This window comes from Nuphar pumila, chromosome 10, assembly GCF_984573655.1.
Source record: "Nuphar pumila chromosome 10, dmNupPumi1.hap1.1, whole genome shotgun sequence".
Taxonomy (NCBI): Eukaryota; Viridiplantae; Streptophyta; class Magnoliopsida; order Nymphaeales; family Nymphaeaceae; genus Nuphar; species Nuphar pumila.
In genome coordinates, this window is record NC_143258.1 from 110,477,332 (window position 1) to 110,549,420 (window position 72,089).

The window sequence follows — 72,089 nt, forward strand, 5'->3', positions numbered from 1 at the left end:
TGCAAAAACAACCAACAATCATGAAGAATGATAACAAAAAGATTTAAGGAAGAATTAAAATGAAGATGAGAAGAAGAAAGAATTGATAGAAAATGAGATTTAGGTCGAATTCGCCGAAGGAGAAGAATTGAGATGCAAGCACAGAAGAGGGAGCTCTTTCCTTCAACCATGGACACAGTTCTCCTGTTGGAAAACTCGTCCCTTATGAGGGAGGTTCAGAAACAAATTCTAAAAAATTCAAAACACCATTCTCTTTTCAGAAAACTCATTTTCACTTGGCAAATTCTTTAAAATTGCCTTTAGCCTAAAAACGCCCCTTCCTTTTGAGTTATTTTGAAATTGTAAAATATAAAATTAGATGGATTTGGGTTTTGAATGGATATTAGGATCTTATATGATCCAAAACCTATAATGCTTAGTCTGGGTTGGATTTGGATTTGGATTCGATCCACTGTCGAATTCGCTCCAAAACATTGAAATGCCTCTAACTTCTTCATTTTAACTTCGTTTTTGCTCAAATTCGAAACGTAGTTCCTTGAACCTTACAACGACCTAAACATGGATTTAATTAATGAAAATACACTTAGATTCATGTAATTATTGGCTCAGATATGTTGTATTTCATTCATCATCAGTAGTCTATGCACAACCTCATCGAATCATCTTTCTTCTTGAAAAATAAAACTGGTGCTCCCCAAGGCAAAACAATCGGCCTAACAAATCCACAAGCCACCAACTCCTGTAACTACTTCTTGATTTTTTTGGGCTCAGCTGGCGCCATACAATAAGGTGCTTTAAAAATCGGTGTTGTCCTAGGCAACAAGTCGATAGCAAACTCCATCTTAGATTCATTGAACTTTGTCTATATTAGGTTGCTTAACGCTTAAGCTAGATAACTCCAACCAATAGGATTTAACCTAGCAACAATAATCAATAAGAGAAAGTCTATCAAACCTCCAACCAGTAGGACCTCGTCATTTCATCAGAAGCGATATTTGGATCTTAAGATCTTAGATCTATGGAATTAAGATCCAAACTTGTCAGAAGAAACTACAAATAAGGACTCCCTCTCTAGTTCAGTATCTAGAACCTAAGTAAACAAAACTCTTTTGCACCTACTGCCCAACCTAGCATCCTAAAGCCCAACACCCTCACTCTGCCCACGTGAGTCCAACCCAGCTGAGCCAACCCGAGGCTAGTATAGGTCAAGATCCCTTGTCTCACCTAGCCTCTCATAGCCCGCACTTAGCCAAAGTGTTGTTCGAGTTTCATCGCACTGATCTTCATCATAGGAAAGGGCTACCAAGCTCAAGGTGATATTTGACCCCTTTTTGTCTATTTATTTCATTATTATAAGTATGGATTTTTCTAACTTTTACATACTTATCCGTGTTTTCTTGTTTTTTCAGAGCCTTGGTGGTGGCACACACCATCAACTTCGTTTATTTCATAAAATGTGTATGAAGTATGATTACTTGCAGGCTAAAAGCTCGACCTTGAATATTTTGAGCTCTTGGTGTTTTTTATTCCTTCTCGATGGAGGAGGAAAGGCATACAACTTGAAGTGCAAACTCCATAACCCTGTTATCTCAAATCTGAATCTGGTTTCAAATCCAATTTTTTTTTTGGATAACCCTACTTTTGGTTTTCAAAATTTTGGGATCCACAAGTTCTTTATGATCACATGATCTCTGAAAATTTTATGACAATGCTTTAGATCATTAATCTCGACCAAAAAGAATGTCTCTGTCATTTGAGTATGTTGTTAGCCACTGAAAATATTCCTGATCAATGAGCTTTTCATTACAGAACTCCTCAATAATTTTAGATGCATCTGCTTAAATAATTTTCAATTGCTCTTCATTGTATGAGAATCCACTGAATGATAACCTATTCAACATCTTATTAGTAAAAAAAATAATTCTATCGCTCAATAAATGCATATATAACTTATACAACATACTAAGAGTTTGAGTTTTTAATTGTGATTTGTGTATCATTTGCATCCACCATTAACTGTCCATGTCCTCTCCAAATGTGATTGTACACTTTTAGCGGGCTGCTGCACTCACCATCTATTGTTGAGCCCCACAACTGCATGTTTTTTTCTTTTCTCAGTGATAGAAGGTGACGAGGTGCACTAAAAGTATGCAATCACATTGTGCCTGATCCTCTCTTATGAAAGAGTGGGACGAGGAAGCCCTTCCTCACTGAAAAGGGCACATGCAGGTATTTCTCGATCTATGCATCCTTTTCCACGAGAGTGCTTTCCCTTCCCTCTTGTTGAAACAAACGGGCCCATAGAGTGAGAACAGCTAAGAAGGTTAGACACCCAATCAAGTGACTTGTCTTCCTATACCAAATTCATATTAGCATAAAACTTGATTTTTTTTATGACGAAGCAGGTGATCTCCGGGTGGGGTCACCGACACCCAAACCCTTAGGCACCTGCACACCCGGTGTGAGTCGAACCTGGGATAACAGGGCCAGCACCTTCTCCCCAAACCCGCGACCCACTTGATTGCACTGATGCAAATAACACTTTTTGCATTTTTTTAAATCATTCTAGTAACTTTATACCTAGAAAAAGAAAAGATCATCCCATGTCTACTTTTAACTGCACCTTTTACACCTTATGATTAGGGTTGTCAATGAGTCGGTCTAGCAAGCCTCTGGTCCCAATTTGAAGAACACTCGCCTAGTGGGAAGGTGACAATGGGGTCATTTAAGAACCGTATCACACTTTAATGTAGACCCAGTTTTAGACTTTCCAACTTGGTAATGCACGACGTGGGTCTCACTTGTTTGCTTGTATATCTAGATAAATTGAGAACTCGTTCAGATTTTCAGTTGAGCCTAAGTGAGACCCTGATTGACAGAAGGGGCGCATATGGCACGGCAAAAAAGAAAAAAGCTGCAACTTTTAGACATATCTACAAAACCCAAAGCCAATCGTTCTAATTAAACACAGACAAATCTAGTTATCGAGATTTGCTTGACAAAGGAAAATCTCACAATATAAACTAAAAAAAAGTTTATCTTCTTGGAAAACCTTAGGAAAACATATGTATAATTAAAATTTGAAAATATAAGAAAGAATATTTAATACAAATATCATGTTAATAATGTGATAACATTGTGACAAGAAAGATACTAATTTTAATATAGGCAGGATTATAACGGTTTCTGAAAATCTCACGATAATTAAAAAAACGGCTGATATTTGTGGCTACGATTAAACATTAATAAGTCACAAATATGGTAAGATAGGCCAGATTATATTGGTTTTTAAAAATCTCGCGATAAAATCACACGATTTACAAAAAATGGCTTACATTTTGTGGCTATGATTAAACATTATATTGAATTCATAATAAGTCACAAGTATGGTAAGATAGGCGGGATTATATCCTGAAAATCTTGCCATAAAATCACACAATTCTAAAAAAAATGCCTGATATTTGTGGCTAAGATTAAACGTTATATTGAATTCATAATAAGTCACACATATGGTAAGGGCTCTACAAAATCCAGAGTCAGTCCTTCAAATTAAACATTATATTGAATTCCTGACAAGGCGCAAATATGATAAGAAAATGATGTATAATCCAAAGTTTACAAAAAAGCAACGCTAGCTTGAATTGGAAATATAGGAAATGGAGCAAAAAGGATGTGTCCTTCACCCCCCACTCCTCTTCTTAAAATTTGGATATGAAATGGGTCGGCTCTATTGGATCCAATCGAATAGGATTTTGCCCAATCAAAATCAGAGTTGGACTCAAGTTGGTACTAGAAAAGATAATGCCAAATCTAGATCCTACTAGCCTAAACAGCTCACTGGATATAACATCTACATGCATATTGTATTCAGATTTGGACGTTGGATTCGATTTTGTTCAGATTTTTATTATTCCAATATTGCTTGTTCTATTGAATTTGACTAAACGGGTTTGGATTCTGGTCTGATATTGGACATCCCCATCCTTTTCCCTCCAAAATCCCTTCTTCTGTTTACACTACACATAAATGAAAACAAAAAAAGGCTAAATTGGATTAAAACACATAAACAGGTCGGATTTTGTTTGGATGTAGGGTTTGCTGATCACAACTTGATCGGATCTTGGATAACTAGATGTGGAGTCAGATTCAGAGTCAGATACAAAAAAGATAGTACCAAAGCCGAATCCGTCTAGCTGATAAAATGTCTAGTCGGATGCGTATTTACATATAATCGAATTCAGATATCTGTCAGATTGGCTTTGTTTTCAAGAGTCAAATTTGAATTCGGATATAAAATCTCAAACTAAAACCAGACCCAAAATTTTAATTGGATGATCTTTCCTTTACCGAATCCAATTAAATGAATTCGGATTCGATCTGATATCGGATCCAAATCCGAACCGTTGACATCTCTCGGTTAAAAAGCGGAAATTACAGGCGGTCAGGGGAGCAGTTGATAAAAAAAAATTTAAATTTACAAAAGCACGCTCAACGTTTGACTAATTTACGAACACCGGCCTAGCGTTTGAAATATTACGAATACAGCCTAAATAAGAAAACAATTACCAAAAGTTATGTCACAGGAACACGTCATTTTGGTAGAGTATAACACGATCAGACACGGAGAGATAATATGTGAATATTATTTTAATGATTTTAAGTATTATTTCAATAAAAACCATTTTCAATATTAAAGTATCCAAAAAGTTAATTTTTTATTGATTACAATATTAAAAATTCGTTTCCTCGTGCTTTGTTTTTCAAAAAATTTCGAACTTGGGCGTCGAATCCGCGTCACGCGCCCTCATGTCCATGTGTGTTTTGTGACATAGAAAATTAGGCGTGTCTTTAGAAATAGACCAAAAATTAAATGTGTTTTTGTAAGTTTTTCTAAAATCTTTTAACCCGGCCCCCATAATAACCTTTTTACACTCTTATATCAAAAGAAATACAAAAGGAATCCCTTTTTCATCTCCCCGTTGCCAGCAATAAATCTTCCCTCCCTTGCGAGAGAGAGAGAGAGAGAGAGAGAGAGAGAGAGAGAGACGTCGTATAAATAGAAAGACAAAAGAGGGAGCAAAAAAACCCTCCCCTCTCCTTTCCGCCACCGCTCTCCCCCACTGCAATTCCCCCTCCTTCCGCAGCGGCGAAGGGAGAAGAAGAGGAGGAGGATACCGATCGTATCGTCGGAAACCCTGAAAGAGATGGATCCATCGGAATTGCAGGCCGCGCAGCTGGCAGCCATCCTCGGCCCCGACCCCTCGCCCTTCGAAACCCTAATCACCCACCTCATGTCCACCTCCAACGACCAGCGCGCGCAGGCCGAGTCCCTCTTCAACCTCTGCAAGTCCACCCAGCCCGACGCCCTCGCCCTGAAGCTCGCCCACCTCCTCCAGTTGTCGCCGCAGCCCGAGCTCCGCGCCATGGCCGCCATCCTCCTCCGCAAGCAGATCACCCGCGACGACTCCTTCATCTGGCCCTCCCTCTCTGCCCCCACCCAATCCACCATCAAGTCCCTCCTCCTCTCCTGTCTCCAGCGCGAGGACTCCAAGACCATCGTGAAGAAGCTCTGCGACACCACCGCCGAGCTGGCGTCTAGCATCGTCCCGGAGGGCCAGTGGCCCGAACTCCTCCCCTTCATGTTCCAGTGCGTCACCTCCGATTCTCCTCGCCTCAAGGAGAGCGCCCTCCTCATGTTCGCCCAGCTCTCCCAGTACATCGGAGACACCCTGCTCCCCCACCTCACCACCCTCCATTCCGTCTTCCACCAGTGCCTCTCCTCGTCTGCCCCAACCGAGGTCCGGATCGCCGCCCTCAGCGCTACCATCAACTTCATCCAGACCATCGAGTCGCCCTCCGATCGTGACTGCTTCCAGGATCTCCTCCCCCCAATGATGCAGACCCTCACGGAGGCGCTCAACCGTGGGGAGGAAGCCACCGCCCAGGAGGCACTGGAGATGTTTGTTGAGCTCGCCGGGACCGAACCCAAGTTCCTCCGCAGGCAGCTCGTCGATATCGTGAGCAGCATGCTCCAGATTGCGGAGGCGGATCGGTTGGAGGAGGGCACCCGGCACCTCTCCATCGAGTTCATCATCACACTCGCCGAGGCCAGGGAGAGAGCACCCGGGATGATGAGGAAGCTGCCCCAGTTCATCGGCAGGCTCTTTGCCATTCTCATGAAAATGCTGCTTGACATTGAGGATGATCCTGCGTGGCACACCGCTGATACAGAGGAAGAGGATGCCGGTGAGACAAGCAACTACAGCGTTGGGCAGGAGTGTCTGGATCGGCTGGCCATCTCCTTGGGTGGAAACACGATCGTTCCCGTTGCTTCTGAGCTCCTGCCTGCCTACTTGTCAGCTCCCGAATGGCAGAAACATCATGCTGCACTCATTACCCTTGCGCAAATAGCCGAAGGGTGTTCAAAGGTGACTTTTCTTTTCTATTCTAATACTTTTCTCTAGCAAATGAAATCCGTCTACAAACATAATTCCCTCTCTCCATTGACATTGATTTCAGGTGATGATAAAAAATTTGGAGCAAGTGGTTTCGATGGTTTTGAACTCATTTCAGGATCCCCATCCTAGAGTAAGGTGGGCAGCTATCAATGCCATTGGCCAGTTATCTACTGATTTAGGTCCGGATTTGCAGACTCAGTATCACCAACGGGTACTCCCCGCATTGGCATCGGGCATGGATGACTTCCAGAATCCAAGAGTACAGGTTAGTGGTTGTTCACTTCCCATTATCTCCACAGAAAAGTGAATAGAAGAGTTTTACTGATCATTGGTTCATTCCTTTTTAGTTCACTCTGCTGCGGTTTTCCTCATTCTTTTTTGGCCTTTTCGTGTGGATGTTTGATATAAGAAAATAATGCTTCTAGCTTTCAAAACACATGTAGCTTGTTGAACAAGTGATGCTCCTTTGAAATGTTTAGGGATTTGCTTCATCTTGGTCATTCACTTGGGAAAATTAGTATTGGTTGATTCAATCCAGAACTAAAAGTTGACAACTTAATCTTTATGGGCATCACCAAGTGGGAACCAAGATCAATACTGGAACTGCTGTTTTGTTTTTTATTTTACTTTTTAAAAAAGAAGAGTAAATCCTTTTAAAGGAGTGATCTTGCTAGGTAGAAAATTTCCAACGTGATGAGAGCAAAGCCTTTCCAGAAAATCATTGGTTATGGTCTAGTGGATGGGGAAACAATGAATATTCTATTGTTAGTTTGGATGGCTGTGCCCAGTGGAATACGAAAGGATGGGTCATCAACAGCATAGGGTGTAAAGGGTCCAATCAAACTTCCTATTGATCTGGAAGTTCTCAGATACAAGGAAATGATTCAGATTCAGAGATAAAGGTTATAGTCTGCATCTTCTATTGATTCGATGCGGACCCGTTGCATTCTCTGTTTCCATTGTACCAGACTCATGCTTAATTCATTCAATCCGTTGAATTCTAGGAACTACTGATATTATTTAGCATAGGTTCTACCGATCCATTAACTTATCAAACTTTTTGTCAAAGAGTGGTCTTCCTTCGAGTTTTGAGGGACGAAAGAACGAGGAAATCGGAATAAGAAAAGTTCAATCCATAACACTTATGTCAGCTTTTCTGTTTGAATGTATCCAAAGCTACTCACTTTCTAGATGATCTCTCTAGAAGAATTCACATTCATATACATGAGAATTATACATGAACAAGAATACTCTTTGATTTTCTTTTGAAAAAGATGGAAATGTTTTCTTTGGAGTAATAAGGCTATTCCAATTATGATGCTCTGGCCAGGATCCCACTGTGATTCCATTCCTCTTTTTCCTTCTTGTTTAGAATCATTCAATTCAATGAATATTTGATCCTATTTCAGAAAAAGTGCCTGCTCCTACTCTCCTGGTTTTAAAAAAATTATCACGCAAGGGCAAAATGTTGAGCTTTTGCCTTTTGAAACTATAGCTAGCTGGTTTGCAAATCTGAGTTAAAGAAGCTAATTATTAGATTTTTCTATTTTCTTGGATAAGCGTATTATTTAAGTTAATTCTTAAAGCAGGTAAAACATTTTGCTGAAAATAGATGCCTGTCTTGTTGGATGTAGTTAAGTACTTAACTCTAATAAACTGTGTACTTAAAATGCTATCTTGTGTGTTGAATTTGTGTTGGTTGAGATGGCAGCAGATGTGTGTTGCTTTTCAAATAATGTGATTTTGTAATGACCCCAAACTGACCCTAAAAAAATGCAGATTTTTTTTTAAACAACTGCGGAAAACCTCCCAAGGACCAGGTGCACATTCCAAATTTGATATTCACAACCCATCAACCATTTCAGACATAGAGTAAATTCAAACCATGAACTGAACTTTATTTATTAAATCAAATATGTCAATAAAGTTTATAAATTCAAAAATCCACTCTAGCCAATCCGATGCACATCAGAACCCAGGCCATCAAACCATAAACCTCGAATCCTCCAGTTAGCCAGTTCCTTTCATCACTGAGCCTTTGTGCCTTAAAAACATCTTTAGAAAACGGGCAAGAACCAAAGTTTTAGTACGAGATCTTCTAAAAATCCAACGGTAAGAAAATATTATAAATTAAATCAAGCACAAGTTTAAGAGGAATTATAGGCAACAAATCATCCGAACTAACTTACCATCTAAGCAATTCAAGCAAGCATTCAACAATTTCATGCTAGATCAAATATTCAGGGATGCATAAAATTAATGCTAAACATTTAAGGATGCATGAATCAATGCAACATGCATTAATAACTTTTTAAGTTAATTATCAGAATTGCTTTTGCATGCATGCCTCTATTAAATGCACACAAATTTAATTTTCACTTTCTTACAAACTTGCAAATATAAAGCCGATAAAGTTTTCGAGGTTCAAGGCAATTCTCAGTCATAGCTTAACAAACAATTTGTATTTTAATTACTGGGTTCCACATTTGTTCTCCGACCAATATCGAGAATCATTACCATCTATCGGAACATTATGAATCATCACCTAATGCTAGGACATCAAGGAAATCGTCATCCATTGATGCCACTTTCTTGATATACCAATAACTACAACTGAGTCAACAACACTACCCTCAGGAAAAGTGGTTGAAAGTTTCCTATAACTATGGCCAAAAACACGAACCACACATCGGGTTCTTGGGGACAACAAATGCACACAATGTTTAGTATCCTCATGGTTCCCTATGACCACCATCCAAGGTTTTCACTCTTTCAGAGGGACACCATGAAAGAAAATTATTACACGGTCTCTTTTACCATCTTAATTAATTAAGAGTTTTTTTACACAAGATCAGTTATGCAATAACAAATTCGGGCCTTTGCTCTGTCAATTTAACAATGTAATTAATTCAAAAACCAACTTTTTAGAAATCATTTTGCAATGCATAAAGAGTTTGAATAACTCATGAACACATGCTCCTGGCCTTGAAAGGCCTATCAGTGGTTCACAAATAACCACTATTCAATTTAATAATAATTAATAACATTACAAAATTTTAATGAACATAAATCACACATAGTTATGCAAACTTGTATTCACGATACACATCATCAATACATGTTTATGTCTTATGAATGAATGCAAACTGTTTCAAGTAAATCAAATTTATCATGTTGGCCTAGAAACCAAACTTTTTGGACAAAATCATTTGCAATCAGTGTTATTAAAAACGCGCCTCAAGGCGCAAAAAGCGCGCCTCGCCTCAAGGCGAGGGGCTTTGTGCCTTGGGGCGCAGGCATAAGGCGCAATACCCTTGAGGCGTGCGCCTCATAGGCTTTGAGGCGCACGCCTTGAGGCGAGGCGCGCCTCGGACTGAAGCGCACACGCTCCATTTATTTGGTCAAATGAGGGTCAAAACCCTCATTCGACCTAAAAAACAGGGCTTAAACAAAGCCCTACCGACCTGTTTTTATTTTTTTCCCACCTATCTCCCTCCCTCTCGTTTTCGTGCACGACAGCAAGACCACCGTCGCCGGCGATCTGATGGCGAGCCCCGACGGCAGCATCCTCTGGAACGGGATCAAGACAAGCCTCCGGCACCGGGATCCGGTGAGGTTCGAATGGTGGTACGATGAGCTCACCTTTCTGGGGCTACCCTTCTACAAGAGGGTCATCTCCGCCATGAAAGCTCGCGACTTGTTTGCTGGAGCAGCGTGATCAATTGGTCAGAGCATAGCATGACCTCCACTTTCATCGAGGTAGCGTGAAACCTTGAAACTCCCTCTCCAAGGCTGGAGCTTTGTCAATGGTAAGTTTAGTTTCAAGAAGAAATGCCATGTCCACCCACTGGGTCTTCAGAACCTCGTGGATTTGTTAGTGGGCCCACCGACGGCCAAGCCCCCTGATTTTCCAGGTGAGTATCTTCATTAGAAGGCTGGGGGGAAGGTGAACACAACGCCATTCTTGGGTTGTGCTGCTACCCAGTGTGACAAATATCGCGAGATTTATGAAAACCTCGCGATAATATCGCAAAAAATTGCCTGAAAGTTTAAAACGGCAATTTCTCAAGAGATTTATGAAAAAAACATAAATACCGCGATTTAAACGCGATATTTATGAAATTTATTGCGATTTAAACGCTGGTTGCACCTGGTGGTGCCCAGATGTTCTCTACGAGACGAGTAATAGATACAACAGCCTTTGCAGAGCCATTTCTCATGCATCGGATCGATGTTGGTTGCACTTGGTGGTGACGGAAGAAAACCCCAAATGCGATGGTGATAAGGTCACGGTGACCCACAAACCCCCAAAACAGCGACAAGACCAGCAGAGGAAGAAACTGGCGAACCGCTTCCAGGCGCTTTCGAAGTTCGACCAACCTTTAGTCACGAGGAAGGATGAAGAGCATTCCAGCCATGGGAGGTCATCTGTGCATGGGAGCTCACCTTTCTGGGGCTGCCGAGAATATCTATAAGATGTTGGTGTTCTATGTGAATGGGTATCTGTTGGACGAATGTTTGCTTATTTGTTTCTTCTACCATTTTCTAATTAGCTTTTGAACTGAAAGCAAAAACCAATGAACCCATTTGTGCATTGGGATCCTTCTTCCTTTTTCCTTCTTTTGGGAATTAGTCCGTGCCTTATTTGCTAAGTATCTTCTCCCGTGAATCTTTTGGATGTAGGTCACTAACTCTGTTTCTGACTACATATAGCTTCCTTCTTAATTGCTTTCAAATGTTCCGTGATTATTGGAACCTACTCATGGCACTCCTTTTTATGGTATTCACCTTGAACGCATGTGTGTGGCCCAGCCCATAAGGGCCACACCGACTTGACATCATCCTCACCTTCCTCCAGTAGTTCACTGGCAGTCCCTTGGTTTAAGTGAGAATCGTAATGCCAGGTATCTGATGTTTGTTTGAATATGTTAAGCAAGTTTCCTTCATGGTGCTCGATGGACCCATATGTTCCAATATATTCTCTCTCTTCTTCGGGTTATATTCAGTTCTATTGCATGCATTTATTTGATTTTGTTTGTGGAGAAACTGAATACTGTTCATTAGCCATGTTTACAAGTCATTTGATAATAACCCATGTTTAATGCTTCATTTGTGGCCTTAAACTGGACATGTGGCACATATGTTTGGGTCATTTATATCATTCTTAAAATACTTCTTTTCTTTTTGAAAATTCTCCGGAGCTATCACTTTTAAACTTTTGTTTAAAAAAAGTGTTCTGTATATTTTTACTATGCAGTTTAGTAATTTTATTATCTCATCATCTCATGGTTAATCTGTGTTAGTCTTCCTTCTTGTGCCTGATATCTGTATGGTGTCGTAATTATATTAACATTTGGTTGTTAATGCTAACATGCATTTTCTAATTATGACATTGTATTGTTAATGCTAAGATGCATTTCGTTGTTAATGCTATTTTTTAATTTAATGAATGCCCATGTTTTATTTTTTAGATACTTATATAGATCAAGTTGTTGCATTAATGTTACTTTTACAAGTTAATCTCATATTTTTTCAGTATTTATTTGAGATTTTTTATTTCATGTTGGTTGTTGCTTCATCAATAAAGATTTTTTTATTTTTTTATACTTTTAGATATTTTTATACTTTTTTTTAAGTTTTAAAAAAAAAAAACTTTGAGGCTTACGCTTTACGCCTCGAGGATTACGCCTCGCCTCAGATTTTGGTGGAGCGCCTCGCTACGCCTCAACGCTTTTCACAACACTGTTTGCAATGCAAAAATCACAAAATTTATATTGCATAAGCCACATATGCTCACGACCCGTCAGTGGACCAAAGATTTACCATAATAGAAATTAGCATTGCAAGATTTTTAAGTGAACATGAAACACACATAAACAACAAAATTTTCACATTCACAATTCATGGTACAATCACAGTGATTTAGCGAATGCATATCAAACTATGTATAACAGATATACATATGCATGTGCTACAAAACGTAACCAAAACTGCACACACACACACACACACACACACACACACACATATATATATATATATATATATATATATTCGACAACATAAAACACGATCACTATTATGTATCCATATCTCTACTGCGATAAGCAGCATGATCATAGACACATCAAGGTTGCTAGAAAACATATTTATGCATCAAGAACACAATGAATATATGCAGAAATTCGCAGGCATGGTTAAGCATGTAGAAACATAGATTTAAGTATCAAGAACAATGAAAAATATTTAAGATATGCATGCAGAAAATTTCAGACATGATTTGGGATGCAAAAACATGGATTCAAGCATCAAAAACATTAAGAATACATGGAATATGCATGCAGAAATTTTTAGACATGATTTGGGATGCAAAAACATAGATATAAGCATCAAGAATACATGGAATATCTATGCAGAAATTTTCAGATATGATCAGCCCTTAAACCCATATGATTTAAGACATGCTAAACCCTCGTTCTATCGGAAAAAGAGAGGAACCCGTACCTTGCTTGCCGAAAACATGCAAAAGAATATTGGAAAAAAGAAGAAGAAGATGGTGGAGAAGGTAATGCCCTTCTCCTTTTCTCTCTTTCTTTCTTTTTAGTTTTTCCTCCTCTCTCTCTCTCTATTTTTTTTTTCAGCACACGATTTTAGAGAGGGGTCTAATCCCTCTTTTTTATAACTAGAGACTCCCTCTCATAAGGGGGTGACGCCCCCTTCTAGATAGATAAGGGTAGAGTTCTACCCAAAGTAGAACTCTACCTCTACCTTCTTCTTAATTATTATTATTATTATTTTTTTTTATATTTTGTGGAAGAAGTTTCCACATTAAGGGGGGGACGCCCCCTTCTAGATGGTAATTAGTTGGGGTGGAGTTCTACCAAGGTAGAACTCTACCTTATCATAGCCTCTCTTATCATATATATATATATATTATTTATATATATATACATTTTTAAAGTTTTAAATTCATTTGTTTTTAAAAGGTATGGATGGATTATGTGTTTGGGTTGGACTCATGATCCAAATCACTATCCATATCCATTTGGATCTCAACCTATGTCACACGGACTCGGCTCCAAGGTCGCCGCACCCGCGTCGACACGCACCGACACGGGTGCGGACACGGGTGCGGCTCGGACTCGGTCAACCCGACCCTGGGTGCGGTCAACGCACCCAGGGTCATTTTGGTCCATTTTTTGGAAAATTTTTTTTTTGAATTTTTTTTTTAAATTTTCTGGGCTACAGCTGTAAGGAAAAAAACCCATCACAACTAAAAAACCTGTACACTTTCAAGTTTTAAGTACAGAATGGGCACAACTCAAGTTTTTGTGGTTTTTTCCTGTATGAAGAAAGTGAATTATTACAGTGTATGAAGAAAGTGCCCAAAAGTGAATTATTCGTGTATGAAGAAAGTGTACAGAATGCCTTCACAACTCATCACCTGTCCCCTAATGGGCACAACTTTGACCGAGTCTTATATATATATAATTTTTTTTTAATATATATATATATAGCCGAGTCCCCGTGTCCAAAATTTTTGAAATTGCGCCGCACCCGTGTCGCACCCGCACCCGCACCCATGTGACATAGATCTCAACCCATTCATGGGCATTAGTCAATATGGATTTTGGACCAGGTCTAGATCCATATTGATGTCAACCCAAAAGTAAATGGAGCGGGTTGACTCTGATCCAAATCGAAAAAGACCCAAAATAGAGGCTAGTCAAATTAGAAAAATACATTTTTTAAACCAACTCATGTCCAAATTCGATAAAACCGATCTCCTACGAGATCTACGTTCCATAACGGATCTAACTACGGTCCTAGATCTATTTCACTCTCGAATTTTGCCTGAATTTAACCTTATTTTGACCTTAATTTCGCTTAACTTTAAAAGTTAAAATAAATAAATTTTACATGTTTTACATATCATATTTAAATGTCTTCAATGGGCCCTGGACCAGGTCCAGACCCCCATAATTAATGATTTTAAGCAATTTCAACATTTTAAATATAAATATTTAATTAAAAATTATATTTTTGAGCTTAAGAATATGGGAAAAATTATGAGTTATTACAGATTTAATCTGGTGGAGGTTGTTATTGGTCATGCTGCCAGTTGGAAGTTTGAAATGATTGCTTTGAAACAGCATAATTCATCTTAGTTAAGCAAATTATGGATCACTGATGTGATGTACATTGTGCGAAGTGGTTGTGAGACTCCCTTTAAATAACTTCTAGTTTTTAGTTACTAAAGTAAATAAAGAATGATGTATGTTTATGACTAAAAGTATATCATATAGTTTACATGAAGTGTAACTTTTTAAAATTTGTAAAACTGCATGTACTAACACAATTTGCAAGGTTACTTGAATTCCCAAGTTATGAATCATGACTATGCTCCAAGAAATATCAGCAGAAAATGGCCATGAAGGACTCTTATGTCATTAATCATGAATAAGCTCTACAAAATATCAAGACAAAATAAATAAAAAAGGCAAAACAAACAACTAATTGATATAGTTAGAGTGCTAAATTTATTGCATTTGCAAAATGTCATAAAAATCATGAAAAAGTCATTCTTTAAAACTAGGGTTTGATCTAAAGTAGTATAGTTTAGTTGAAACAATAAAGAGTTGGTGTGGTATCTGATCTCTGTATGGTTGTTGGTTGAGTTTATTGCTAGTGTGCTGCCCATGTTTCCTAGCAACCCAAATAGACAAATTAATGTTTCGATACAATTTTGAAAAATCTAAAGAATTGCTAAATCATAACATATTTTGTGAACATTATATGAAAACAAATTTTTTATTTCTTGTTCATTGCCATCCTGGATGCCCGCCGAGGGCCAACTATGTGAATGTCTAGGAATGCTTTAAGTTTGCTACCATTTCACAACTCTAGGTGATCTATGAGGATGAAGGATCCCTTGACATGATTAAGAATGTGTGCGGCACAGTAAACCTAAATTAGATCTGGTACTCACTATCTAATCTGTTTTGTGATGTGCTTCCTTATGCTAGTGCTTGTTCATGGACAAAAAGTGCCTGACTGCTTCAACAAATTGCTCGGTAGACTTTGAAATAAGAAAAAAAAGATGCACTTTTAATTTTACTGAGTTATTTTAAGCAAACATTTAGGCGTTGTTTTGATAACATGTGTAGAAAAACCTTGTCTTCTGAAAACTCTGAGCGTAACTTTGTTTCTGCATATTCTAAAAACTTGGTTTTCTTATTTGGATGTCTGATATTTAACCTGCAGGTAACTTGGTTTTCTAGAGATTGTTGTTTGGATGACAACTAACATAGTTTTGTCATTTTTTTACCAAAATAATTATATCATTTAATTTTGTTTGTCATAATAATTTCTATGTAATTTGATATGCTCTCTCTCTCTCTCTCTCCCTCCTTGTGTGTATGTGTGTGTGGAATCCCCTTTTTCCCCCTAATTAGAACAAATATGTTAAACATTTCAGCTTTCAGTATACAGTAAATCCCCCAAGAATTTCATTTCCTACTGAATAATTTGGAAGTTATAATGTGAATATAGGATACAGACAATGTCACAAGTCTTGTTCTTAGGGAAATCTTTGTGAGGAAAATCTCACAATAGATTTAAATTTTAAAATTTTGTTTGTTTGATAAAATGTCAGAAAATAGTAACATATATAAAAAATTAAAAGCATAAAAATATAAATTCACGGATAAAAGTAAAAAAGAATATTTTATTGTGTTAATAACATTATGATGACATGATATTTTAAAAAAATAGTGATATTTTGAAGTATCTTTTTTTTTCAGAATTATATCATCTTTTGACAAATATCATAATAAAATCATGTTGTCTTGATGTTATTGTCCTTATTCTTTAAAGTCAATTCAACAAAAACATACATAGACTACGAAAATTCTCCATCATTTGGGTGACGTCATTGCCATACGAGCCAATCATAATCCTTCCAAGGGCGCTTTCCACTGGATTCCAAGTAGTTATTCTAAAATAAATTTTGTGTATAACCTTAGATTGCAATCAAGCTTCCTGTAATGCACAAATTCCAAATGAATTCAATAGAATCTAGGCAGATGGATATCTCTGCGGATAAGGGGATACAGCCCTTTTTAGGAAGTTCAATATGACTGGCATATAAAGGGGATATGAGAGGGGAGTCAAAATGAAGTATCAATTTGCCCTCAAATAGAATATACAACATTTCAACCATATTCCACTCATTAACAATGAAAAACCTCAATGTGTTACTGGTGCAAGATGGGCGGTTTTGCATGTAAGACGGTTATTTGAATCTTGAGGGGTATTGAAGTACTTGGTGTTGACAAAAATCAGATTTAAAAGAACCAGGATTTTAATGTCATTCAAATGCGTTCAAGACCTAGTTTTGGTGTGTTAATGTGTCAAAGACATGCAAAAATCCTGGTTTTTGACCAAATTTACTCTGTTGCTCAAATGCCCCTATTAGTTGCTTGCAACTGGATGTTTTGAGGGCAATTCTGTTCCTGAGAGTTGATACTGATCTCATATCTAACGGGAAGTTGCAGAATGTTGCTGAGGTCCAACTTTTATTATCTTCTGATTTCTCCCTATCTCTTTCTATTCAGTTTTCTTTTTTACTTCTTTAAATAATGCTATATTTTAAAGGCATGAGGTCTTTAGTCCACAAACTTTCTTCCCTATCTAATTGCCTTTTGCATACAATTTTATCTTAGTTGTTAGCATCTAGAACTGAGCCATTTTTTTTGCGTTAGGTGGCCATGACAAAATGAATGTGATAGAAGAGAATTTATAGCTTGCAAAATGCAAACAAGATTATATAAAGCTATGAATGCTGTTTGAGATCCCTAGTAAGCCTTACCTATACAATGTAAGACTTGATTTGACAGCATTTTATCAAAACATGTGGGAAACATGCACTAAGATTGACACATGATGCCTTATGGCTTGAAAATTTGAATTCAAGCAGAAAATTAGGTCTGATGTTTTTTTTTCCTTCACTTGATCATCCAATTCTTTTCTCAAGTTCCTTCTCTCCCCACACCTCACCCTCCCAAAAAGCAAAAAGGTAAGAAAAAAAGGAAACACTGCAATCCAAGTTTGTTCTTGAATATAGACAAAATGTAAAGTATGTTTTTGTTAACAACCAGTACCTATTATAGCAAAGATGAATATATGGTATTTGTCACGGCAACCAGTTGGGAAGCAAATATATGTAAATCAATTGACCCGTGTATCACATGGTGGCTAAAATCAGCCTGGCGTTATGTAATAATTGGAAATCAGTGCAGTGGACAGCAGACTATTTAATCAATGTCCATCCGAAGTAACATTGCAGGTTCTTCTAGTATCATGTGGAAAGACCACAGTTGTTTGATTAGAATTTGCATTGTACGCTTGCTCTGATTCAAGAACCTCGAATGAGGTAACAGCTACATTTTTTTTTGTTTTAAGTGATGTACTTTGTCTCTTCTTGTTTTTTTATTAATTTCTTTTGTCTGACTCGACAAAGAAAAGGGTTTTTATGATATCTCAGTGCTGGTCGAGCTCCTAATAATCTTTAAAAGGTGAATTTTTGAGCTTGAGTTCTTGTTTTGATATTTGAACTGTGTTCAGGGAGATGCGAATGTCTGATAATCACAAAAAGTATTTTTAGCATAAATGAGAAAAAGGTTTAAAGATGATGTCTTGTTGAATGAAAAAGGAGTGTTGAAGACACTGTTTGGTTAACTTGTTACAGTTAGTGCTGCTTTGACTTGCCTATAAAAGTTGTATCAAGGCTTGTGTGGAACTGGACATCTTTTTTGTTTGATTGTGAGTTTTTTAGACTATTTGTTGTGTTTGTGTATAGACATTGATAGTCATTCATGAAGCAAGTCTGCATAGTTTGATTTGTTGTTTTGATGATGGTTGGTTTTGTTGGCAACTGTTTCCTGAGTATCATGTGAAGTCTGGAGCGACTCGTTATAACTCAAGTTTTTTCCTGACCTGTGAAATGCTGAAGAAACTAAGACTCCAGGAAGGCTTCATGCAAAAGCTATATGCATGCTTCTGGTTGTCACACTTCTTTAGTGCTCTATGTTAATAGCACAAGGTCCAGAAGTTTATACTTAATAATGTTGATACTTGTGAATCAATATAGCTTAGTCCTCTAGATATATGGGTTTTAGAATATTTATGTGTATATATGCCATCATCTCCATTGCTGCTCTGTGGACTTGTTAAAGAAGATTGACGATTGGGTTTAAGGTTTTCTGTGCCTTTTATTCTGCAGGCACATGCAGCCTCTGCTGTTCTTAACTTCAGTGAGAACTGTACACCTGAAATTTTAACACCTTACTTGGATGGCATTGTTAGCAAATTGCTTGTCCTTCTGCAGGTAATTTATTATTGGTTTTGAGATGTATGCTTGTTTAGTAGTTGATTTGCTGGACTTTCCATCTTCATGTATGCTGATCAGATGTGGTTTAAGTGGTTATAATTCTTTTAATGCATGAATCCAGAATGGGAAGCAAATGGTTCAAGAGGGTGCATTGACAGCGTTGGCATCAGTTGCAGATTCTTCTCAGGTGATTGTGTAAATATGTTGGTCAAGGGTACTTGTATATTTTGGATTACTGCTATTCTGATGACATCTTTCATGCCTATATATGACATTCTTGATTTGTGCACAGGAGCACTTTCAAAAATACTATGATGCGGTTATGCCATATCTTAAGGCTATTCTTGTCAATGCAACTGACAAGTCTAACCGGATGCTTCGTGCCAAATCTATGGAATGCATTAGTCTGGTTGGAATGGCTGTCGGCAAGGAGAGATTCAGAGATGATGCTAAACAGGTAAAAATGTAACTGCCTTGTATCTTAGAAAAGAAAAAGATTCAGCTCTGCATTTGGTGTGTTAATATATGGTGGTTTCTCCTGTTGGATTTAATAGGAGGGGGCCTTGTACCTAAATAAACATATGTTCATAATGAAGTATAGTTTTGCATCCAGTTGGACTCGTAAGGTTGACCCCGTGTAGATCATGACAATGATGATGGTGACTATTAAGCTGGCAATGATACGCGAGAGATGTTGGGCTCAGGCCTGGTTTTCCCCTGAGCCTGACAGGCTCCACCTGCAAAAAAAACATGCATGCACATGAATACAAACCAGAGTTACCAGAAGATTCTTAGATAGGTGTGAAGCCCGCTTCCCAGAAACTCGCTTCAGAAGCGCGATACTCCTCGCTTCCGAAGCTTGATGTGAATCTTGATTCTCTCATGTTTCTCCTATGCTTTCCACACGCTTCATCTATTCTTCTTATATGTTCTCTCACTCTACTTTTCATGTTTTTTATGTGTTTCCTCTCACGCTTCTCACTCGGTTCCATGTGCTTTTTCTAAATTGGCAGTCATCATTTTTAGATTTTGTTAAAAATTTAATTCTTACACTAAAATATCATGAAATTTAAGAATAGTCACTTTTATTTTAGTTTTATTTGGGTTCCATTTGGATTCCCATTCAATTCTTATATTGTTTTTTATTCCTCGCTTTCCGCTTCCTATACATTTTAAAATGCATGGCTTCTCGCTTCTGCTTCCCATATCGTTTCTCGATTTCGCTTCCTAGTCTGGCAACCTTGATACAAACACACACACGCATGCTGATTATAAAGTTCACTTGCATATGTTATGTTCTCTATGCCTATTTTTCAATATCAGATAAATTTGTGTTCATGTTGTTACTAGGTTATGGAAGTTCTAATGTCACTTCAAGGATCACAATTGGAGTCAGATGACCCAACAATCAGCTACATGCTACAAGTATGGATTCTCTTCTTTGATTTGTCCAGATGGTTCCTACAAATTTCATCTTAGTGCTCTATACAGCTTTAGATTACCTATTGTGCTACACTTGATGAACTTTTATGTGGTGATCTATGGGTGCTGGGTTCTGGACCTTATTTTCTTTGTTTTTGTTGGGCATACATCATCTATTTTCTTCACTTGAAGATGGCATCTTGAAAAATCTGTGCTTCGCAAGCTAGAATCTTTCTTTGGCAGATACTTGATTGTATTGATGTTATATCTTGAAGAATATCCGCTTATTTATTGTATGATCTATAGGCTAAAACAACTAAAAGCTGGACAAAAGATTAAAAACTTCCAAGTTCAGTTAATTGTATTAGATGCTTCTTACTCTTAGATGCAAGTGCAATTATAGGCTGAAACACGTGTAATGAGATGGAAACAAAGTTTGTTTGTTTGAAGGATGTATTTCTTTTTCGAAAGTTCATTTACATTCTTTGTGTAGTTGTCTTTAGCGATAGAATTGATTGTTGTTTTGGATATTGGAAGTATATGAATTATGTACATGTATGAAATTTAAATAATCCATCTCCTTCACTTGTAATTTACTATTCATTAGATGAGTGAATAACTGATTTGATCTGATAACATAAAGAAAAGTGCGATGTCATTGTGTGTGAGAGAGAAAGAGAGAGATCAGTCTACGATCTATGATCTACCATCTACGATCTATGATCTGCGATCTACAATTTTATACCATAACATCTTCCTGCAAGTTTTCCTTTCTGTAAAACATCTTCCTGCAAGTTTTCCTTTCTGTAAAAATGAACATCTATTTGGGATGATACACGTAATCTACCTTATTTTCGACGTGGGGGACCCATTGAAATGTGTTCATACTAAAAAACAATCTGATAATGACAATTTTGTTCCTTATTTTTGCAGATCAGAAATGAAAAAACCAAATTTTGATATGTTTCTAACAATGATTTAAGCCAAAACTTGATGTTTTGGGTGCATGGAACTTTGCTTACCTAATATGAGTCTCTTTTGTACCTAAAAGATGCTGAAGCTAGAGATTTTGTGGTAGGGTGTCAGATCTACTTACATACATATACGTATATATTTAGGGATATATACAACAATCTGCACCTTTTTCTGTGACAAGTGATCAGAACTTCATCTGGTTGCTAAATGCTACCAAGAAGTTCATTGGAGATCAGAAATTGTTGAAGAAACAACAAGATGTTTTTTTTCTCATCTCTAGCTGTACTTTTTTTTGGAAGGAAAACTCAGTTTATTAAGTTCCTAGCTCTACTCAACATGCAAATATCATATTCGTATATATCTGTTCACATGCACACATAACAATATCTGCTTGTTGATACCAGTCTGTGTGACATGATGAATTGATTGAAATACTCTAGCACTACATTTGTTGTATATTTTATATATCATACTAGATAGATATCATATTCATGAGATGCAGATCACTTTCAAGATGCCTTGATTTGGGAAAAGGAAAGGGGAGGGGGAGGGGTTTTACCTAACATTAAACTAGTTATATTATTGTCAATTACATTCAACTGATTAAATCACTAAAATGCACTTTGATTTATTTTTTGACATCGTCCACTTTCCAAATTCAAAATTGTAAAGTGCATTTTTTTACTTATTATAGTGAAAATAGTAGGAAGCGACTCTTAGATCATGTTTTCCCGACGTAAAAATACAATTTTATGAGGGTTAAAAATTTGTTACATTTTAGGCCTTTGATTTTTCAATCCCTGCAAAATCTTACATACACGTTTGATTAACACGATCAAATCTCCGATTTCTACTAACCCAAATATGTAGATCACATTTGGAAGGTCAGATGTGCAAAAATTAATAAAAAATTAAAAAGATTACAGTTTTCTACGAGGGGATTCCTTACCCATGATGGTAGCAAACATTTATATATATATATATAAATATATATACATATATATATATATATATATATATATATATAGAGAGAGAGAGAGAGAGAGAGAGAGAGAGAGAGAGAGAGAGAGAGAGAGAGAGAGAGAGAGAGAGGGTAGTTACCAACTCTGAGCCGTGCCTACTGCCATAATCTGGACTTTTGAAGAGGTTATCTATGTTTTTTTCTCAAATCTGACCGTATAGATGTGTTCCACATGCTTGATTTATAGGAATGGACTCTTGGATCGTTCAATTATGACACGTGAATAGGTTTTTGTAAGGCTTGAATATCGATGGTATAAATTTGCAAAAATATTCAAGGCTTAAAAAATCATGTTTTTTCATTGAAAAAATACGATCCGAGTGTCGTTTTCTGGCAAATCGACTATGCTGAAACACATCTGCAGGGTCAGATTTGTGTAAAACACACTGAAACCCCTGTTCGCTCAACGTAGGCACCTACTCCCCACTATATATATATATATATATATATATATATATATCAACCGGTCATGTCCATCATTCATCACTTTGCTAGCTTGTCTATGATTAATTTTCCATACACCATTGCTACTAGTAAATTGGCCCTAGTGTTATGATTTTTTATATCTATCCGAACCTAAGTATTAGATTATATTCTACTGTCAAGCTCTTCATTTTGCTAGATTAAACTGAGAAACAAACTGTGAGGCATATGAGCCTATGAGAGAGAACAATGAAACCAATTCTTACAAGAAACTCAATGGGAAAAATAAACCAACTTGAGTTTCTTGTAAGAATTGGTTTCATTGTTCTCTCTCATAGGCTTATATGCTTCATAGTTTGTTTCTCAGTTTAATCTCTCTATGGTTAAAATTCTATTGTGATAGTATTGCCCTTGTGCACCGGAAACAAGGTTGTTTTTGGTACTTTTATTTTTTCTTTACTTTGTGGTTGAACACGTTTAACCTTTTTATGCCATTGAAGTCCATGATTTCATTTGTTCCACCTGGGATGGAACCTAGAATCTAAATGGTCTAGTCTGCACATACATAAGGACTATAATAGAAGTGGATGTAGCTCCTGTTTTAGTTGGAATTGTAACTAGAACCTCCAAAATTTTGATACTGAAATTACTTCCATAAATAGGCAAAGCATCCTTGGGAAAAATTTCGGCATGGATTTTATTGACTGCCCTTCTGTGTACTTTGTTCTTACTGACTTGATGAATTCATGGATATGTTCTTGAATTGTAACACATTAACCACTTGGATTCTTTCTTGGAGGTCTCTGTCTGCTTGTGTACTGTGTTGTATGTGGTTTGTAAATTAAGAAACAGTTAAATTTCTTCCATATTTTAACTTGGAATGCACATAATAATTATTTACTTCTAATTTTAAAGTAAGTTGTTCTTGATGACAATGTCAAACTTTGGAATGAATGCTGCAGGCATGGGCGAGGCTATGTAAGTGTCTTGGACAAGATTTCTTACCATATATGAGTGTTGTGATGCCTCCACTACTTCACTCTGCGCAGCTGAAGCCAGATGTTACCATCACCTCTGCTGATTCTGATGATGAAATTGATGAGTCAGATGATGAGAGGCAAGCTCTTCTTTTCTTGGTTATTTTTTTTGGAATGTTGAATTCAATTTGTACGAATCAAAGGATGCATATTTCAACTATGAAAAATGTTATTCCCTTATTCTTTTGTTTCAGGAAGAAGTTCTTTTGTTTTGGTTTTCTAATCCTAGTCTTTTTTTTATTTGCCTAACCTAAAAAATCTCTTATTCTTGGTTACAGGAAATTATAGTTCATAAACTGTTTTTTTAGCTTTTGTATTTTTGCCTTTTTCATATTTTCAGTATGGTTAATGGTGTTGTGCATATTATGGTATACCTTTTGAAAATTATTGTTTCTTGATAGTCTAATCTGGTTTGGTTTCTAGAAAGTTTCTACCTTTTTTGGTCGAAAACCAAATAATCCAAATTATTGTTTCTTGATAATCTAAACTGGTTTGGTTTCTATAAAGTTTTCACCTGTTTTGGTTGGAAATCAAATATAATTCTACCATGCATTTTCTTGCACGTGTGCATTTCTGTTTGTGTGCTTGATACATGTGCATGAGTGTGTGTGTGTATGTGTGTGTGTGTGTGTGTGTGTGTGTGTGTGTGTGTGTGTGTGTGTGTGTGTGTGTGTGTGTGATCGCGCACACGCCCATAAGTGGTGGCAGGGTGTGGAAGCATTTGGCTATGACACTAGGTTTTTCTTTGTATAGTTAGGGATGGAGATGGAGGCCCAGTTTTTGAGCTTGTTGTCTTATCTGAGCAAGCATTTGGATTAATGTGATGCCTTTTTAAGTTTCATGTTTATTTTGGCTATGACACTAGGTTTACTTTATTGGTAGTTTGCTGTTTAGCGGAATTGTAGTTACCTTATAATGTTATCTGCATCTCTATAGTATTGAGACCATCACTCTTGGTGATAAAAGAATTGGGATCAAAACAAGTGTGCTGGAGGAGAAAGCCACGGCTTGCAACATGCTTTGTTGTTATGCTGATGAGCTGAAGGAGGGGTTCTACCCCTGGATTGATCAGGTAAGCTGTTGCCTGTTGTTGTTGCACAATGTCTTTGCAAGTTTTATTCACAGAAAGCTTTTCATGTTTTGATAAATCAACATGTTCAGGTTGCTCCAACGTTAGTTCCACTGCTTAAATTTTATTTCCATGAAGAGGTTCGAAAGGCTGCTGTGTCAGGTAGCATTTACTCACAATTTTTCTGGTTCTGATGCTTGCAGCTTGTGTTGGTTTTCTATGGTAACCATCTTCTATTCTTTTTATAGCGATGCCGGAGCTATTGCGTTCAGCGAAGTTGGCTGTAGAGAAGGGACTAGCACCAGGCCGTGATGAATCCTATGTCAAACAGCTGTCAGATTACATAATTCCAGCATTAGTTGAAGCATTGCATAAGGTTTCGTAAAGGAATACATTGACCTTAAACTGTTTATGTCCATCTCTCATCTGAATTTGTATATCTATTCTTTATTTAAAAATGAAAGTTGATAGTTAAGATATCTGATACTTCCAGGAGCCAGAAACGGAAATTTGTGCTAGCATGTTGGACGCTTTGAATGAATGCATGCAGGTTTGTCATATTCTTTTAGACAGTTTTGTCTTTACCTATTTTAATACTTTTTTAAAATGTTGGAATGGGATGTGCTTCTGTGTTTCAGATGCTTTGCAGTTAATGTTGAAGTTTGGTTGTTACTTTTCTACTAGTGGTTTGTGTCAGTTGTTTATGCATTTTGCCATATGTTGATACTCAGAAGAAAATTTTAACTATACCTAACAGCTATATGCTTATGTACTTGTGATGTCTTAAATAATTTTAGCTTATATTACATCAGGCAGATATTTATATCGTGGGCATGTGTGGTCTAGTTCTTCCAAATTTACCTTAGTTTAAATTGTTGAGTAGATGTGGTTTTGTTATAGAATTGACCCTTTCACTTGAACAACTTAGAAATCTGTATATATATGTGACACGGTCATGGTTGCATTTTCGTTTCCAAGACTGCTATTTTGATATTTAGTGTGTAGAATTGGCTACCTCCTTGGAAAATTAATGTTTGCTTTATCTCAAAAGTTGAGATGCTGTAGTTAAGATAGTATGTCTTCACTGTCAAAGAATAAGAGAGTCTGTGGACCCTAATGAATGGTGAGATTCCACTATGGCTGTTATTTTGTTGATAAGCTATACAATGTTCAGAATCACAGCAGTCCGGATTCGCGTATCTATTGCCTTTGTGAATGATGCAAAGCCTAATTTGTTGCTTCTAGGGGTGGCAAAACCTGACACGACCCGCCAACCCGCCTCTTAGGCGGGTTCGGGTTGGGCTTAAACGAACCCGGTTAATAAACCGGTCGACCTGCCTAACCCATTTATTAAACGGGTCGGGTTCATGTTATGGGTATGCCAACCCAGCTGACCCGTTTAATAAACGGGTTAGGCGGGCGGGTCGACCCGCCAACCCGACCCGCTAACCCGCCAACCCGTTTACCCGACCCAACCCGTTTATAAACGGGTTGGTGGGTCATGCCGGGTTACCCGTTTAATAAACGGGTCGGGTTCGTGTTTGCCACAGCCGACCCGTTTAATAAACGGGTCGGGTTTGGGTTGAGGTATGCTGACCCGCCAACCCGCCGGGTCGACCCGCCAACCCGACCCGATTGCCACCCCTAGTTGCTTCTATTAAAATCTCTTGGAAGAGGTAGGTGATAAGTCAAAGGCTTTGTGCAATCTATGAACATGTATATGCTATGCTAGTGATGATTAGTGAGGTGAATCATTAATTCAGTATGTGTTTTTAGTTGGAATGCAGCTTTTGTAAATTGTCTTGTATATTTAACAGTCATAGAAGTTGTTAATCTAAGTATCTAACAGTCATATAAGTTGTCTTGTGTGTGTATATATGGAAAATTTTATGGTAATTCTGTACCTTGATACCATAAGGTGGTACACACTCTTGTTTGTATGGATATAGCCATCAAATGTTAAATCTAACCATGTATATATGTTTAGCATCATTTATTTACCTTGCTAGAAGGTTTTATCATATATCATGCACCATAAGATTCTATTTTTGAGATGGTGAAAAATCAACGGTTCACAATTCATGAAAATAAGGGTGGTTTAAAAATGGTATAAAACATCATGTTTGAATCAATTTTAACTCATGGACATAGTAAATGAAACATGTTAAACATGACCCAAAGGTTAGATTTTGCTTTTGGAGCTTCAATCTATGTAAATCAAGTGTGTATCACTGTAAGTTATGGTGGAACAGTACCCCAACAGAAGCACCCTATATGCAAAATATCTGATTCAAGGATTATTTGAGTCTGGAAATAGTAATTTTTTGGAACTTTGGAAAGGTGAAAAATGTAAAGTTACTTTATATGGTTAAACAATTTAAATTCCCTAATTCCCTTTGTATATCTGTAACAGATGCACCATAATCTTTGACGTATATATATATATATATATATATATATATATATATATATATATATATATAGAGAGAGAGAGAGAGAGAGAGAGAGAGAGAGAGAGAGAGAGAGAGGTCCTAAGGAACAAAGTTTTGGGTGTTTGCTTAATCCAAACTTGTAGATGTATTCTCTATAGCTTACTTAGTAGAAAACACATTAGATTACATGCTTATTTAGAGTGATCAAAAACTCGACGACTCATATTGCACCAAAACTTGGTGAAATAGAATTTGAGGTTAATTCATAGACGTATTCTCTATAGCTTACTTAGTAGAAAACATGCATTACATTAGGCATTTTTCATGTTTAGATGCTTATTTTGAGCGATTGAAGATTGATGGTTTGTACCACACAAAAACTTGGTGAAATAGAAATTGAGGTTTCTCATCAAATCAATTCAATCCAAAGCATGGTTTTTAGTGAATAAGTATTGATTAATACATCTACAGGTTAGGATTAAGCAAAAAACATGTGCAAATACATTTTTTTAGAAACGTTTAGGATGGTTTAGGAGATAAGACTGTTTAGGAGATAAGAGGGAGGGACTTGTATCTGTGCCTAAGCAGCATAATGAATGATGATTATTGTTTTACTGACTGATTTTCCTTTAAGGTATGATACCTTACTTTTGTTGATTAAGGTGTCTTAATGCACATGAGAACTTATCACATTGGGTTTGCTTGGTTCTTCTAGTGCTCCCAAGGATTCTGCAGAGATTTGATCACCACTTTTGTTTCTTATTTAGATTTCTGGCCTACTCCTGGACCAAGGTCAGGTGAGATGTATTGTCGATGAGATAAAGCAGGTGATTACTGCTAGCACAGCAAGGAAAAGAGAAAGAGCAGAAAGGACCAAAGCCGAAGATTTTGATGCTGAGGAAGGAGAGTTACTCAGGGAAGAAAATGAACAAGAAGAAGAAGTCTTTGATCAAGTAAAGAATATAGAGCGTTGGATACATTCTTATTGTTGGGTTAACATTTTTCTGTTCTTGTTATGTCGTCTACATTGTCATAAAATTGAAGACTTTTTAATCTAATTGCAGGTTGGTGATTGCTTGGGCACCCTGATCAAAATATTCAAGGCATCATTTTTACCTTACTTCGATGAGCTTGCTTCCTATGTAACTCCTATGTTGGTAAGTATCTAGCAAACAGGGTATTTTGATGGTAAATGCTTATGCCTGTTCGCTCTCTCTCTTTCTCTCTATATATATATGATGTTTGATGTATGCATGTGTAAATGAAGCTCTGTTGCTTCATTTAGGGATCAGAATATTGCAAGACAATGTTAATTGGTCACTTTATACATTGTGTTTATGATCTATTTGCTTTAAACATATCAATTGGTTTCTTGGAATAGAAACAGTTATGTGTGTGTGTGTGTGCGCGTGTGTGTGTGAAGCTGATCTCTCGTTGCACAGGGCAAGGACAAAACTGCGGAGGAGCGGAGGATTGTCATTTGCATATTTGATGATGTTGCAGAACAGTGCTGTGATGCTGCAATTAAGTCAGTCTTATCTTTGTTTCTATAGTATATTAGTCATTCCAGTCCTTCAATCTTTCATGTACTTACTGTACTCTCTTTTGGACAGGTATTATGATACTTTCCTTCCATTCTTGTTAGAAGCATGCAATGATCAGAACCCTGACGTCAGACAGGTTCCAACACAGATCTGTCTAGCTACATTACTATTTCACACTCTTGTTCTATTACTCTTCATCTTATGTTAATATCTCTTTCCAGGCTGCTGTTTATGGGATTGGTGTGTGTGCAGAATTTGGTGGGTCGAAATTTAAGTCTTTGGTTGGAGGTATTTGTCATATATCTCTGTTTGCCGTCTTTTATCAACAGGAAGCCCTTAATGAAATTTAATTAATTCTTTATCATTATTTATTCTTTGCAGAGGCCCTTTCAAGACTAAATGTTGTAATAAGGCAGCCTGATGCACTTCTCTCAGATAATGTGATGGCTTATGATAATGCTGTTTCAGCTCTAGGAAAAATATGTCAATTCCATCGTGACAGCATAGATGCTTCCCAGGTGTGTTTTTGATATTGTCTTTAAACAATTGCTTTTTGTGATTTCATCAGTGAATTTATTAATTAAAGGTGAAGAAGGTGAGAAGGGGTCGCCAAATTACAGTTAATATACATCTATAAACTTAAACCAATTGCACCAATCCATGGTGATCCATATCAGGCCATTTTCCCCTTGCAGACAAAAGAACATTAATCCGACCACGACTAGTAAATATAGCAACCAGTTTGGATAATTGATCTTTAGAAGTTCTGCTATTCAGCCCATAGTGCCCACTATGCTGTCACTAGCCAACATTTCCATCTCTTACTGATGATATCTGGTCCAAGCAGTAAGCCTTTTACCCATGATTCACACTGCACCTTGACCATAAGTCTTGGCCAGGTCAACTGAATGAGTTTTTGAACCATGTTGCCAGACCAGAAAAGATGTTCAACTGATTCTATCACTCCGCAACACATAATGCACCTGCTAGCTAGATGGACTCCCTTATTTTTCAAATTGTCTTGCTTGCTTGCACTTTGTCCAGGGTTAAGTGCCAACCAATGATTGTGGCCCTCAGCGATGAACCTGGGCCCCATATGACCTACTCTGGGCTGTACCTGGCTCTGTGAAAAGAAAAAAACAAGAGTATACCAGACCTATCACATAGCCACCATATTTTCCTGTCACATAGCCACCAGATTTTGTCCATGTAATTTCGTAAAGGCAAAAGGACCCTCCATCGTTGTCCTTGAGATCTATCGTAAACAAGACACATCATTCTTCACTTTTTTATCTGTTTTGCAAGTCAAGCAGCAGTTTTTCCTGCGACTAGGCAGAAATTGCTTGATAATACCTTGATCTGCCTTGTCACTAGGATTAAGATTTCTTCAAATCATTAACTAGACTGAGTACTAATTAGTCCAGATCCTTCCTGAACGTATGATGTGATTTATAAAAAGTTTGAGTTTGAATAAGTTTGTTCTACAGAAAAATGGGAAGGAAGCTGCTTGGGCCAATACATATCCTAAGAATGCATTACACAATCCAGTCAGGAATTTAAAGGCGACTTTTGTAAACTAATGCTTTTGAATCTAATAAACTAGAAGGGGAGTACACTCTCTTGATTGCAAGATTCTAGAATCATGCTATTTTTATGTTAATAGGATCAGTAAACCATCTGCTTACACAGTAGACTTACACTGTATATGTGTACAAGGTTTGGTTAGTGGCATGTGGCATAGATTAATGGCCACAAAGGTCCAATTATTGTGGGTTGGTTTTATCCAACCATCCTAGTTGATCAATGCATTCAGACATGTGAAGGTGGCTGCATACAATTAATGTGCTGTGTGTGTGTGTCATGGATGTGTGCGTGCATTCATGCATGCTTGATGCTTTATAGATAGGTCTTTAATTTTGTCTGTGGCTGCAGACTGTCAATGAAGAAAGCAGTTTTCATGTATCGTATATTGTCCATTTTGCTTGACAACTAAAGTAACGTATAAAACATTAATTATAACTTCAATACTTTAGAAATAGACAATCTTTAGTCAACATTATAGTCTGGGGCTTGCTTTTCTTCCTCTATGCTTTTCTCCAGCATGAACTATACCTAAAAAGCGAAACAACTGACCAATGTAATTTTGGATATTGCTCTCTTTCCTAATTAAGTTGATAATATAGTGTATCCTGGTATGGTGTATTTGTTTGTAAATGTTCCCATGTTTATGATGCCCATCATCCTTTAGATGCGTCATCATTACAGTGTTATTAAATCATTTAGTAACTTCAAGGTGTGCTGGTCCTTATTTTGACAACATATTTAGCATGGCAACATATATTTAGCCATATCAAAGGATGTTGAGAAGGTTACTGGAGAATTTGTATGATGATGTAGTCATTTTTTTGGTAGAGCTTATAAATCCAATTCATTCATTAGCAAGTGCTTCTGTTTTTCTGTACTGTATTGGTCTGCTTTATGTGTTTATTGACTTAAACTAATGTTTGTTTTTCAGGTAATCCCTGCCTGGTTAAGTTGCTTACCTATAAGGGGAGATCTTATTGAAGCCAAAATTGTACATGATCAACTTTGTTCAATGGTTGAGAGGTAACAAAAAAAATACTGTTATAAGTGTCTTCTACTTTGCTTTGTGGATATTTCTTCTGGACTATAGTTGGTCTACTGTCTTTCTGCTCTTTGCGATATCTATGACCTTATTGTTGATGTGGTCCTACTTGGTTATCAACTCTTTGTTTGCAGGTCAGATATGGAACTCTTAGGGCCCAACAACCAGTATCTTCCCAAGATTGTTGCAGTGTTTGCTGAGGTAATTTTTGTGTCAAGTGACGTTTCATTTCTTATATTCTCAGAAGATCACACTGCCACTGGCTTCCTGAAGTTCTTCCAATTAAGACTTGCACTGGAAGCGTATAGGAGAAATGAAAATGTCTGAACTGGTGTTATCGTAAGCACCTAGGCATAGTAAGAAGCACTTATTGGGAGGTGCAATTCGGAAGTAGGAAGCATTCAGAAACTGCAATTCCCGACTTCATTATTGCATATGTTTGTTAGATTATCTTAATAGAAAGTAACATGCATATTTCATTTCTAAAAGGTAATGACCGTTTGGTACTGGAATACTAAGTTGTGACCCAATTTCAGTCATCTAACTTGATTCTAGGATCAGTTTCTCATAGAGCATTTTTTGTTGTTTGTGAAAATTTCGTTTTGTGATGGTAGTCTTTTTACATGTATATGCTACTGCTTTCTGCTATTGTATTGCCCATCAGTTGGATGTTGTGTTGCCAAATATTTGCTATGAGTTTATTCTTAAAATTTGAAGGCAGATTTTTTTTATCATTTAGGGGGCATTTGATTGCAAGACACTTCTCTCGAGACACATTTCTGGAGTCCTCTTTTAGCTGAAGCATTTTTTTTCCTTTTTTGGTTAACATGCATATATGTAGTTTTAGGGTAAAAAGGTTGGGCCTTCTGGGATGTTTCTTTCTTCCGTGGGGCTTCCATTTTATCACAGATTTTTATTCATCGGAGATTTAGGCACATTTTATTTATGCATCACTGTGATGTTGTTTGTGGAATAGCATGATGTGCTCACTACATTGGGTGGTATCATTTACTTCTATAGGTTCTATGTGCGGGCAAGGATCTGGCAACAGAGCAAACTGCTAGCCGGATGATAAATCTTTTAAGACAGCTTCAGCAAACACTGCCACCGTCTGCTCTTGCATCAACTTGGTCCTCACTACAGCCTCAGCAACAACTTGCTTTGCAGTCAATTCTGCCTTCGTAAGTGATTCTAGGGAGATTGCAGACTTCTACTGCTTGGTGATTGATTGGTTCTGTATGTGTTGTTTCCCAATTCTTTTCCCATGTCTCAAGTTCCATTGAGGGATGGCCTGCGAAGGGAAGTGCTGTGTGGAGGTGATGCAAGGTTGAAATGTCGTGGTGTAGTGTGTGTACATTATTGATAAAAGAAAGCATCATATTTGTCTTCTTTGCTGTTGCAAAGTCGGAGCCCGGGTTGGTTTTTGGGTCATGTTGGTGAGCGAAGTGCGTTTAGAACAGTGGTATTGAGGCAATTCTTGTCTCAGTTTTGATGATTGTCTCTGTTAATTTGATTTTGATAAACCTTGTGAAATATCAATTTCAATTTATTGTTTAAACGTATTCATCCTGATGGAAGATGGGTTAGTGATGGCTTTACAGTTAGACGTCCGAAGGAAAATATAATTTTGGGAATAAATTATGTTTGTACCAAACCTTTAGGATCCTGTTATCACATGGTGCAATGATCGTGATCGATTCAACATGCATGACATGCACCAACCAACCTGTCCTATGACATAGCTCAAGGCATACTTGCAAAGTACGGAGAAATTAAGCCTTCAACATCCTCCATTTGATTGCTCAGTTGTTCCTTAATTCTTCTGTAATAATTTTGATTTCTATTGGAGACAGACTCGAGAATGGGGCCTCCATAAGCATTTTTCTAATTGACTTGAGATTTGTGTTGCAAACCATAATAATCTATTTGTGAACATTTCAATGATATCATCTATCAACTCGCTGCCTGTGTTGAATGCCGTATATCTCTGAAGATAAATCTAGTGTTGAAGGGAGCATTCGTTAGGATTGGTTTCTAGGCCTTTGCCTATTTCTAGAGCCTCATTCCGTCCAAATTGATTCTAGACTGTCGGGTGGTTTATCCAATTTGATGAGGCAATTATGGAGATGAACGTGGGTAGGGGTGTAACCATGTCGGGTTTGGGTCTAAAAGTTTAACCCTGATTCAATCTAATTCTGGTTCTGGTATGTGCTGGGTTGGGTGCAAAAGAGTCAGGTATTTAATAGACCCGTTTTGATTTTTATTTGGTTCAGTTCTGCTAAAAAATGTAAACCCATATGGGTTAACAGGTTCGGGTATGATCGGTTCAAGTCTTAATGGGTTTGGGTTTCAGCTTGGTTCTTGATATGCTTGATATTCAAGACCTAATTACCCTCCCAATAAAAGAAAATATAAATTAATGGAATCAATTATTCATTAAGAAGATCATATGCTAACAAATGGGAAGTTTATTAACTATTTTAAATAATGCTAAAATTTAAATATAAAAAGAATATTTCTATACGAAACACTCATTTCAAGTTGAAATAAAAAGATGATATATCATATTCAAAAATGTATCAAATTCAATGAGTATTATTCTTTAGAATTGGGTTTCACTTCAACCAGACAATTTCCCTTACTGAAGGGCAATACAAAGTATCTACAAAAAAAATGAATTAAGCTTTGATTACTAAAAGTGCTTATTAAGTCAGAGTGTATCAACATCTTTAAATATTTAATTGATTATATAACATATTATTTACCAATTATTCTAGTTATTTTCTCGTATTAACATTTATAAAACGGGTTTGGTTACATAATCGGTTCAGATCGGTTTAAGAATAAAACAAGTTTGGTTACATAATCAGATTGGGTTTGTGCCAATTCAGTTTTATAATATGGGGAACCATGTGGGTCGGGTATAAAAAGTGAAAAGTGACCTTACTATCGTTGCAAAAGGCACATTTTTCAAAGTACCCAACAATTTAACAAAATCTCTCGCATATCCAAAATCGTTGATTCTCAACTTTTTTAGATCATTTTTGCCCTTCACACATGCAAACCTACTAAGGTTCACACGATTAATAGGTACGTTGTAGGAAGTTCACAACGTTTCAATAAAAATATTTTGTTAACATCTGCAAATAAAGTACAACTTTTGCAAATACAGTACAAACTTCGCGAATATAACCTGTGAACCTCCTTTAAATAAATATTCCTTGAGAAGATCCATAAATATATGTTGACATTCACAAATAGCAGTTGTGAATGTTCCTAACTTTCACACTTTGATGAGACCTTCACAAATACAGTACGACCTTCTCAAATATAGTACAAACTTTATAAATATTACTTGTGAATATCCTTTAAGTAAATACTCCTCGAGGATGTCTGCAAATATAGTACGACCTTCGTAAATACAATATGAACTTTGCGAATATAACTTGCAAACCTTTATTAAGTAAATACTCTTTAAGGAGATCCACAAATGTGTGCTTACATTTACAAATATCTATATATGAGAATCTTGTGCTTCATTTGTGGACTTTTCGAACATTTACACATTGGACATGAGATTCACAATTTTTTTGAAGACTTAAATACAAATCTTTTTATTTTTTTGTGAATGTTCATACTAGCATTAAATACGATGCTTTGATACTTTAAAAGTGATGGTTCACATTTTAGGTTTTTTTATTTTATTTTAGAGCTTTGTTTGTGGTCCCCAACTCCTTTTTCTTCACCGTGTTTCCCCCAACAAAATTTTTCAGCTATTTGCAACTTTTTTTTATGACACTTCATCAACGACTTTTTAAGTATTTGAGACGTCATCAATGGTGCGATATTTCAATAAGCACATATTTCTAGTATTAATATATTGTTTTAATTGATATTTGGCTTGAATCAATTATTTTACCATTCTCTTTTCCTGTTAAATGAATATATAAATGTACAACTCAAATAATTGCTTCATATTTTATCTATTTATATTATTTTGACATTCTCTTTTTCTGTAAGCAAATATTTTTGCCATTCTCCTTTTCTACATATTTTTTAACTTTTAGGCATGCATGTTTATCCTATACATTGCATTGTATTTTTTGATGCTACTTGATTCTACTCTTAATCATAAATCTAATATATATTTTTTATCTTGATTTGGCTTTCATGACAAAAAAAATTATGGTTCAATTTAATCTAACATTGTGTTATTTTAATCTATGTTGAAAATGCAATAGAAAACTAAAGTTTTTAATAGAAATACCAATAATTGCATATATTTGACTACTTTTGAAAACTAATCTAGGCGTATCTAATTGGAATCCACAAGAAAGGGGAAAAATGTGATTTCAATATGAAATAACAAGTTTCAAAAAAAGAAAAGAATTAGACAAATGATCTTGAGTCTTGACAATTCTAAAACATGATTTTTTTAGATCATAAGAAAGTCTTTTTTGCTTGGTAAATTCTGGTTCTAGGCTGCAATCCAACTTGTGAGACATTTTTATGTCAAAAGTTACCAAAAAGAACGTGTAAATATATTTGTATGTCACCTTTTAACCATGGCTTAAGAAACCTGACGATAATCCTATAAGCCTAGAATATGGAGGTTAACTAGCTTTGCTTGTTTTCTTTAGTAATCTTTGGTCACTATTTTTTGGTCATTAATGAAATACTAGGCCCATGAAAAATATTGATTGTGGATAAATCTTTTAATGAAGAAAAAGTTCTCCCTCTTCTCCTATGCCTTAATTTATATTATAATTGGACCATGTTACAAAGAGTTATGCTCATTTATGTTCATTTGTATGATATGATGTTTGACAAATGCAAGTATGCACCTTGATTTTTCTTTTTGGAGTTATGTTCATGTTCATTATGTCTTTTCCTATATACATGGATTGGCTTTTATTTGAAACTATGATCTTCAATATAATCACTGAACAATAAGTTCTAAAGACAATAATTGCCAATCACCAGTGTGCTCATTTTGTTTTTGTAGATTTTTTTAAATTAATTATTATAAAATAATGATTAAAAAGACCATTATAGGCAACAATACCTACATCAACACCTAATGATGGAACATAGAAAACAAAGCAATGAATACCTTGCCCACTTACTGATCTGTCCTACTATAAAGTATAGTTGAGGCTTGACATGTGGATAATGAAGGAACCTGCTTCATGGCCAAAAATATGGGTGACTGATATATATTATGATAAATGCCATATGAGCAAGAGAAGTCCCAAAAAGTTGGGCTCAAATAAACAGCTAACACTTTTAGTGGCCAAAAGTAATGTAAAAAAAAAAGTTGAGTAAGCCTCTGGCCAAAACCATATCTCCCATCTCAAAAGCATCTAAAGAGGGAGACTCATGTGTGCATTCAGTAGTGAAAAAGTTGAAGGAGCTATTGATTGAGTCTGAGGTTGTTGCTAACCTAGAAAAAGCAAAGGACGTGGCCACCTGCAGTGACAATAGTGAGATACACAGGGATAGTATGACCACTATGAGGGTAGGACGAGCGAAGGAGGTACCTTAGCAAGTAGAGGATGCTATAACTAAGGTGAAGAAGATTTCAAAGCAGATAAAAGGTGTAGATATTGTGGTTGTGACTGATGATGATGGTCCTCAATCGAAGGAGAAGGAGAGTGAGGGTTTCTCTACAGAGGAGGTACCTCAGCAAAAGGAGAAGGCCTCAATTATGGAGAGTGCGCAGGAGAATGTTGAGGAGGTGAAAGATGAGCCATTGGAGAAGCAAGTGCATGCTTTGAGAAAGAGGTCGTAGTGGCAAAGAAGGTCTAGAGCTTGTGAACATGTACTTTATTAAAAAATTATTGTGTGCAATATGTTTGTAAGATGCTTGCGATCAATTTCAATGTTACATTCAATCATTCACTAAATTGTTATATATATATATATATGTGTGTGTGTGTTTGTATTGATTCTTGCAATTCAATCTTAAAGTGTTATGTGTGTGTGTGTGAAACATGTATGAAAGATCACTATTTTGAATAAACAATTTATTAACAATTTGTTATATACATGTGAAACATATTTTTTAGATAACTAGTCGTAGTATATATATACATTAATTAAGATAACTAGTTTGATTCTTGCAATTCATTAATTAATTTAGGTATGAATTTCAGTTCGACTTTGAATTTCAAATAAATTTTACATTATAAATTGAATGCGCAAGATAACCAATTTGTAAGTTTATAATTTGAAGTTTGAGGTAGAATTGAATCATGTGTTTGAAGTTGAAATTGAAAATGAATTGTACAAAAAGGATATCTAGCTTAGTTTGCATTTTAATTTAGATTTTTAAATATTAATTACATTATGAATTTTAAACTTAAAACAAACATTAAATAATGAATTTAGATTTTGATATAAATTTAAATTTTAAGTTAGACATTTTTCTATGAATTGTGATGTTTTACTGATTTCATGCAAATTTTATTGTGATTGCAGGATTTGCAGGCTTAAGAGTTGGAGGATCCAATATCCCTTATGCATTGGTTTTACTGGTTCTAAGTACATTTATGGTTCTTAATACTATCAGAGGAAGCAAATGATTGACTGGATTAAATGCGTTTAAAAAAATTCTTGGACGTCACACCATGGTAAATTCATCAGTCTCGTAAATTTTATGGTGCAGTTATGAAACCCAAAAACCAACACCCTCCTGTCGTTAGTAGAAGCGTATAAGCTTATTTGAAAGATAGGTCGAATGATCACCCATGTTCTCCATCGAACTAAAAAACTAGCACGATAGTGGCAATGACATCGTCTTGTATTCCATGGGACTCCATCGCCATGAGAACGTACCTACTAACACCCAACAATTGCCAAGCCATTCCATGATGAAGAGGGGCATTGAGATGGTAATGCACTTATACTCTTGTATTTTTTATGTTTATAAATTTACTTTTATTATAAATTTATTACCCTTATGTATTTACAAATAAGGTAATGCACACATATTTACATATATATCTACTTCGATTACAAATGAAAGAAAGAAGATCAAATATGGGCGAAGAGGCAAAATCAATGAAGAACTTCAAGTGGAGAGAATATAGACTTAACTCTTGAAAGAGCTGAAATCCATAGGATGTAGATCTACTGTAACCAAAGGATAAAGAGTTCTCTAGCAAAGACCTCATTATACATAGTCTACAAGAGATTTCACAAACTCATGCAACACTGCAGGGACATCATTATCTCTAGCAAGGATAGAGAGTTTGAGTCCACAACGTGGTGCCCCTATTTGTTTATGTAGTATAGAAACATTCACAAACCAATATAATTTGTATAGTTATATTATTTTGTTTATATATACTTTTGTTTCATTGTGATTGTGTGAATGTATAAAAAAATATAAATTTTTAATAGAAATCACACCAAGTAGTCCGACGCTAAGGTGTTGTACTGAGTCTGGGGCTCCAAACAAACCTAGGATAGGAAAAGCCATCTCTAAGTCCTATAAAGTTCATATAAACCATACTAGGTCCACACCTTGTAAAATATTAAATAATTTATTTTTTTCACATTGGAAAAATTAGAGATCTTAGTCCGAAGTCATGTAAGATTTGAGTCTCATGTGAAATTTCATAAACCATTCATGACTCTATATACTAATTGGACTTTAGGAGTCAAATGCTAAGTTCACACATTCTGATGTGTGAATGTCATCCAATTGATAAGGTTAACTCCACAGTTGCAAATATCGTGAGATTCACATATTATGATATACGAATGGAATCCCATATTTTCGAATATGATCACACATTTGCAGATGTGGAGACCTTTACATGTTATTTTCAAGCGGATCTCACAATGGTCGAAGATGGGCATTGACAAATATGTAACCACAATCGCAAATATGGTTTCAGGTTCACACATTTTAATGTGCGAATGTCATCCAATTGATAATGTTAACTCCTTACTTGCAAATGTCGTGAGGTTCACACATTATGATTGGGTGAGTGATTCAGTCGTGCAGTATTAAACCTACACATTTGAGTGATTCACAATCTACCATGAATTCATCATCCATTGAAAGGGTTATCAAGTTCCCTGCCAGTTTAACCTGAATATAGCAAATTTTGTTCCAATCAAGTTGAACCACTCCAATTTCCTTTTATCAATGACCTAACTCCTTGGTTTGATTGAGAGCCAAGAGATGAGTGAGCTCATTAGTGGAGAAATTCTTGCGCTACCATTGATAGTCAAAGGTCCTACTGGTGATCAACCCAACCCAGAGTTCGTGGCTTGGCGAAAATCAGATTGCCTGTTACGAGGTTGGATCACATACACCTTATCTGAAGAGGAATAAAATCTAATTTTAGCAAATCCATATCCACATTTAAAACCAATCTTACTGCAAGGATCTAAATCAGGAAAAGATGCGTTTGGATTCGGTTGGAACTTGGATGCCTGCGGCCACCTACTTGGAAGCCAAAAGACATCGTGGCAGGATCTCGCCAAGGAACTTGACTTTTGAGTCCACCACATATCATTCTCATTTGTCGCAACAACAAAACCAGCCAGCAAGCCATGAACCGCTCCAGAGAGAGAGAGAGAGAGAGAGAGAGAGAGAGCTGCGAAGGTTTTGTGGGTAGTCCAGCCGGCCGGCGGGCAGTGACATTCCGGCGCGTCCATGGCTTCCGGTGATGATTCCGTCGGAGGGATGACCCTCATGGATCTGATCACGGCAGATCCATCGGCGCTGGCCCAACCCTCCGCCGGAGCTCCGTCCAGCACCCTCGGCAAGCCCTCGCAGCAGCAGTCGTCGACGGGCACCGAGAAGCGGTCGAGGAGAAGCACGTTGATGCAGATCCAGAACGAAACCATCTCTGTGGCCAAGGCCTTGAACCCCGTTCGCACCAGCATCATCCCCCAGAAGCAGAAGAAGAAGGTAAATCAATTTCACCAATATTTGTATCATAAGGCCTCTTTTCCCCATTCCCCTTTTTCTTTAATTATTCGACGAACGCGAAAGTTCTTCGCAAATTTTTATCATTTGTAATCGCGAACGAACGAATTGAGTTCTCTTTTTAGTTCTTCAATGACAATTTTGTACCAGAAGTGTTGCTACATGCAACACTCTGGCGATCAATTCGTATTTACGGTTCGATCCAAGAGTTGGATCGGGCTCTGATCTCAATTTCCTCAGCATCAGACACAGTTGATCATTTTAAGTGTAGACTTTTTTTTTTCCAAAAAATGGGTGCTTGTATAGGAATGCAGGCAGTACACGGCTTGGTGTTAATTGGTTTCTTTTTGTTCTGTTCAGCCCGTGTCATATTCACAGCTTGCAAGGAGCATCCATGAGCTTGAGGCTACATCTGATCAGGTTTGAGTTGGTCACTTATTCATCCTTGTGCTCGTGTTGGGCTTTGATCTTCATCATGTTGTGGTTTCCTTATCTGCAGAAAAGCTCCCAGATGCAATTGGTTCATCATGTGTTCCCAAAACTTGCAGTGTACAACTCGGTTGATCCTTCACCTTCACTAACCGTGGTGCACCTCTTCCCAACCATAGGATTTACCGTTTAGGGTTTACAATATTTATGTTTTTTTCATAATATATTGTTGTAGATGATTTATAATTGTTTACTTATCCTTTAGTTAATATTTATTATTCTTGTGTTGGTGTAATGGTACTGATGGCATCTAAAGGAGCTAAATTATACTACCTTAGGTCTGATTACACTAATTAAAAATTTATAGTGGTTTATAAAAATATTACCTTTAAAAATTTGCAGGTTTGATGTTTCATAAAACTAGATATGTGGTAGACTTATTGAGCCTCCGTCATAGTTATTCTCCAAACTCAAACAACTAAGAAATATAGATAAATGTTGATGATGATGATGGTGTACAATTGATGTGATTTAGTGATGATATTTACTTGAAAGTATGCAAGTTAATCAAGGAATAATTAAATAAGGAGTAGTTAATCAATGAAATAATGTGAATCCTGTAAAGAATGTGCATGTATCTCAAACACAATTTATCGAGCTGAGTCATTTGCTGATTATCCAACTGTTCCAAACAGTGAACAATATTGATGTTGTACATGATCGACAGATCACTGCATAAGATATGAAATCACATGGGCAAAGAAGTGTCAGTGATCTTCATCGCAATATCACAATAACTTGTATGACATATAGCCTTTCCGGGCATATAACAATTGTAAGTACAAGTTGTAATTTTGATGTGATTTATGGTTGAGATGTAGGTGTGATGATGAATGTGATATTTTGGTGGTTATTCTTGAATGTTGAAAATGCATGCATTTTGATTTAGTTGATATAACCGAACAGTCAATTAGTGATTGCAATGATCATGATGACAATGAAAAATTGAAGGATATCAATGATGATGAGTATACCATCTCGATAAGAGAGAATGAAAATAGTAATGACATAGGACAAATAATGGTAGGTGAAAGTGATGCATCAATGACATTTGAGAATGTGAGCCCCTAGTCTCGATCAATGGGTTTTCATATAATAAAGAGCAATTGCAACTAATTGAAGCAAAGACATCTGATTTGTATAAGCAATTGCATAATGAAAAACTTAATGATTGTGAATAATTTGAATGGTTAACAACAAACTCAAACGATCGAGAATTTGCTTTAGGTAAAAAGTTTAATGATCTTCAGCACTGTCGCGAGTTTTTGAAAGATCGTGTGATTAGGAATAACTTTAAAGCAAAATTCTCAAAAAACTGCAATAATAGTCACTGTCGTATGCACCAGAAAGAATACACATATGACAGTTGATTACCCCTGAAAGATCCATTGCACAAAGGTACGAGAAGCAAGTTTCTTTCAAGTGAAGAGGTATGATAGTGAGCATATATGTGGTTTCTTTCAAGTGAAGATGTATGATAGTGAGCATATATGTGGTGGATCACTGGGCGAGTATATTATTGTTGGCTCATACTGTTAATGCTTGTGGTGAGATATTTTCAGTAATAATTGCAGTTGTTGATAAGAAATCTAATAATTCATATGTATGGTTTTTAAAGTGTCTAAAGCACGAATTCATACACTTTAATGAGTTTAGAGAGAGAGGAGAATTGACAGTTATCTCAGATAGACATCTAGGTTTAAAATATGTTATCTCACACATGGCCTACATGTCATGTTGGATTTTGCATGAAGCATTTGATAGAGAACTTTTCGAAGAAATTTGGTTCACCACTTAGTACACTTTAGTGGAGTGCAACTCGAGCAGCCATGAAAGAACAATATTGCAATTATTTTCTTGACAAAATTAAGGAACAAAGCATAGACACATACAATTATGTGACCACTAACATGGATATGAAACATTGGGCTAACTATCATTTTCAATGAAAATATATTGTAACGACCCTAACTCATACCCTTGAAAAAGTACGATTTTTTTTTTTAAATCAATTGCAAAAATCTTCCCAGAGACCCGGGGCCTTTACAGTTCCATTCCCAACTGGATAACTCAACACACCATAAGAGATCTTACACCCAATCTTTCAATCCAAACCCAAACTGAATCAACTTTATTGTTTAAGAAATGATAGAGTCATGAAACAAATAAATAAGAACATCAGAGTGCAAAAAGGAAAATAAAAAGAAAGAGCTCTGCTGTCCATAGAAGTCTGCCAAATAGTCATATGATCTTCTCGTAGCTCTTCTTATGTGCAAGTCGCCTCACTGGGCATTTGAGTCTGCGAAAAAAAACCAAAGGTAGGGTGTCAAAATTCAAGAAATTCTGTGTATGAATCATTCTAATGAAATAAATGAGCATAAAGAATACAAATATGATTCATGCAATAATTTAGATAGATACTATTGCAATAAGAACATAATTCATATAAGTAATTAAGATATTCAACATGCAATATGATAGAATATCATGCAGTTAATCATACAAGACAAGTAGAGAAGCAAGTAAATTTGCATGATCTAATGCATAACAGAAAAATACATGAACTCAATGCATATGTATGAATAAATTATTATCTTTAATCAAGTCATCTTTCACATGCATGTCTTTATTAAGATATACACATTTAAATTCTACTTTTTATTACCATTGCCCGCGGATACACCAAGCAGGTAAGAATTCTTAAGGTCAAGTAGAGTTCTAAGGGTAACTTGTCACACAAGTTGTATTTTATTACTGGGTTCCAAACTTAGCTCTCGTTCGAAACAACATTCAAAATATTAGACTACCCATCTAATGTCGGGACACCAGGGACCACCCATCCACAAGTGTCATTTTTCTTGGTATACCAAAACAACAGTTGTGTCTACACACCACTTCTAAGCAAAATAGCGAAAACTCCCTAAAACTGTGGCAAAGAGAAAGAACCTCAATATCGAGTTTGGGGGCAACAACAATGCATACGAAGTTTTTGTATATTTTCGGTTTCTCCAAAACTGCAACTCCAAGAGTCCTGTACTCCCAATGAGACATCTCAGAATGTACATTACACTGTTCTATTTCTTTAAGTTGTTATTAATAGTTGTTTCATTAATTTGCAATTCAACACGCCAAATTAATATCACAAATTCGTATTTCTAAATGCGAGGCTCATCTCGGGACTCCAGTCCGTAAAAAAATGCAGAATAGTGCAATTAAAACCACAATAACCAATATGACTTTTGAAATACATAGACAAGTAAAGCAATGAGCATACCGGCTCAAGGCATTCCATTGCCCATGATGATCCACTTTGATTATCCATGTATTCATATGCAAAAATTATTAAGAACATGTCAATGCATTCATTACATGTCACATGCTTTCCAATGTACAACCATGCATGCCAATGACTATATCCTTAAGCATGTATTCATATTCAGATGTATGCATTCACATAACCATACCCAAACTATGCTTCCATTCATGAACCAATTCAAGTAAACATGTGAACCTATACATGCTTTTAATCATGAATCAACTCATCTAAGCATATGAACATTCATGAATCAATCTCATTAAACATGTGTGCATGCATACAACTATGTACATGCAAAACATATTTAACACATGTATGCAAATGCAGTTGAAACAAACTTTCTACTAGCACCTTGAATTAAGCATGACGTATTCGAGTCAATAAGTGAAAACTTCATGCTTAGCACGCATAAGACCAATGCTACTATCATAAGCAAGTCTAATAACAAATCTGAAAATTTAATTACATAGCAAAATACATGCACTTGAAACAACTTTAAAATAATATATTGCTCCAGCATGTCGTACCAAGCTAGGGCATGTGGAAAAAACTCCACTCTTATGCATATTAAAGTCAAAATTCATGCACATAACGAAATCTGGAAACTTACCTATGCATTCAAATTCAAAATCCAGATTTAAGCAACCACCATGTGTCAATATATATATATATATATATATATATATATATATATATATATATATATATATATATAAAATCTTTTTTTTAGTACTATACCCTTGATTCATGCCCATCCGACTGACATTCGGCTGGGTCTAATACTAGGCATGTACCCAGCCGACTGTCAGTTGGCTGAGGTACTAAAAATAAAATAAATCTTTGTTTTTTAATCTACCTGCCCAGCCAAGCCCACTCGACTGGGCCTGTGAAGCCCGACAGACCTGGTAACCAGGCCTACCAACACCTGATTGGGTGCTACCTGGTCTGGCCAGGTCTGACCAGACCACCCAATAATTCTGTTTTTAAGAAACAACTTTAAAATCCCCCTTTTTTTCTCATAAGTGCAACCATCTGAATGGCTTTGTTGCCTAATGTTGAACAAGCATCAAGAACCTTCTAATATGACACATATAATTCACATTAAAAAAAAACAATTGTAACTAATGAGAGCTTTAATATGTTGTTTGGAAAACCCAAAATCTTAAAGACTAAGCATGAATGCGATCATCAAATTGAAACAACTTTTGCAAAACATGGAAAAATTATTCACAGCCAACCACGGAGTCCTACATCTCATGACTTTCATCAACCATTTAATATCATCTTTTATTAGTTATATGACCTAGTTCAAAATTGATTTCTTTTTTTTAATGCCTTTAACTTATGTTTTTATTTTTTTATTTTTGAACTGCATAGGTAGGCTGCCAGGCTGGTACCAGCCCGACCAGTTGGCTGGGCTGAGCCTGACAGGGCCAAAGCCTACCCAGCTGAGCCACTCGGCTAGGCTGTCAGTGTGCTCAGTTGCAGCTTTGAACAAAATATAATTCTTTTTTTTTCTTTTGAAAACACCAGCCCAATCAATCGGCTGGGCCAAGAGGAGTCTGACAGCACCTGATAGGTGTTGCCAGACCTGCCTTGCCCAGCCGACTGGCTGGGTCTGACAGAGGCGGGTCTTGCCCAATTGATCACAACTCGGTTGGGCTGCCTGCGATAAAAAAAACTAATAATAAATGTACACAACAAAAGAAAACAAACTTAGCATTCAAAAGTGCCCAAACCGAAACACAAATTTATATAGCACACACTCATACCTACTCAACTTTATTACATTATGCATATAAACCGAATCACAAACATGCATTTTGAGTTTTCATTTAGATGTGCATACTTGTGCATATGCATACACATGTACATTGCATATGCATATTGTTACATCTAGTTTTCAATATTTAACATAAACTGAATCTGGGCCAGATTTGCGCATGTTACAAACATGGCAAATCTGTCTCTATTTAGGGATCCACACATACAACCATTGATATATGTATTTATCCTTAAAATAACCCTGAAAAGAGGAACATAAAACCCATATTAGAGTAAATATTCAGATTTACTCTTTTCCCTCATGGGTTTTCACTAAAACATTGCATGGAAATCAAATCCATGCTTTTTTTGCTCATTCGAAACAAGAGAAAGACCCGTACCTTTTACCGTAAATCAAAGAAAAAGCTAATGGAGGGTTGAAAAACTCTAGATGGCTGGAGATCTACTAATCCCCTTCTTCTTCTTCTTCTTCCTCCTCCTTCCTCTCTTTCTCTTCTTCCCTTTTTTCTTTTCTTTCTTTTATTTCCCTTTTTTTTAATGTTTAAATAGACCAAGAGGGAGGTGATGCCCTCCACCTTCTCCAACCCTCTCTAGATGGGTTGGAGAATGAGAGTCTCTTCCTTGGAGGATTCTCTCTCTCTCTTTCCAAAAAATTTCCAACTCTCATGTTTTGACTTTTTTCAAAGTTTTCAAAATTTTCAAACGTCTTTTCCAAAACTTACATAAGTCTCTTTAGGCATGTACAAAGACTCTATTTAGAAGTCCTTCTCAACCCTAATTAAAATTCAAAATTTTAAAAAATAATTAATTAAATATTAATTAAATATTAATTAAATATTAATTAATTAATAATTATCTAAAAGCTTCCCAAAATAGCTAAATTAACTTAGAAAACTTTGCAACCTTATTTAACCCCAAATTAAAGCTTGTTATTGAATTTAAAGCTAGAAAAATATTGGGCATGAATTTGGATATATATGTGGATCCAAGATCCAAATCCATTTTAAAAAATTCAAATAAATTTTGGACTAAACCAAATCTAGATTAATATGTGTCTTGGATAGAGTCCAAATCCATATTGATTTGGATCAAATCCATCAGATCCAGTCCGATCAAACTTCAGATCTAAACCGGCAAACTGCTTCTTTCTCGAAAAATATAATTTTTGGTCCAACCAGAACTCGAATTTGAAAAAGTAACATACCGTTGGGCTCGACATTTTGGGATGCATCTAACGACATATTACACAAATATCAAATTTTGAGTTTTGCCAAAAAATAACCTAAATTGTACTCAAATTTTGCTTAGATTTAAAAGTAAAAAATTAAACTTTTTCTCACATTTTAAATGGCTCGCTTAGACCTAATTGGTGAGACCTGGGCCAAGCCCGGACTCAAAAGCATCGGCTAAAAATTGAGGTTTAAATGATTTTTCTTTGAGATTTAGCTAAATTTTTGAAAAAATAGAAATTGACTAAGAAAATACGTGGTATTACAGATATGGCTGCTTAACATCTAATATAACAGAGAGCTTCAATCCGTGGATTATCTCCATGGGTATTGATCGATGCGATCCAGGTCTTATAACAATTCAATGCACGATGCATAATCTGAGTTCTCACCAGTGTCAATGAATAAGCATGAACCAAAGAAGTATAACAAGAATGCTCTCACCGTCTGCTCTACCCTACCACCGACCTTCCTTCTAACATATTAGTTTCACCTTCATCCTTGTCACCTTATTGGGGTCATATGAGCTCTTAAGCCATAAAAACATATCTTATTACTTTCGAACACATCATCATTTGCTTGCAAATAAATATCACACAACTGCTTTAAATCACCCGATCGATGTCCACTCACTGGTTCCCCATGACACTTCATGATTCATGCCACATCCTCCAACGTGATGGTCATCTCAAGATCTCTGAACTGGAATGTGTTGGTTGTCGAATTTCAAAACTGCACAACGACCTCTAAGAGAGAGTGATTGATGTTTCATAGTGTGATTTCCAAGAATTTGTGAAAATGCATTTGATCCAACAACTCCTTTGCTTCCTTCGTTAGTGTTAAAAACCATTGGAGTGTTTGGTTTCAATAGAACCGATACATGCAAAATGTTGGCTTTTTTGAATCAATTGCCTGAGAATCCTGTAATCCAAATTAATTTTACCGAAATCAGTTAATTTCAAGAATTTCTACATGTTTCATACATACATGACAAACTAATCAATAATTGAATATATATATATATATACATATATATCAAATCTAATCAATGATTGAATGTAAAATTGAAATTGATTATTACAAAATGAACAAAATACCTATCCAAAGCACCAAACCTTCTTCTTCGGTGTAACCTCCTTTTCAGAGCTTGCACTTTCTCCTCCTCATGGGGAGCAACATTGGACTCCTGAACAATGTTCACATTCTATCCAGCCACATGACCCTCACTTACATCTACTTTCTAAGGAGGGTACACATTAACCTCAGTCCCTTGGTCAGGTACCTCCTCTGACTTCTTACCAGTGCCACTGCATGTGGCTGCATCTCCACCTTCATTTATCTAGGCATTGAGGTTAGCAACAACCTCAGTGCCAATCAATGGGTCACCCTCTCCCTCCTTAGATGCTTTCAAGATGGGAGACAAAAAAAGAAAATAAAAGAGAATATTGTTTGATTCAACTGTTAAACAAAACAAAATAGTGTGTGATTTAGCTATTAAACAAACTGGAACATTGTGCTTACCGGAAAAACACATCGTCGATGGTTCCGTAGTGAAGTGCTTCCTATGGATAGTTGACGGAAATAGTTGGCGGAAGGGAATAGGTTTGGGACCACTGGTTGGGGAAAAAAGATAAAAAAAACCCTATATTATGCAAAAATAAGCAGGTTGGGGATCACAACAGGTTTATATATGATTCGAGAAATTCATAAAATAGTAAAAATATTACAAATTTCTCATAATTTTATAAATATTTAAATACAATATTTGTGATATAAGGCGATTCACAAATAACTTTATAAGAGATCATATAGTATATGTGAATGAGTAAGTTATTTGCGAATTTATGGTAAGTGGAGTTCTACACATAAATTTATGTGATTTCATGAAGTATATGCAAATAAGTAAGATATTTGCAAATTTGTTGATAAGTAGAGTTTCACACATAAATTTATGTGATTTAATAAAGGATATGCGAATAAGATATTTGGGAATTTAGTGGTAAGTGGAGTTTCATACATAAATTTATGCAATTTCATAAAGTATATGCGAAAAGGTAGGATATTTGTGAAAGGTGTTTCACAAGTATATTTATGTAAATTATTGACGTATATGTGAAAAAATAGGATATTTATGGCTTTGGTGGTTTTAATTTCACTGCAAATTCATAAATACATTTATGTGAGTTCATGAGGTCTACATAAAAAATGTATAATTATGGATTTAAGTGGGAGTTGAATCTAGCTAACGGGCGATACAATTTTATCGCAATAAGACCTCAATTCGTAGTTGTGAAGGGTAAAAGAGTCCTAACAATGTCAGATATTTGCGAGTTTGGACATCAGGAGAATACCGACAATTGTAAGGTTTTTAGGAAATCATGTCAAATGAACTATACAATACAATCATTTTTTTGATTATCTAAGCTATTGAAAATCTTGCTTCATAAGTACATGATCGAAAAATTGATTCTTACTAAACAAATAATGTAAAATATCTATAGCTTTAGATCTATCAATAATATAAAAAACTAAACATTTCTAGTCAATTGTAAATGCAAGCAATATATATATATATATATATATATATATATATATATATATATAGAGAGAGAGAGAGAGAGAGAGAGAGAGAGAGAGAGAGAGAGAGATGGGCACGTGCTAAATGAAATATGCTAAATAAAACATGCTAAATGGGTTTTTATGCTCTTTCGGTATTTTTTTCATAGTTCTAACCCCATAAATGTAATAACCGAAAAATTTTCGTGTATTTTCCTTTATAAAATAATGCGAAATGTGCAAATGGGCCTAGGATCCGTATTTCGGATCCAGGACCCATAATAATCCATGTCACATCTTCTAGGGTCATGGTCATCTTAAAACCCTCGAACTAGAACATGTTCGTCTTATGGTTCCACTTATTGACCAGGTGGGTCATGATGTTCCAGCAATTTTCAAAATAATATTGGTCCAAAAGGTCGCCGAAGTGCATCTTTTGTAATTGGTCATTCTGATATTCACTCAGCTTTCTGAACTACGGCAGAACTACAAGCACATACACCGCCCTCTCAGCTTTTCACCTCTGCTTTGCTTCTCTTCTGACCTTCTTGTAATACAAAATATCAAATCACAGTTAATCGCTATACCTAGTAATCGCTATACAGAGTAATCTCTATACAAAGTAATCGTTATCACATTAATCACTATCACAGTAATCACTATACAAAGTAATCGCTATACATAATAATTGCTATACATAGTAATCGTTATATAGAGTAATCGTTATAGATAATAATACCTACAACAGTACACCACGACATACGATAGCGATTAACGTACCTTGGTCACACTTTTCTTCTCTTCATCCCCTTCCTTCCTATGCTTTTGTACTTGTTTCTTCCTTCCGTCCTTCGCGACCATCGTATGCTTTTTCCTTCTCTTTCTCATCCTGCTTCTTCCTTTCTCTTTTCTTCTCTTCCTCGTCTTCCTTCTCCTTCCTTTGCCTTTCCCTCTCTTCCTTGCCCTCCTTCTCTTTCCTTTGTTTTTCCTTCTCTTTCTCGTCCGCCTTCTCCTTCCTTTTCCTTTCCTTCTCTTCCTCATCCTAATGCTTCTTCCTTTGCCTTTCCACTTCCATCTTCATCATTTGGCTTTTCTTCTCTTCCTCATCCATCTTCTTTAATTGCCTTTCCCTCTTCTCCTTATTCTTTTTTTGCCTTTCCCTCTCCTCTGCCTCCTTCATTTACCTTATCCTCTTTCGCTGTGCTAAAAGCTCCTTCTTTATCTTTTGCCTTTCCTTCTCTTTCTCCTCATTCAATTGCCTTTCCCTCTCTTCCTCTTTCTCCTCCTCCTGCTTCTTTCTTTGTCTTTCATTCTCTTCCCCGTCCTCCTTCTCCTTCCTTTGCTTTTCCATCTCCTCTTCCTCCTTCTTTTGCCTTCGCTTCTCCTCCTTCTCCTTATTCTTTCTTTGTTTTTCCCTCTCCTCCTCCTCCTTCTTTTGCCTTCGCTTCTCTTCCTCCTTTTCCTTATTATTCCTTTGCTTTCCCCTATCCTCCACCTCCTCCTTCCTTTGCCTTGGTTTTCTTTGCTTTTTTTCATTATCCTCCTCCTTCTTTTCATTTTGCTTCTCTTCGTCATCCTTCTTCTTTTTCATCGTTGGATTACTATCTTCAATATCTGACCGATTAGGCTCCGCTCTATACTTTACCAGTAATTGCTCCCTTTCTTTATCATTCTCAATCTTCATTAGTTTGTAGTACGCTTTTACTTGCTCATACAAAGCATACTCTTGGACAATTTCGTCAAGAGTTTCCTCCATTGATGATGAAGCGTTTCTTCTCTTAGGAATATAAGCCATTGGTAACCTGCACAACACAAAAACTTACTGAGTTGGCAAAGGGTGCTCCGGCGGAAGAAGATAAAGCATTAGAATTTTTGTGGAATGATTAGGGAGAAATATTGAGAAGAACTCCTTTTATAGCCGAGTAATTTAATGCTTATGGGACCCGCCAAAGATTTTTTTGCGGTTCACGTTTTTGGCGGTTCACATCTTATAATAAAAGATTTTAAAATGACGTCGTTGTCGGTCATAAAGATCTGCCTTTGTTGCAAAAATATTGTCATAGTATAACGCAATCAGATGATCAAATATCATACAAATCGATATGAAAATTACTGTTGATAGCTTATAAATCGATATACAAAATCAGGATAAAAATCAATATTTAAAATCAAGTCAATATCTTAAATCGATATTAAGAATCAAAACATCTTAAATTGATATGAAAATTCCTATTGATATCTTAAAAATCAATATTTAGAATCACAACAATGTCTTAAAATGATATTAGGAATCAAAACAATATCTTAAATCGATATTAAGAATCAATATAGAAATCAAAATTAAGATTCAGAACAATATCTTAAATCGATTTGAAAATTCGTGTTGATATCTTTAAAATCGATATTTAGAATCAGAACAATATCTTAAATCGATATTAGAAATCAAAACAACATCTTAAATCGATATGTAAATTTCTATTGATATCTTAACAATCGATATTTATAATCAAAACCGTATCTTAAAGCGATATTAAGAATGAAACAATATCTTAAATCCATATTAAGAATAAGCATAGAAATTAATATTAAGATTCAGAACAATATCATAAATCGATTTGAAAAATTGTATAGATATCTTAAAAATCGATATTTAGAATCAAAACAATATCTTAAATCGATATTAATAATCAAAACAATATCTTAAATCAATATACAAAATCATGATAGAAATCGATATTATGCTGAATTGTCGTATCGATGATTAATATATTATGCGATATGTATATCGATGTGTAAGATATTAGGTATTTTCTAGTATCGATTTTTAAGATGATATACAAAATTTTGCTTGATACCGATTGTCCTTTCACGAATTAATTTTATGAGCTTTGTATAAGTAAACATGTCCTACCGCAATTTATACAATGACTAATTCATAAAAGACCGAAAGGAAAATACAATAAACAAATTGACACGATGTTTAGGCATAGTAAACTATAAATCGAGTTAACTTCAATGATACATTACAACCACATTCATTTATAAAATATATGAGTCCTGCACATTCTTTGCTTCTCATGCAAATATCCTCAGTTGAACATTCTTTGCTTTCAGAGATCCTCCAATGTTATCACTCTTGGCACAAAGTTTATATTCCGGCTAGCAAGAGCTCTAGAGAGGTATATATGCGGATATGCTTCACAAACATCAGCTCAAGCACTGTCCCCTTGAAGGAACGGATTCTATGCGCATATTTGTCATGAAGTATATCGAAGGTAGGCAAATATTTTTTCAACTACGAATTACGGTTTGCTAACAATGGTGGGTCCGACAGTAGAAATAGATCAAATAGATGAACATCAACATTACCCCTTGTCTATCATGCAAAATATTTGTGCTTGCTCCGGTATGGCGGCAACGATTGAAGATGATTATGGTCGTTATATTTTGCGTAAGTTTCAATATACTTCACGACAAATACGCCATAGTCATATGTGTCATGAATATATTGATGTATACACAAAAGATAACCATAATCATCATCGAAGATTATACAGATCTTTTCTCACGACGTGAAATAACTACGTTATCTGCATCAAAACCCATCTATCAAGCACATGTAGAAGGAACACATAAGAACAAAGAAGAAAGAAAAATACAAGGGAGAAAAAGAAGAAGGAGAAGAAGAAGAAGAATGCACTGTCGCAGAAAAGCGGAAGAGAGGTTAAATAGATTAGGGTTTTAAACATGGACAACGGGTCGGGTAGGGTTTTACATAGAATAGGGTTTTACACAGATCTATATTAGGGTTTTATATAGAATAGGGTTGTATGCATGTGTACACAAATTGACGCGACATTTAGACTTAGTAAAGTACAAATCGATTTACAACTTGATAACTACTAAAAAGTTGTAAATCACTGTCACTGTTATATAGAAGAAGTGTTCTATCACGATCTGTACAGTAACAATCATTAAGTTAAAGTTGAAAATCGTTATCAATGTTTTATAGAAGAAGTGTTCTATCAAGATCTGTACAACAGTGGACCTAAATCAGAAACGATTTGTCTTATCGCGATTTGCATTTACCAGCTTTGTCTATGTAAACGATATCCTATCGCGATTTGCTTTTATGAGGGTTTTCTACGTGAACGATATGTCATATCACGATTTACCTAATTACTGATTCATAAAAGGCGGAAAGGAAATAACTGTAAACAAATCGACACAGTGTTTAGACTTACTAAAGAACAAATCGACACAATGTCTAGGGTTTAGGATTTAGGATTTAGGGTCTAAGGTTTATGTTGTAGGGATTGGGGTTTAGGGTTTAGGGTTTAGGGATTGGGGTTTAGGGTTTAAGGTTCAGGGTTTCGGGTTTAGGGGTTATGGTTTAGGGTCAGGGTTTAGGGTTATGGTTTCGGGTTAGGGTTTAGGGGTTATGGTTTCGGGTTAGGGTTTAAGGTTTAAGGTTTAGTAATATATTTAGGGTTTAGGGTTTAAGGTTTAGGGTTTAGTAATATATTAAGGGTTTAGGGTTTATGTTGTAGGGATTGTGGTTTAGGGTATGATTTAAGGTTTAGGGTTTAGGGTCACGTGAATCGCTATCATCAATAATTATAATTCGCTATTGCATCAAATGTATAAATCATTCCTAAATTAAACATACAAATCGCTGCTTCAAACTTACAAATCGATGTATAAATCATAAATCATAAGTCGTGTCAATTTGGCTTTGTTACCAAAATATGTGTCATTCATTTATAAAAGAAACATTGTTTCACATCTCGCTCGTTGTCAAAAATCGATATGCCTTGTGAGGCCTGTATTCCGGTTGACGATTTATGAGATTTACACAATGACGTCTATGTCGACCACAATGATTTGCCTTTGTATAGAAAATATTGGAATAGTATAACGCAAATCATGGTTATAGTAATATACTATCGATTTGAGAGATATTGTTTTGTTTGTTAATATCAATTTGTTAGTTATTATGCTGAATTTTCGTATCGATTTGTAATATATTATGCGATATGTATATTGAGTTTTCATTCTCCTCTTTCTTTCTTTGATTTTCCTTGTCTTCGTCATCCTTCTTCTTCTTCTTTATCTTTAGTTCTTTCTTATCCTTCTTCGTTTGCTTTTCATCTTCAATATCTGATGAATCAGGATCCATAATTTGTATTTATGATTTATGAAGTTACAACGATTGTTGTTGTCTAGGGTTTGTGATGCATAACAGTACTTACGTTTATTGTATCGATTTGTAATATGAATAAGCGATTATGATGAATTGTTGTATCGATTTGTAGTATATTATGCGATATGTACATCGATTTGCGTATTCAAATCGTTGCTCAGTTAGCGATTTTTATTAAAATCGCTTCACATTATTTGAAGTATGAATCGTTGTAAATAGATATTATGTGTTTGCTAGTGTCAATTATTACGATATTTGTCATATGAATCTCATCAAAACATGCTAATAGTATAAATTGTTACTTTTATTGGCATGGTAAATAATAACTCGAAGATCATTACAAATAAGAGAATCACCTTTCCTTTGGCAGAGTCAGCCCATTCTTTGTAAAGATATTCAATTATTTCTCTTCGATGACTATGTACAACCATCAATTGAAACAATATTGAACGTAACAAACATATGAGAATCTGTATCGATTTGAATGGTGCAGTGGGCTGCCATTACGAATGAGCTCGTTTGCTTGCAAAGGATATGTGAGATCTGACCCCTAATACAGAGTTGTTGTCAAAACTTCTGCAGAAGAACATGGAGCTACTAGCTGCAGAGTATACTTTTGCATCTGCTCTTGTTGATTTAATATCTAATAGATCCTCAGCTGCACGACAAAGGGTAGTCCAACAACAAATGACGGTAAAAGGTGGTTTGGCAGCAGATGACGATAAAAAGTGTATCGACAACAGACGACGACAAAAGGTGCTCACGCAACAGCAGACGACGACAAAGGGTGCTCCTTCGGAGGTGTAAGGGTGATCCAGAACAGAGAGGGTGACATATTTTGAGGTCGAGACTCTTCAAGCAGAGGTGTTTACTGTTTAGGGCGAAAACAAAAAGTTATCCTCCATTTTTTGACTGGAGGACATTTTGGTACATTACTAGAAACGTTGTTTCATGACACTAATGGCGGAAAAGGATACTTAAGTCTTTGCAAATGCACCGGACTTCGATGCTAAGTGATGCAGACACACACGAGTAAACGAGCCCCACGTGCTTACATACGTTGCACTCATTCAGACCCAAGAACACGCACCTGCGTGTTCCCGGGGAGAACATATAACCTGCTTCGATCATTCTTAACCTCATACCTCGTCGTCATATCCACCCTGCAGTCTCATTCTTACAGCTTGTGGTTATTGAATCTAACTCTGTGGGTAAACTTAGCATGGTCAGAACGTCTTTTCGGCGAAAAAAATATGAGTTTTAGATCAATAATTTTTTTGGTGTTTTTAATTTCATAACTTTTGATTTTTTTTTAATTGTCAGAAAATCCTGCAGGCAGGCCACATTCTTGCAATTCAAACGGGGATTTTCACCAAAAATCCTGAACCAGATTCTCGCAATTTAAATGTTCATCTTCACTAGATGGATGACATCGTAAATCACATGTACGGGTCAGATTTGATGAAAACAAATTGTGTGACAATAAAATCAAAGGATGGGTATGACGCTAAGCCACCCTATTAACCAATTTTCTCTCTGCACCTCCCAAAACAAAACAATAATAAGGGAGGATTAGGTGCATTGTGATTGGACACTTTTTAATGTGCTGCTGCACCTGATCACCGTTCATCAATGTTTAGAAATACAGTCTGTCAGCAATGATGTCAGCGAGGGTGATGAGGTGCAGTACAGTAAAAGTGTGCAACATCCTTGTCTTTTTAGTGTCAAGGTCACCAAACTAATACAGTCGCCATATCCGACACTCGCTTCCTTCCTCCACAACTCAAGAGGAGGAGAAAGCACACCACTAAACCCGTTCAAGCCATCATCGTCGTCGATGGCGATCGCACCCGCCGTTCTTCTGTTCCTCCACCTTCTCTTCGCCTCCCTCACCGCCCGATCGCACCCCGACCCCGACATCAACGTCTGGCCCAAGCCCCGATCCGTACAGTGGGAGGGCCGGCGGTCCGTGCTCCTCTCCCCGTCCCTCAGGATCGTCTGCCCCCGCCACCCCTACCTCCGCCCTTCCGTCAATCGCTATCTCCGCCTCATTCGCTCCGAACGCTGGCGCCCCATCCGCCCATTCCCCGTCAACCTCACCTCTTCTTCCTCGGCTCTGGAGACGCTGACGATCACCGTCGCCGACGCCGGCGCTGAGTTGCAGCACGGCGTCGACGAGTCGTACCGGCTATCGATTCCTGGGCAGGGAGTCGCTGGGAATCTGATGGCGAGCACCGTGTGGGGAGCCATGAGGGGGCTGGAGACCTTCTCTCAGATGGTCTGGGGAAGCCCGGCAATGGTGCCGGCCGGAATCAGGGTGTCTGACGGGCCGATCTTCCCCCACCGGGGAGTTATGCTGGACACGTCCAGGAACTTCTACCCGGTGAGGGACATGTTGAGGACGATCAGGGCCATGAGCCACAACAAGCTCAACGTCTTCCACTGGCACATCACCGACTCCCACTCCTTCCCGCTGCTCCTCCCTTCCGAGCCCGACCTAGCCCGGAAGGGATCGTACGGCCCGGGAATGCAGTACTCGCCGGCGGATGTGAGGAGGATCGTGGAGTTTGGGAGGAGGCACGGGGTCCGCGTGTTGCCGGAGATCGACGGCCCAGGTTTGCCTGTTAAATCATTCATTATTTGTCTCATTTATTTTTATTTGTTTTGTTTGACAAATCGGAGTCGCGATCACGCTCTCGCTCTCTCTCAAATCAACGGATCGGACTAAAGATTCGTGGATTTGAGGGTCTTTCAGGCTAAAACAAGGATCTCAGATCCGTTCAAGACGAACGGAATCAAGGCATGCGGCCCATACCTTGATTAGCATGTCCAAGGACTAAGGGCATTCAAATCCACCCTGAGGTCATTTGTTTCATCCCATTTACACATGAAAACGGGCTGTTTTCTTATGCAAGTGAAAGAAACATTCAAACTCCATTTTCTTATGAGGCCCACAAAACCATGCGTAAACCCATACACATAGGTCCCCCGTTAATGGATTTAAGGATGTATTTTTTCACAGATAGGGCACGTTTGAAAGTGGAAATAAGATATGAGGTCAAACTGGAAAATTCTTCTATATGAAATTTTTAAATATATGTATATATATATATATATATATATATATATATATATATTATAAGAAACATTCCTCAGGAAAGAAAAGAGGTGAAAGAATGTTTTCAGAAAAATTGTGTAGCCTCTTACAATCACAACCACTACCATCTCACCCCCACCCTCACCACAATCTATCTCGCCTTTTTTTGTGGAGGGTTGACTCTTCCCTTCCATCATCACCACTACCCACCGTCTCACCACCACCACCATTTGGGCTCTTTCTCATCTTTATCTTCCTCACACCCACTGACTCAAATGGTTTCTAATTTTTAAGGGTAATAGGTACTACCAGCACCCTTTCCGCTACCAATGGTGCCACACTGTTTTGACCGTTTTCACTAAAGCCACCACCGCCACCACTAAGCCTTCTCCATGCCACGGTAGATGGGCGGGTAGAGAAGCTGCTCCACCACCACCACCCTCCTCTCTCATTTTTCTAAAATTTTTATTTTATTTTTATTATGCACATTAACAAGTGAAAAAAATTCATTTTAAAAAATTATAATATCAAAACTTCTCATAAGCAATTTTTTTTCTACAAGAAGTTTTCTTACTTCCAAACATGCCCATGGGATGGCATTCTCTTGCCACGGAATCTTTTCACCATCCTGGAAAATCTAAGCTGAGGTTTTTATTAAGAACCAACTCAAGGACTCATTGGATCTGATTCTGCTCAGCACACACGGGATCATGGGCCGAAGCTTACCCGGAGATCGTGACCTGCGCCCACATGTTTTGGTTGCCGCCTGGTACCAGCTTCGAAGATCGATTCGCATCGGAGCCGGGAAGCGGGCAGCTGAACCCACTCAGTCCCAAGACATACGACGTGGTCAGGAACGTTGTCAAGGATGTGGCGTCCCTCTTCCCCGAGTCCATGCATCATGCGGGCGGGGACGAGGTGGTTCCCCGGTGCTGGGAATCAGATCCCACCATCCAGGCCTTCTTGTCCCGGGGAGCCACGCTCTCCCAACTCCTCCAGGCCTTCATCAACACCACACACCCTTACATCCTCTCCCGCAACAAGACCGCCGTGGTCTACTGGGAGGATGTCCTCCTCGATCCCAAGGTGAGTGTGGCCTCCCTGCCCAAGGAGACCACCATCCTCCAGACCTGGAACAAGCCCCCCTACAACACCAAGCGCCTCACTTCTGCCGGTTACAGAACCATCGTCTCATCCTCTGAATTCTACTACCTGGACTGCGGCCACGGCTCCTTCGTTGGCAACGACAGCCGGTACGATCGGCAGACCGAAGACGAAGAAGACCCTCTGCAACCTTTCAACTACAGGGGTGGCCAAGGCGGGTCGTGGTGTGGGCCGTTCAAGACGTGGCAAAGGGTCTATGACTACGACATTACCTATGGGCTGAGCGAAGCGGAGGCAGAGCTGGTGCTGGGAGGGGAGGTGGCCTTGTGGTCGGAGCAGGCAGATGCCACAGTCCTGGATGCCTTGCTCTGGCCGAGGGCGTCAGCAATGGCAGAGGCATTGTGGTCTGGCAACAAGGGGGAAGACGGGAAGAAGAGGTATGCAGATGCTACTGATCGGTTGAACGAGTGGAGGTATCGGATGGTGGGCAGAAGGATCGGCGCTGAACCGATGCAGCCTCTCTGGTGCCTTCACAACCAAGGCATGTGCAACCTCAACTAGTGAGAGGAAACAAAGAGGATGCTTCTCTGGATCAATGGTGTGTGGCTTTATTCAAGAATCGAACACACCTCATCTCTTCAGAATCACTGCATGTAACCTGCATCTTTTTCCCCTACTTTGCACTCATAAAGGAGAAAAGATTAATGGTTCCAGCAGTACCCCACTCCATGTTCAGTCTAAATGATACACAACCACATGATAATCTCTGCATACTCTCCTTTTGAATAACGGAATGAATAATTAATAACCAACCACCTACAAGTGCACACAGACAACACATACTAACGTTCTGGCCAGCACCTGCCATCATAATCGATTTGGTCTAGGCATACGAAAATCTGCATTGCAGAGGTTGACATAATTAGCAAAGAATGCAACGACCAATACTTCTTCACTGGAATGACTTCATTCAACAAGAGGCAACATGATATTAAACTGATTTCCGGTATATCAGTGACGGTGATTGAGATCATTAACTTGAAAGAAAATTGCAAAATTTCCATGTATTATGACCTTCCACTCGTAGTTATTCCTCGGGCAACTAAAAAATGAATCAATGATATGGAATTTAACGCATGTGTTTTCCATATATCTATGTAGCAGAGAAAAATACTGAGGCTGCGATTGAAAGCACCCAATTCATCAAGCCCATTTCTCAGCCTCAGACCTCAGATCTGGCGATCTGAGATGGCTGATGTGCAGCCCCCATGCCAAGGTCTGAGTCATTTCAAACGCTACTTTTATATCAGGATCTACTGGGGAAGGCCCTCAGATCTCTCGTCCGATACCTCGATGTCTCATCCAAGGATCTCCCTCAGATATGAGATCTGAGAGACTCGAACGCCCCCTTAGAGGTCAAGAGCCGATTACCACTCATACACAATAATTCTGGTTAAAGAGGGGGGGCAAGCATTAGAAGTTGCAGAAAAGAAACAGATGGAACCAAACACAAAGTGAACAAATGTCCAGTAATTGGATGTAATGTAACAGTCTGTTAGATTCCAACATAAGCAATGCCATTTTTTGACATAAAACAAGCTGAACCGTGCAGAAATTATGAGAATTAATCAATAATTACACTTGCAATCATGTAAGAAAAGAAGAAACTGTGTTCATGTCAGCATAGAGTGAAAGGGAAAACCAATCCGCATATGCTATCTGCTGTCTGAAGCTGGTAACAGAGTTGCCACTTACTCCTGAAGATAATAGAGGTGATTTTCTATCGAAGCAGTGTCAGTTTAAATAACAAAGCCGCATCTAAATATAAAAGAAATAAATATGCTCAAAGCATTACGATCATAGTGACAAAAGTTCTAAAAAACTGTTATTAGCTGCCAATTTCTCACGATATTTTTAGATTTATTATTCCGAAAATGATCATATTGTACGACAAATATGATGCATTTCTCAAAATGCCCTACCATTTTTGCTATTCTTTCTATGTTCAACATCACAAATATCTAGTTTTAAAAAGACATTTTTACATTTTGCACATGCTATTTATTAAAATATATGTGATTTTTTTCTCAAATATCTGATTATTTTTTGTAGAACAGTCTTTGTTCTCATATTTGTATCTCTATGATTCGATATCAAAAACTTACATTTTTACAATCGCTGGAAAGCTTAGCCATAGGCCTGTAATTTTCCTACTTTGAGTCAAAACCGAAAACCCCTCTAGGATTCTCATTTTTAAGCTCCAAATCTGGAATAGAAGCATGTCTTACATACTAAAACACGTGTGGTTGTGCCTTTTCTCTCTATTCTATGCTATTTTTTAGCTACATATGCTGAAAATCTAGAAAAATAAAAAAAAAGTATATAGATAGAGCAAGACGTTAACTTTTCAACGTCACGAAATTCATATTAATATGATGAGTGGTTGGGGAGAAATGTCCTATGAAAGATGGACTCTTCGGTTGTTCTAGAATTCAGAACATGCTTTTATTCTGGTTTTGAAGATAAAAAATGAAAACCCTAGAAAAATTTTCGGCTCTGACTCAAAAAGAGAAAGTTATAGGCCTATGTCTCAGCTTTCTAACGACTATAAAAATGCATGTTTTCATTGTTAGAGCAGAGATATACAGACCTAAGAACAAAAACTGTTTTGCAAAAAATATATGTATGATTTTCATATATATTTTATGCAATTTCTTCTTAAATATATGTGAAGTTTCTCCTATATATTGGTTTTTTCTTAAATATATGCAATTTTTATCCTATATTTGTAGTTTTTCTTCAAAATATATGTGATTTCCTCTTAAACATGTGATTTTCTCTTAAATATATATGATTTCCTCTTATATATACGAATTTTCTCCTATATATGTGTTTTTTTTAAACATGCAATTTTTTCATATATTTTTTGTAAATTTTTCTTAAATATATATAGAGTTTCTTCTATATATGTGATTTTCCTCTTATATATATAATTTTTCTCTTATATATATATTTTTTCTCTTGAAAATATAATTTTTGTATATATTTTTTTATTTTCTCTTAAATATATGCAGAGTTTCTCTTAAATATATATAATTTTCTCTTAAATAAATTTAGAGTTTCTCTTATATATGTGATTTTTTGTTCAAGAAAATCATATATATTTAAGAAAAAAACTCACATATTTGGGAGAAAATTACAAATAAAGGAGAAAATCATATATATTTAAGAGGAAATCATATATATTTAAGAGAAAAATCACATATATAAGAGGAAATCACATATATTTAGGAGAAAATTGCATATATAAGTGGAACATTGTATATATTTAAGAGAAAATCATAGAAAAGATATGTGAAAATTATATATATGCAGAAAAGTCTCTGCTCTCAGGTCTATATCACTCCACTCCAACATTGAAAACTTCATTTTTATAATGATTGAAAAACTGAGACATAGGCTTATAACTTTTCTGATTTGAATCAAAGTTGATAACCCCTCTAAGGTTCCCATTTTTGAACTCCAAAACTGAAATAGAAACATATTCTGCAAACTAGAATAATCGAATAGTCTGTCCTCTAGAGAATGTTTCTTCCCAACCGATTATCAGATCAAGGTGAACTTGGTGGCATTGAAAAGCTAACATCCTGATCTATCTTTGTCAGTTTTTCTATTTTTCTAGATTTTTAATGTGTGGTTGAAAAATAACATCGAACAGATAAAAAAGGTGTAGTCGATCGCGCCTGTTCTAGTCTGTAGAGCATGCTTCTATTCTGGTTTTGGAGCTAAAAAATAGGAACTTTAGATGAATTTTCAGTTCTGACTCAAAATAGGAAAGTTACATGCCTATGTCTCATATTTCTAATGACTACAAAATCATAACTTTTTGATGTCAGATCATAGAGATACATATTTGAGAACATATTCTATTTAAAAAAAAACAATTACATATTTGAGATGAAATTCACATATATTTAAGAAATCACATGTGCAAAAGGTAAAAAGGTCTTTTTAAAACCAAGTGTTTGTGATTTTAGACAAGAAGAGAGTAGAAAAAATTATAGGGCATTTTGAAAAATGCATCATATTTGCCGTACAAAATGATCATTTTCCATTTTTTATTTTTCTTGCATTTCTATGGGAAAAGCTCAACAAAAAATACGCAAATCTAAAATTTTCAAAAATACATGAAAAATAGAATAGTGCAGTCTCTTTAGAGTTTTTCTGATAAAAATATACATATCACTATAAAATTCAATGAAAATCATGGCATTTTAAAATATTTTCATATCTTTAAATGTTAAAAACAGGTGACAAATACCATGATAATTTTATGATATCTTTTAAAATATTAAGATTTTTTGTCGTTATGATTTTGATACTAATTTTCTCATGAATGATGAGAGATGCAAGTACCTCTGACTCGAGTCCTGAAATAAGCCCAAAGATACATGAATTTGAAGCTATTCTTAGACCCCAAATCCAAGTATCTCAAAGCCTTGGTTTGCACCTCATGCCAAATTTGATTATGAGGCGTTCAAATGCATCATTAGACATGCAAGTAACAACCATGAGGTTTTCAACTAATTGGCACTTATTCCTAATTAACACCTTATCTTGCTCTAGGAAGTTGTTGAGCTAGACATTCACCTTGAAGATGTGATAACCTCATCATCTCCTAGCAACATTTTGGTTAAAGATATTGTAAAATCAATACTAAAATCTAATGTACAATTTGAGGATATTGTGCATATTCAGTCGGTTTTGTTCAGGGTTTTAAAGAATGTTCTTTTCATATTACATAAATGTGTACTTTTCTTTGTTTTAACTTAGGACAAGCGACTTTCTGATTTTTGCTATATTAAATATAAATATTATGCTTAAGGAATGCAATTATTCTCCCTTATTATCTTCAAATCAGTCGAAACAAACCTAAGACTTAGAAAAAATGATTATAATGTCCTTGATGATGAAAATAGAAAAATAAATATTAGAACAAAGTTGTTAGAAATAACAAAAGTTAAAAGGCAAACCGAAAGAACCTGAGAAGTCCAGTAGATTAGAATATCTAAGATACAACAGTCAAAACAATGATATTCTTATTGCATGTCAAAGGAACCCAGAAAGATATGCAGACAACATCTATAGCTCCCATCAACATGTACATGAAAAGCATAGGAAAAAACCCAAAATTGATAGTGCATACACAAAATGAACATTAACTGATGTCTGCGCCAACAATGAAATTGTTATAGAGCAAAACTTAATTGTTTAATGTTCTATGGTAAAACTATAAGCTTTGTAATGCTGATGGTTCCTTGCTTTCCTTGTGATGCAAGAAAAAAATGTCTCCTTCCCCATTATGATTGGAACCCCAATCTATTTCATGTATAAAAAGGATAACTAGGTTTTCAAATTGGCAGATGGACTACCACCATAGGAAACTTATCCACTAGGCAAACAATAATCTTGACAAATATATTGATGTAAGCTTTTTAGAGTGCATGATTTACCCATCATAAATATAATTTTTGCTAGATTCTACAACTATTATGAACTTAACAGTATTCTAACACTTGACACAAATTTTCAAGTTTCAACTAAATGGAACTAATATGTGATCATATGATGATCAACCACCTTACATCCCTCATCAAGAAACTAGAGGCACTTGCTTCACTGAATAGCTGAATGTATTTGATTTATTAACACTAATGTTTTTCTCCATCTAAACATAGTGGAACTCTGTCACTCAATAACGTGCTGCACATTTTATGCTAGTCTCTATCTAACTGAATAAAAAACCATATCTAGAACACAAACACTAGTATTCATTCTACAACATAGGAAAGTTTCTAGGCTTCATTTCCAAACAAAGATTTGAACAACCATAATCCAAGTAGTCAAATACAAAGCTCTTCAAATAAACTGATTGACAACATATTTGTTGATCTTTGGAATTGATTGGTGGGACTATCAACCATGATCATTATGCACTAATAGTCTCTGACAATAAAACAATTTTCCAGAACTAAGTGAAAATAATACATGATTGTATAATAATCATTCACCACACATCTCTCGTCAAGAATCTAGAGACACAACTTGTGTCAATGAAGAGTAATGTTTTGTTTCATCTAATTGTGTTGTCGTAACTCGACTTTAAAGCAACCCCTAGAAGAAAATCTGAAATGAGGCAAACTTCAACAGTTGGCCAAATATTGGCGCTGCTCATACTCTATGCTATCACCCCATTGAAAAAAGAGTAACTTAAAAACCTCTAAATAAATCAATAATATTATTCTATTCTTATATATATATATATATATATATATAGGAAAAGTAAAACCATGACAATAATGCATATATAAGAATTAATGAATTCCCAATAAGTTTACTTGTTTGCCAACATAGTGATGCCTTCTAAGAATTCTCTGCCCATACTGATTATGGCTAATATAAACAAACACAAAAGTCATTCACAATTCACATAACAAACACACAATGGTTACTTATATTAAATAAAAAGTATCATAAAATGAAATGCTTAAATGCACAGAATGGTTTTAGGGATTAGAAGGAAAGGATTCAAGAAATGTTATTGCATTAAATTATGAAATTGCCTTCCTCTATATAGCGCATTACTTGCTTTTTGACATAAAAAGGATGTTGATCGAAAATATATAAGATTTTCCCCAAAACAAGTAATTAATATCTTTAAATGCCACATACGGCTCAATTTTTTTTCTAGAGGGTAAACACACTCTCCATCTATGGGAAATGTGTTTCCCATCTAATGGTAACCATGTTGCATCTAATGAAAAACATATTTCCCATTTAAATGGCATTTTTTCACATATCCCAAGCAATGTGAATGTTGGAAAACCCAATGACTCAGAATTCAATGTCTGCTCTTGACACTTTAACTTTATCAGGTCAACTTGGAGACTCAGCTGAATGTTGTTAACGTCTAAACTTATAAAAATAGTGAATTTATTGTCATGTAAATAGAAAGAAGCTTAACGACATAAATGCTTGTAACATCAAGAAATAATCCAAACAAGATTAAATTCAAGTAGCACTTACTAAACTAATGTATATTGTATGACATGAATAACTACCAACCAAAATCAAAATAAAAATTTTAAAAAATTAAGCAATCAAGATTTTCTAGTCCAATTTAAGAATATTAATTAACAAGAACATGATTCAAATAAAAACACATAAAAATTTTATTAAACTTAGTGTTTAACAAAAAAGGTTCCAGTAGCATATCTCATTGATAACAAACAAGTAACACCTAAAAATGTTCATATTAATTGATGCTTCAAAATACAAAGTGCTAAACAAGATTAGTGGCATTGACTTTGAATTTAAAGAATACGCATGAACTTACTATTAAAAAGTGTATATACATATAAATATACAACAACAACAACTATGCCTTCATCCCAAAACAATTGGGGTCGGCGATATGAACAAAAAAAAAATCATTCTAGGTCTTCCACATGAATCCTTCTCCTCTAATCATTTCTATCCAATGCCATATCCTCGGTGAGGTTCAAAGCATTCATATCCTTTCCTATCATCTCCATCCAAGTCTTCCTAGGCCTACCCCAACCTCTTTTAAGTAATATATTTTCCCATTTCTTCATCCTTCTAACTGGAGCATCATTAGGCCTTCGCCGAATATGTCCAAACCACCGTAAATGATTCTCTCTCATTATATACATATAAATATAATTATATATAATATATTTTAATATATAATAATTTATATATTATTTATAATTTTCTTTTTCTTTTTCTTTTTCTTTTTCTTCTCTTTATTTTTGTATTTTAGGATTGTCTAGTTCATATTGAACTAGACTCAAAATTAGTCAAGATTTGACTGTTTTGAATAGTCGTTAGAGCTAGTCTAATGGCTACAAATAGAGCTATTGGACTAGCTCCAACAACTCTCCTGAGTCCTCTAAAAGCTACTCTCTCTCAATGTATATAAATAGGGGTAACTCTCCTCTCAATATATAATTGCTTCTTAAGTATTTTATGTTAATGAAGTAAAGTTTATTATTTTCTTTTGAGTTCTCTTATTTATGCTCTTTCGTGGGTTATGATTAAAGTGTCTTTGATAAACACTTATTGCAAGCATTCATGCTTTTGTGAAAGATCTTCATTTCCTTACATGGTATCAAAGCTTAAAAGCTTCTAGAACTTAGAAAGTCACTACCTCATTTTTTGTGCCATTCTAGCAAAAAGTTGATTTGCTTCCTTGTTCATGATTAAAGTGCTCTTGTGCCTACATAGTTGAAGAAAGAAGTTGTTCAAAGGATCATTGACTACTCAAAGATCGTGATTGTGCTCTTGCTCCTTCTTTTTCTCATATTTTTTTCTTTTTCTTCTCATCTTCTTTCTTTCTTCTTCACCCTTGTAAGAATGAATGACAATGATAAAGTCACCATCATGCTCGTAAAACTAAATGATACCAATTATGAAGCACCATATTTTGAGAAAGAGATTATGGGGGTTAGTAGATAGTTCTGATTCAAAACCAAAACTAATTCTCACAAAATTTTAAAATGAGAAAGAGGTACCTCTCACGGAAGGAGAGAAAACTAAGGCATTAGCTACCTATGAGAAAAAGTGAAAAGAATGGAGGATGGGGCATGACAAGATTATGTCTTGGTTAATTAATCGTGTAGATATCAAGAAATTCTTTAGTCTTGCAAAATGTTAGCATGCCAATAAAGCTTAAAAATATCTTAGAAATATATATTCTTTTAAAGATATTGCACATGTGTGCAATTTACAAGACAAGGTGTGGACTATGACCCAAAGGAACAAAAGTACTAGAGAATATTATAATAAGTTATCCAACTTTGGGAAGAGTTGGCTCTTCTTGAGCTAAAGTGACATTGTCCCAAAGATATCAAGCTTCGACAAAAAATAACTCGATATGAAACATTTTTACCAATTTGTAAATAGTTTGAGGCTGAAATTTGAAACAACCAAATCGACCATTCTACATAGAGAAAAAGTTTTTTCTATTGTTGACACTATTGAAGAATTAACTATAGAGGAAAATAGGCTAAAAAAGAATACTCTAAAGAACAAAGAGGATTCCGTTCTAGTCGTATCTAGACTAAGAAACTATATGCACATTTATAGGCCACCTCATTTTGGAACACTAGGCAATAATTATGAAAACAAAAATCATTTGTCACCATTGTCATGAACCGAGACAATATAGGTCTCAATGTCCTAAATTAAAGAGAAGAGATGAAAAGAAAGTTGCATCAGTCGGTTCATCACAAGAATCAAAAGATCAAGTCAATCAAGATGTACCTCTGTCAATGGCATAACTAATAAAAATTCTTCAACCTCTTCTCAAATGATATCTTCTCAATTGAAGCCTCAACCAGATCAACTGTTTCAACCTTCTTCGATCCCGATAACTGTTTTTGGCTTCTTAACTTTGGTGCTTCCTTTCATATGACCCCAAATAACAATAGTTTGTTCGAATGTTATAATAATAACTCGAGTGTGTCAAATGTTTTCACAACCGATGGTACACCTCTTGAAATAAAAGAAATAGAAAATTTTAAATTTTTTTAAAACTCCAAAAAAATCTTTATCCCATAAGTTAGATATATTCTCAAATTAAATCTAAATATTTTATTTGTCTCTCAAATATCTGATTATGGGTATAACATCACATTCTTTTCTCATGGTTGTTGGGTACAGGATCGTCAGTCAGGGAAGCTGATTGAGAAAGTCCATAGAGAAGGACTCTACTATATAGATTTTTTGGAATTATTGTTTACAGGTCTGGAATTACAATTGATAAGAAAGTGGATGGAGAACCTCTTGAAGGTCTCACTCCTTACCGACAACTTATTGAAGCACTTTTCTATTTCTCCATTACTAGACCTGATATAGCACACAATGTACACACAAGTAGTCAATTTCAGCATGCTCCCACTTCTGTTCACATAAGAGCAATTTTGTGTATTGTTAGATATATTAAGTCTTCTCTTTTATGAGGCCTCTTCTTGTCTATTTCAACCTCATTAGATTTAATTGCTTATACTGATGCTGACTGGGGAAATGATTTTAATAATAGACACTCAACCACTGGTTTTTATATTTTCTTAGAAGAATCTTTGATTTCTTGGCGATACAAGAAGCAATAGAAAGTCTTTTTTTCGTCAACTGAAGTTGAATATTCAGCCATAGCCACTACAACGATGAAGGTAGTCTGGCTCAGAACACTACTGGCTGATATGGGAGTTGAAGTGACAAAAGCCTCATGCATGTGCTGTGACAATAAAGTATGATCTATATTATTAGCAATTGAACATTTCATGAACACACCAAACATATTGAAATTGATTGTCACTATGTGAGAGAGGAGTATCTACATGGAACCATTAATCTGTCTTATATTACATCAGAATACCAATTAGTAGATTTCTTCACCAAACCTCTCGCTACTCCTAGATTTTATTTTCTCCTAAACAAACTTTCGCTCGTTGAGGGAGAGTATTAAAAAGTGTATATACATATAAATATAATTATATATAATAATTTATATTTTATTTATAATTTTTTTCTTTTTCTTCTCTAAATTTTTGTATTTTAGGATTGTCTAGTTTATATTGAACTAGATTCAAAACTAATCAAGATTTGACTAATTTTGAATAGTTGTTGAAACTAGTCTAACAACTATAAATAAAGTTGTTGGACTAGCTCAAACGACTCTCTTGAATCATCTAAAAGCTACTCTCTCTCTCTCTCAATGTATATAAATAGAGGTAATTCCCCCCTCAATGTATCAATGCTTCTTAAGCATTTTATGTGAATGAAATAAAGTTTATTATTTTCTTTTAAGTTCTCTCATTTATGCTCTTTTATGGGTTATGATTAAAGTGCGTTTGATAGACACTTGTTGCAACCATTTGTGCTTTCGTGGAATATCATCATTTCCTTACACTTACCATTCAAAAAATGCTCTAAAAGTTAAGGAAAAAAACTAAAGCAATATTATATGATCTAATACAAGGCCAATCAATATATATCTATATCTATCTATCTATCTATATATATATATATATATATATATATATATATATATATATATATATATATATATATATATATATTTGAGGGGCATATCATGCATATTCAAATATGTATAGTAACATATATGTGTTTGTGTGTGCATGTGAGTAATGTACCCATAAATTATACATGCATACACATCATGTATGCCGTGTATATAAAATGAAAAATCATTTATAATGTGCATATGTATATATATGGGTTTATCTAACTTCAAAGTAGCTATATTAACATTAAGTGTTTAATTGATTGAAATTTCAAAAACACCATTAAAAGCAACCATTTTTTAAAGACATTTTTCAAATAGTTACAAGGCATGCGTCAGCAAATTGAGCCAATATTTGACCGGGGTTTGCTGGCGCCTAAGTCCATTCACAAGGTTAACATAAAAATGAAGGATTTGGGTCAGGGTCAGGTCAGACAAGTCAACCAGTAAACCTGGAGGGTTTAAAATTATTAGCATTAAATGTTTGGATGAGAGCATTATTTATAACATAAAAATGATCAAATATCACGGAGAGAGAGAGAGAGAGAGAGAGAGAGAGAGAGAGAGAGAGAGAGAGAGAGAGAGAGAGAGAGAGAGAGAGAGGTTGGATCTGCTCATACAAAAGATATTTGATAGCTTTCTTATGTACCCATAGATGTTATTTACACCTACTGCTCCATCTGGGAGACTATCTAACATGCATAAGGCTGTGGATATGAGATATGCCATTTTTGTTAAATTTTCCAATATAACTAATGCATGAGGGAATACAGTACAGAAGTGAAAATGGAGTATCTTAGTGACATAGCTGGGAGAAAAGAAGTGATATTTCCTTTGTGTGTGTGTGTGTCTATATATATCTATGTATATTGTGGTTAGGTTGCCATGACAATAAAATGGGTTTTTTTCTATTTTTTTAATGTTTTGGGTGGCTTTTAATGAAACTTACCTTACAGATATGATTGGTTAGTGGGAACCGGCTCTTGATCGTCTGATTACAACATGTAGACATGATTTTATGAGCCTTGAAAAATCAACGGCCTACAATCTGCAATATTTTCTAAGCTCATAAATGTGTTTTGTTTTTAGAAAAGCTTGATCTAGGAGCAGATTCCTAGCATCTGGACCATGCTGAATCCATCTATGAGGTGTACCTTAGTGTTCAGTTTTGTCTCAAATTTCTGAATAACCAGGGAAATATTTTTCAGCATCTAAGGATCTAGTTTAATAAACCAACTGCACATCAAATATTACGTGCTCATTCTCAAAAGAATTGGATAATAATCCCAGGAACAATAGCAGCTGAGCAAAAGATGACCAAGATCAATTAATTAGATGAATTCAAGCTAGAAATGAGCACCAGTTTTACCAAGGCATGACCATGTAATAAAGCATCACAAAGACATAATGCATGTCATATGAACATCCTGATCTTAATAAAAACATGAAGCTTCGCTATAATGGACTTTGTACTATGTTGTAAAGTCAGCTCCTATTTGTGAATTCTCCATGCGATATAAGTAAAAACTTTAACTGCAAAGGAAACCCCATCCGGTATCTCCTTCACCCCTCCTCTTACCCAGTTTGTAAAGTTGCAAGGTAATAGAAATTTGTCATGCTATGCCTCATAAATCTGGCCTTGATATAATCTTCCATAATTCTAATATATTAAAACTTTCACATACTGGAATTAACTGTTTGCTGATGAGAGATGAACAAGTGTACCATGGAAATTGCTGGGTTATAAAATATCTCACCCACTGTAAAGGCATTAAGAAGAGGGCCATGGCTTGGTGTAATGGTAAGTGCTCAGGCTGTCAGAGTGGAAATCCGGTTTCGAGTCTTGAAGGTGGCCATG

At 36.1% G+C, this 72,089-nt stretch overlaps 3 protein-coding genes across 3 annotated transcripts; all 3 read left to right on the forward strand.

The window, feature by feature from the left end:
• The first annotated feature begins 5,026 nt into the window (after positions 1 to 5,026).
• LOC149827893 (uncharacterized) lies at positions 5,027 to 32,954 on the forward strand. Its single transcript, XM_090019716.1, has 20 exons — positions 5,027 to 6,428; positions 6,520 to 6,723; positions 18,742 to 18,846; positions 18,971 to 19,036; positions 19,142 to 19,306; positions 20,200 to 20,274; positions 23,653 to 23,807; positions 24,664 to 24,799; positions 24,889 to 24,958; positions 25,045 to 25,172; positions 25,290 to 25,346; positions 27,996 to 28,181; positions 28,293 to 28,385; positions 28,671 to 28,756; positions 28,842 to 28,908; positions 28,994 to 29,060; positions 29,154 to 29,290; positions 31,288 to 31,379; positions 31,533 to 31,599; positions 32,419 to 32,954. Exons 1-20 carry the CDS (start codon positions 5,205 to 5,207, stop codon positions 32,581 to 32,583), a joined length of 3,345 nt encoding a protein of 1,114 aa, XP_089875842.1. The 5' UTR covers positions 5,027 to 5,204; the 3' UTR covers positions 32,584 to 32,954.
• Positions 32,955 to 40,013: 7,059 nt separating this feature from the next.
• Positions 40,014 to 41,009, forward strand: LOC149827894 (uncharacterized). The gene is made up of 3 exons (XM_090018749.1): positions 40,014 to 40,327; positions 40,706 to 40,765; positions 40,845 to 41,009. Exons 1-3 carry the CDS (start codon positions 40,070 to 40,072, stop codon positions 40,965 to 40,967), a joined length of 441 nt encoding a protein of 146 aa, XP_089874875.1. The 5' UTR covers positions 40,014 to 40,069; the 3' UTR covers positions 40,968 to 41,009.
• A 15,641-nt stretch (positions 41,010 to 56,650) lies between these two features.
• On the forward strand, positions 56,651 to 59,893 carry HEXO2 (beta-hexosaminidase 2). The gene is made up of 2 exons (XM_090019717.1): positions 56,651 to 57,538; positions 58,718 to 59,893. Exons 1-2 carry the CDS (start codon positions 56,761 to 56,763, stop codon positions 59,683 to 59,685), a joined length of 1,746 nt encoding a protein of 581 aa, XP_089875843.1. The 5' UTR covers positions 56,651 to 56,760; the 3' UTR covers positions 59,686 to 59,893.
• The last annotated feature ends 12,196 nt before the right edge of the window (positions 59,894 to 72,089 follow it).

Excerpts from the sequence above, each read along its gene's own strand:
- LOC149827893 (XM_090019716.1), top strand. The coding sequence starts at position 5,205 with ATGGATCCATCGGAATTGCAGGCCGCGCAGCTGGCAGCCATCCTCGGC. Across the intron at positions 24,800-24,888 it reads TCTACCCCTGGATTGATCAG|GTTGCTCCAACGTTAGTTCC; the intron begins GTAAGCTGTTGC and ends CAACATGTTCAG. Across the intron at positions 28,182-28,292 it reads AAGAAGAAGTCTTTGATCAA|GTTGGTGATTGCTTGGGCAC; the intron begins GTAAAGAATATA and ends ATCTAATTGCAG.
- LOC149827894 (XM_090018749.1), top strand. The coding sequence starts at position 40,070 with ATGGCTTCCGGTGATGATTCCGTCGGAGGGATGACCCTCATGGATCTG. Across the intron at positions 40,328-40,705 it reads CCCAGAAGCAGAAGAAGAAG|CCCGTGTCATATTCACAGCT; the intron begins GTAAATCAATTT and ends TGTTCTGTTCAG. Across the intron at positions 40,766-40,844 it reads TTGAGGCTACATCTGATCAG|AAAAGCTCCCAGATGCAATT; the intron begins GTTTGAGTTGGT and ends CCTTATCTGCAG.
- HEXO2 (XM_090019717.1), top strand. The coding sequence starts at position 56,761 with ATGGCGATCGCACCCGCCGTTCTTCTGTTCCTCCACCTTCTCTTCGCC. Across the intron at positions 57,539-58,717 it reads GCCGGAGATCGACGGCCCAG|CACACACGGGATCATGGGCC; the intron begins GTTTGCCTGTTA and ends GATTCTGCTCAG.